The 70553-nt window shown below is 54.1% G+C and overlaps 2 protein-coding genes across 2 annotated transcripts; one reads left to right on the top strand and one right to left on the bottom strand.

The window, feature by feature from the left end:
• The first annotated feature begins 46292 nt into the window (after positions 1–46292).
• Positions 46293–47234, top strand: LOC141465421 (olfactory receptor 14J1-like). Its single transcript, XM_074148804.1, has one exon. It carries the CDS (start codon positions 46293–46295, stop codon positions 47232–47234), a length of 942 nt encoding a protein of 313 aa, XP_074004905.1.
• A 14137-nt stretch (positions 47235–61371) lies between these two features.
• LOC141465420 (syncytin-2-like) lies at positions 61372–63310 on the bottom strand. Its single transcript, XM_074148803.1, is given in 4 exon segments — positions 61372–61391; positions 62482–62509; positions 62511–63175; positions 63304–63310. Coding segments are annotated over 4 exon segments (720 nt in total).
• Positions 63311–70553: the final 7243 nt, after the last annotated feature.

Below are 70553 nucleotides of genomic sequence, written 5' to 3'. Positions count from 1 at the left end.
TCCATCCCCGGCCTCCAGCACGTTGAAGGACCCCCTGCACGGAGCAACATCTCCAGCACGGCCACTACTGCGGGGGCACCCCCACGCAGCCATGTGCCCCCACGCAGCCACCTGCCCCACAGACCCTCTGCTGCCCCCCACAAACCAGCTCCTGGGGACCCGGACAGCACCGCCAAAGTCACCGAGGAGATGCTCCTCCAAGAGGCCCTCACGCTCTTTGGTTCCTCCACGGACATGGTGGGGGCCGGCCAGGACAGCCGGGGACAGAGCAGGGGCTGAGTCCCACCGCAGGGACGAGACGGAGACGATGGGAGGGGTGGCGGTTGTGTGTATTTGAGGGAGGGGGTGTATTTGGGGAGGGGCTGTGTGTACTCGGGGAGGGGGGCACCGTCTTCAGGGGAGGGGGGGCCTCGTATTTAGGGGAGGGGGGTGTGGAGTTGTGGAGAGGGCTGTATTTGGGGGGGGTCCTTGGAGAGAGGGCTGTATTTGGGGAGAGGGCTGTATTTGAGGGAGGGGGGTGTGTTTGAGGGAGGGAGGGGGGTTGAGAGTAGCTTCAATAGGACCTTTTCTCTTGTGTTAAAAAGTTGTTTCAATTAAAAGTTGTTTCTCCAGAACCGCTCCGTGCCTGTTTAGGGGCGGGGGCGGGGAGGGAGGGAGCGCAGGGGGCACCGGGAATCCGCACCCCCCCCCAGGTGCCACAGCCCCCATGAGCCCCCAGTCGGAGCCCACGAGCCCCAAAGGGCAACGAGCTGCCCCCAGGGACGAGCCACCACCAGCAGGGTGGCAGTGGCCGGGGGGGGGACTCCCCTGTCCCCTTCCCCAGGGGCAGCCAGGACAGAGGGGTCCCTGCAGGACCCACCGACACGGCCCCACGCAGAAAGCAGCACGCAGCCCCCGGGACAAGGACAGCCCTTGGGGACCGAGATGGGGGGGACACACACACCACAACACGGGCTGCAAGGCCTTGCTCTGGAACCCGGCCAGCGTCCCCTCCTGCGGGGACAGGGCTCGGGACACAGTCCTCCAAAGCCTGGGGACAATCACACCCGTCCTTGGCTCACACCGCGCTCGGCTCCAGAGCCCGGCTTCGCCTCCCAACTGCAGGAAAATCACCACAAATCACCCAAGAAGGGCATTCTTAAGGGCTTTGTCCAAACGCCTCTCAAACAAGGAGACACTTGGGGCATCAACCACCTCCCCAGGACACCTCTTCCAGCGTTTGACCACCACCTTGGCAAAGAAATGCTTCCTAATCCCTCTAAGGGGGATTTTGTGCTGGGAGTCTTCTTTAGTAACCTGCTTCCTTTACCTGCCTAAAAGGGGCTGTTCCTGAACAGCTCTATGCCCTTCTTTAACTTAAAAAGCCTGTCCTGAAACCGTCAACCTCAGTCCCTTACCAGTGCTGTTCCCTCAGTTTAGCTTTCAGAGAGCCGGGGGTCTGAGTTCATCCTTGACAAAAACCACAACAGCTAACTCATTTTCCTGCAGCCACTTGGTTCCTCTTCATCTGCAAAGAAGAAACCACAGCTCCAATACCGAGCATCATAACTGCAAATTCCAACCTCTTCCACGACACCCTCATCCGCAGAAGCTCCATGGAGTTCCACTCACCTGCTCCACGCCGATCCCAGAACTGGAGGCTGCAGCAACAATTAATTATGGCACCTAAGAGACCAAGAAACACAAAATTACCACAGCACTTATGAACCGTCACCGGTCCTGTACTCCTCTTTGATACATCCCAGCTCATCTCAAAAGTAATAAACTAGAACACACCAGGCCTCATTGAAACCCAAACTGAAATAGAAAGCCAATATGAGGGAGAGCGATGAACCTGCCTCCCTTTCCTAGCCATGCCTCAGTCCCAAAGCTCACCCAACCAGGATGAGCAGGTTGATGAAGTATTCTGTAAGCGGCTGGCTGAAGTCTTGCAATCGCCAGCCCTTGTTCTGGTTGGGGGCTTCAACCTACCAGATATCTGCTGGAAATATAACACAGCAGAGAGCAGGCAAGGCTAGGAGGTTCCTTGAGTGTATGGAAGATAACTTCCTGACACAACTGGTAGGAGAGCCTACTAGGGGAGGTGCCTCGCTAGACCTACTTTTCGCAAACAAAGAAGGACTAGTGGGAGATGTGGAGGTCGGAGGCCGTCTTGGTCTTAGCGATCATCAAACGGTCAAGTTTTCAATTCTTAGTGAGGGAAGGAAGGGGGTTAGCAAAACCTCCACCTTGGCCTTCCGGAGGGCGCACTTTAGCCTGTTCAGAACCCTGGTTGGGAGGGTCCCTTGGGAGATAATCCTGCGGGGCAAAGGGGTCCAGGAAGGCTGGACGCTCTTCGCGAAGGAAATCCGAAAGGCCCAGGAGCAGGCTGTCCCCATGAGGCGCAAAATTAAAGGGCGGGGAAAATGGCCGGCCTGATTGAACAAAGAGCTTTGGACGGGACTTTAGGGAAAAAAGGAAGGTTTACCACCTTTGGATGAAGGGACAGGCAACTCAGGAGGAGTACAGAGATCTTGTTAGGTTATACAGAGAAAAAATTAGGAAGGCAAAAGCCCAGCTGGAACTCAGCCTGGCCATTAATATAAGGGACAACAAAAAAAGCTTTTGTAAATACGTCAACAAAAAGAGAGTCAGGGACAATCTCCATCCCTTCCTGGATGAGGGGGGAAACATTGTGACCAAGGACGAGGAGAAGGCTGAGATACTTAATGCCTTCTTTGCCTCTGTCTTCAATAGTCGGACCAGCTATCCCCAGGGTGTTCAGCCTCCTGAGCTGGAAGATAAGGATGGAGAGCAGAACAACCCCCCATAGTCCAGGAGGAAGTAGTTAAGGATTTGCTTATGCACCTGGACACGCGTAAGTCTATGGGGCCCGATGGAATTCACCCAAGGGTACTCAGGGAGCTGGCGGGAGAGCTCACCAAGCCTCTCTCCATTATCTATCAACAATCCTGGTCAACAGGAGAGGTACCAGATGACTGGAGGGTGGCCAGTGTGACGCCCATCTACAAGAAGGGCCGGAAGGAGGATCCGGGAAACTATGGGCCTGTCGGCCTGACCTTGGTACCGGGAAAGATCATGGAGAGGATCACCTTGAGTGAGCTCTCACGGCAAGTGCAGGGCAGCCAAGGGATCCGCGCCAGCCAGCATGGGTTTATGAGAGGGAGGTCCTGCTTAACCAACTTGATCTCTTTCTATGACCATGTGACCCGCCTTCTTGATGCGGGGAAGGCTGTGGACGTTGTCTGCCTGGACTTTGGTAAGACCTTTGGTAAGGCCTTTGACACTGTCCCCCACAGCGTTCTCCTGGAGAAGCTGGTGAATCATGGCATAGACAAGTGTACTCTTCACTGGGTGAAAAACTGGCTGGATGGCCGCGCCCAGGGAGTTGTAATTAATGGGGTGAAATCCAGTTGGCGGCCGGTCACCAGTGGTGTCCCTCAGGGCTCAGTTTTGGGGCCAGCCTTGTTTAATATCTTTATTGACGATCTAGATAAGGGGATTGAGTGCACCCTCAGCAAGTTTGCAGATGACACCAAACTAGGTGGGAGTGTTGATCTGCTTGAGGGTCGGAAGACTCTATGGAGGGATCTGGACAGGTTGGCTCAATGGGCCAAGGCCAATGGGATGAGGTTTAATAAGGCCAAGTGCCACGTCCTGCATTTTGGTCACAACAACCCCAGGCAACGCTGCAGGCTTGGGGAAGAGTGGCTGGAAAGCTGCCCAGCAGAAAAGGACCTGGGGGTGTTGGTGGACAGCCGGCTTAACGTGAGCCAGCCGTGTGCCCAGGTGGCCAAGAAGGCCAACGGCATCCTGGCCTGTATCAGGAATAGCTGGGCCAGCAGGAGTAGGGAAGTGATGGTGCCTCTGTACTCGGCACTGGTGAGGCCTCACCTTGAGCGCTGTGTCCAGTTCTGGGCCCCTCACTACAGGAAGGACACTGAGCTGCTGGAGCGTGTCCAGAGGAGAGCCACCAAGCTGGTGGGGGGTCTAGAGAACAACTCATATGAGGAGAGGCTGAGGGAACTGGGCATGTTTACTTTGGAGAAGAGGAGGCTGAGGGGAGACCTAATTGCCCTCTACAACTACCTGAAAGGGGGTTGTAGAGAGGTGGGTGTTGGCCTCTTCTCCCAAGGGAATAAAGACAGGACCAGAGGAAATGGTCTGAAGTTGCGGCAGGGGAGGTTTAGATTAGATATTAGGAAGCACTACTTTACCAAGAGAGTGGTCAGGCACTGGAACAGCCTGCCCAGGGAGGTGGTGGAGTCGCCATCCCTGGAGATATTTAAGAAACGTTTAGACATGGCTCTCCAGGGCATGCTCTAGTGCCCGAGATTGTTGGTTTGCGTCTGTTTGTGGGTGGGTGTGCTGTGTGGTTGGTTGTGGGTGCGGTTACCTTTTTTTTTTTTTCCTTTGTGTGGTTGGACTCGATGATCTCAAAGGTCCCATGCAACCACGAAGATTCTGCAATTCTGTAATGTTGGGTCATCAGGGAGGGGAGCCGTAGGACAGGGGGGAAGGGTTTGGAGAGCACCTTGGAGGAGAAAGACCTAGGAGGCCTGGTGGACAATAGGATGACCATGAGCCGACGATGTGCCCGTGTGGCCAAGAAGGCCAATGGCATCCTGGGGTGCATCAGGAAGAGTGTGACCAGCAGGTCGAGGGAGGTCATCCTCCCCCCTCTACTCTGCCCTGGGGAGGCCCCACCTGGAGCACTGCGACCAGTTCTGGGCTCCCCAGTTCAAGAAGGACAGGGAACTGCTGGAGAGGGTACAGCAGAGGGCTACAAAGATGATGAGGGGACTGGAGCTTCTCCCTCATGAGGAAAGGCTGAGGGACTTGGGTCTGTTTAGTCTAGAGAAGAAAAGACTGAGGGGGGATTTGATCAATGCTGATAAATACTTAAAGGGTGGGTGTCAAGAGGACGGGGCTCGTCTTTTTTCAGTGGTGCCCAGTGACAGGACAAGAGGGAACGAGCAGAAACTTGAACATGGGAAGTTCCACCTAAACATGAGGAGGAACTTCTTTCCTGTGAGGGTGGCAGAGCCTTGGAACAGGCTGCCCGGGGGGGTGGTGGAGTCTCCTTCTCTGGAGACATTCAAAACCCGCCTGGACAAGTTCCTGTGCAACCTCCTCTAGGTGGACCTGCTGTGTGTGTGGGGGGGGGGTTGGACTAGATGATCTGCAGAGGCCCCTTCCATCCCAATGTGATTCTGTGATTGTGTGATTCTGTGACACTGACAGAAAGGAGATTGAGATGAGATGAGGGGAAGAAATTCTTTGCTGTGAAGGTGGTGAGACTCCGGCCAACGGTGCCCAGAGAAGCTGTGGCTGCCCCAGCCCTGGAGGCGTTCAAGGCCAGGTTGGACGGGGCTTGAAAAACCTGGTCTGGTGGGACGGGTCCCTGCCCAGGGCACAGGGTGGGAGAAGGTGAGCTCACAGGTCCCTTCCAATCCAAACCAGTCTAGGGTTCGGGGACATGCCTTCCAGCCCTGTCACCAGCTTGGCTGCCCTCCTCTGGAGGCATTCGAGGACCTTCCCATCCTTCTCCAACGGTGGGGCCCAGCCCTGCACCCAGGGCTCCAGGTGAGGCCGCACCAGCGCCGAGCACAGCAGGACAATCGCCGCTCTTGGCCACCTGCTTCGACTGGGTTTGATGCCCCCCAGCATGGGGGTTGCCCTCTTGGTGCCAGGGGACAGCGATGGCTCCTCCTCAGCTGCTGCCCCCAGCACCCCTGGCCGGACCCCTTTCTGCAGGGCTGCTCTCCAGCCACCCCTCTCCCCAGTTACACTCCTGCCCAGACTTCCTCCCTCCCAGGGCAGAATCCTGCACTTTTACTGCTTCAACTTCACGCCACTGCTGATTGCCCAGTGCTCCAATCTATCTAGAGCCTTCTGCAAGGCCTCTTGGCCCTCAAGAGGGTCAACAGCACCTCCCGCTTTGGCATCATCAGCTCGTTAAGGGGGCATTCAACCCCCAAAATCCAGGGGAGCAACTCTTCCCACCAGTTTTCTCATTCCACTGACGATGTTGAACATTTCGTGATGACTGTGGCCAAGACCATCCCATCTCCCACCAGGCCTCCAGCAGGAGATGGGGAGGCTACTGGAGGAGGGGGTGGGGCACAGGGAGCCCCCACATTCCATCCCTGGTGACCAAAGAGTCCTTAGCAGCGGAGAGACCGAGAGGACCGACGATGGTGCTGCCACCACTCTGGCTCCCACCGAACGGCCCCCGGGCCCCCGCGGTGACCCAGACGCTTCAGACTGTTGTGCTCCCACAAACCTTCTACCCCCAAGGTAGGGACTGACCCCAACCCACAGCCCGGGGACACTCTCGGGGAACAGAGCGCAGGAGGTGACCGCGGCCATGGCTCCTGTCTCTCTTCCAGGCTCAGCCACCCTGGTTCGACTGCCCGGCCAGCAGCAGCCCTTCCCCGCAGCCTGGCCACCCACCGTGGGGGCGGCCCCATGGGCCCCACAGGCCACACCACCAGGTATCGACCCCCTGTGCCCTCTGCCACCTTCAGCCCCCGAGGACCCTGGTCACCTTCACCATCCCACCTCCCCTGTTCCCCCCCAGCAGTTTTGGTACTGGGTGTGGAGGGTTCAACAAGCCCGGCTGAGCATCCCTGCCCTCACCTGCCCAGGAAATCCCATTTCCAGGGAATTTCCCAACCTGTGGGGGCCATCTCTCCTGTTTCCTCCCCCAAAGCACGTCCCCTCCCCAGTTTCCAGCCCCAGCCCCTCCGTCACAGCAGCTCCCCTCGGGGAACACCCGGCCACCAGCTCCCCAGGGGCCTGGCCCACAGCCCGGATGGGGGACATGGGGGACGGCTCGGCAGGTCCCCTGGAGGCTGCTCCTGGCCCAGCACAGCTCCCTTTCAGCCCCCAGGGCTGCAGAGGGCCCCCTGCGGTTGCTCTTCCATCCCCGCTTCTTCCACGTGGAGTGGACCCTCACCAACCAGCCTCCGCCGGCCACCCCCACGCTTGGCTACAGCGCCGCTGCTCCCCTGGGCCCTGCCCTGTGGGGCCTCGGGGGCTGTGAGACCCTCCCAGCCTAGGCAGCTCCCGGCATCCTCCAGGGACAGCCCACACAGCCCCCGCTGACACAGCTCCCAGCCTACCACCATCTTTTTTTTTTTTACCTTTTTCCCAGCACCAGCCTTTAGAAATTACAAAAGTCAGGAGTTGACTCCCACAACGAAGGTGGCAGCCAGACCAACTCTTGCTTGTTTTGAACATCTCTGGGAACTACTTGCATTGCCACCCAGACTTTGGGGCTGCGGCCTTTCCTTGCCACTCTATCCTCAATACTACCTTTTTTTTCATTTTTTTCACAGCACTGGCCTCTAAAAATTCCGAATGTCTGGAGGCGGCTCCCACAATGAAGGCGTCAGCCAGAACAACTCTTGCTTTTTATGAACGTCTCTGGGAACTACTTGCATTGCCACCCAGACTTTGGGGCTGCGGCCTTTCCTGGCCACTCTATCCTCAAAAGCACCTTTTTTTCCACTTTTTCCCAGCAGCAGCCTCCAAAAATTCCGAACATCAGGAGCTGACTCCCAGCTGGCGGATCACCAACCCTTGCAGACACATCCAGCTGTGTACGGAAAGGACGTGTCCACGTCAGCTGGTGGGTCAGACCGGACAGAGATGGCACAATCCCATCAAAAGGCGCCCCAAAGCTACCTCTCGTTGGCTGGTCCACGGGGGCCGCCCGGCCAAGGAGATGTTCCTTACCCATATTGATTGTCAACTTATATTATTATAATAAGGTTGATCAGACTTGGTTCACAGACCACAGCTCCAGCGTCACCATCCCAACGGGCTCCAGTCTGTGAGACTCGGACAGGCTCAGCTGAGAAAATGCTGGGTCCAAAGGAAAGGTACCTCCAGGAGATGGAGCTCCACGGCCTGAGCGCGGCACTAACCAGAAGCTTTACTGACTGAACCGCTGCTTTTCTACCCAAACGCTGGCGATCTCCAGAGAGAGAAAGCTGTTTTAGCCAGTTCTCCTCCAAAGCCCTGACAGGGGTAAATCCAAACAATCAGGAGCACCCCTCTGCAGAGAGACACAGCCAGCAGAAAGGCAATCCTTTGTGAAATCCAGCTGGAAACCCATTCCAGCAGAAAAGACAATCCTTACCAGGCTGTTGGCAAAACTCCCCACGTCTCTGGGCCAGGGGGATGTCACCAACACGTCCGCACCTCTGAGGGTTGGGGTCCACCACAAGGATGGTTTCCATTCTGTCACATCCTCGGAGCTAAAACTGTCGGCAGGAGCTGGCTCATCCTGGGACTCGGAACCACCCGGGCACCTGACCTGCAGAACAGAAGTACCTCTGAAGAGACTCTGGTGGCCTGCATTAACACACCAGCACGCTCTTGAGATCGCAGAACCACAGAATGGATAGAGTTGGAAGGGACCTTAAAGCCCCTCCAGTCCCTCCCCCTGCCCTGGGCAGGGACACCTCCCACCACACCAGGCTGCTCCAAGCCCCGTCCAACCTGGCCTGGAACCCCTCCAGGGACGGGGCAGCCACAGCTTCTCTGGGCAACCTGGGCCAGGGTCTCACCACCCTCACAGCAAAGAATTTCTTCCCCACATCTCATCTCAATCTCCCCTCTTCCAGTGTCAAACCCTTCCCCCTCCTCCTATGGCTCCCCTCCCTCATCAAGAGTCTCCCCCAGCTTTCCTGGAGCCCCTTGAGGGACTGGAAGGGGCTCTACGGACTCCCTGGAGCCTTCTCTTCTCCAGGCTGAACCCCCCCCCAACTCTCTCAGCCTGTCCTCACAGCAGAGGGGCTCCAGCCCTCCCAGCATCTCCGTGGCCTCCTCTGGCCCCGCTCCAACAGCTCCATGACCCTTTGATACTGGTGGCCCCAGAGCTGGAGGCAGCGCTCCTGGGGGTCTTCCCAGAGCAGAGCAGAGGGGCAGAATCCCCCGCCCTCGCCCTGCTGGCCATGCTGCTGGGGATGCAGGCCAGGATGGGGGGAACTTTCTGGGCTGCCAGGGCACATTGTTGGCTGATGTGGAGCTTCTCACCCACCAACACCCCCAAGTCCTTCTCCTCAGGGTAGCTCTCCAGCCATTCTCCACCCAGCCTGGATTTGTGCCCGAGATCGCTGTGACCCAGGGGCAGGACCTTGCACTTCTTACACATGAAGTCCTGGTGGAACTTCATGAGGTTCACAGGAGCGACCTCAATCCTGTCCACGTCCCTCTGGGTCTGGGCAGGGGGTGGAGACACAGGAGAACTGGCAGACTCATCACACAGGACTGCAGGAGAGCTTTTTCCCCCCATCCAGGTTCTCTGTGTGGAATCCATCTGCGTCGACCCCGCCATCATCGAGGGGAACATCAAGGTGAGACCCTGGGGGGAGAGAAGCGACACTAAGAGTAGAATCCTTTGGCGGGGGGGGGAGGGGTATGGGGGGGTGTCCCCCAAAAATCATACTCAACCCCAAAAAAAACCCATGCAGACACCCTCCCCCAGCAAGTGAAGCTCAACGCACATCGAGGGGGACACGGGGGTCTTCCCTCGGGGACAGCAGGGGGGGCAGGACATGTCTGTGAGGTGGGACCAAGCAGAGACAGGCTGGGGAGGCAGGGGGGATCAGGGAGGGTGGTGGGAGGGGCGGGGCCAGGGGCAGGGCTGAGGCCACACCCACCCAGCAAATCAGGTAGGGGTGGGGCTAAGGGAAAGGGGGTGGGGCTAAGAAAGGAGGCCACACCCACCAGAGTCACCCCAGGTAAGGGCAGGGCTTGAGGAAAGGGGGTGGGATTCTGTGAGGCCACACCCACAGACTCAGGGAGGAGGTGGGGCTAAAGGACAAGGCCACACCCATCAGTGTGAGTTCCCCCTAGACAGGTGGGGTTAGGGAAAGGGGGTGGGGCCAAGGGAGGCGGTGCTAAGGGAAGAAGCCACACCCCCAAGGGCTACTACAGGCTGGGACAAAGGGGCATGGTTAAGGGAGAAGGGGTGGAGCTGAAGGAAAGGGCCGTGGCTAAGGGAGGAAGCCACACCCCCACATGAGGGGTGGACACAAAGGGGTGGAGCCAGGGGAAACAAGCCACACCCACAGGGCCTCCTGCAAGAGGCAGGGCTAAGGCAGTGAGCCCCACCCACAAGAGCTGGAAGGCCACACCCATGGGGGGTGGGGCCAAGGGGGGACACACCCACGGGGGGGTGGGGCCAAGGGGCCAGGCCACAGCCCCAGGAGCCCCCATCAAGGGGGGGCGTGGCCAGGGGTTGCCCCACCCCATGGGAGTGCCCACCTTGTCTCCCCCCAAAAAAGGGCACAATCTCCCCAAAAGGTGACTGTCCCCTTCCTGGGTGTGACCCCCAAAACAGGGACACCACCCCCAAAAAGGAGGCTCCCCACTCCCCAAACGCTGTTGCCTCCCGGGGAACCAGAGTATGAGTGGGAGGCAGTGAACACCCACCACGAGCAGCTCCAGGTAAGGGGGGACCCCCCCAAAAAAAACCCAAAAGAGGGTTCTCATTAAACCCCCCTGAAATTGGGGGGGTGGTAGATTTAGGGGAACCCCCCCCAGAACCCCATTTTGCCCTGCAGAACATCGACATCAGCCGCCCTCCCAGCCAAAGCCCTGGTCACCATCCCTGAGCATTACTGAGGAGGTTGGGGGGCCTTCCCAAATTAAGGCTCTCCCTCCCCAATTAAACCTTGCCTTAACGAAGCACTCAGCCTGGAGACTGTGGGGCTGCACCCCAAAAGGGCCTCTATTGTGGGGGTGTGGGAATTAGGGGGTGGCCTTGGCCTCATTGTATTGACTCGTCCAGAACATGGGGTCCTTCCCTTGGACCTGGGGTGGGGGAGGGAATGACACACACACAAAAACAGGGAAGGGGGTCAAATACAGCCCCAGGACCCCCCCCCAAAACCCGGAGTTTCCCCCCCCACCAACCGCCTCACCTTGGCCACGAAGCGCAGCACGTCCCTCTTAGAGGTCTCCTTGGCCCCCACTGGTACTTGAATTCCAAGGGGGGGTCCACCAGGGGGATGGGGGTGATCTCCAGGTACCTACGAGGGTGATGAGGGGGGTGGGTGTGTGAGGTGGTGATCCCCTCCCCTCCAGCACATTTTGGGGGGTGCCTGCACTCCCTGGCCCCGTGACAGACCCCTCGAGCCACTGGGTTTGGGGGGGAGGGGGGGACAGTCGTTTTCAGGTGGTTTTCACTGCAGTACAGTATAAACCACACAGATGGGGCTGGCGCTGCTCTGTGCGCCCCGGGGGCTGGAAAATGGGGAACTACAAAATCACCCCTTCTCCCACCCTACCCCCCCAAAACAACCCCTTCTCCCACCTCCTCCATCCCCAAAAAAACCTCCTTCCACCCCAAACTCCCCTCTCTCCCCACCCAGACAGCCGAAAACCCCCCATTCTCCCAAACCCCCACCCCAAAAACACCCTCTCACATCCCCCACCCTAAAGAATACCCCTCCTCCCAACCCTCCACCCCAAAATCCCCTCCCATCCTAAACTCCCCTTACCAGCTCAAAAAACCCAACCCCAACCCTCCTTCTCCCAACCCCCTCTCCCTAACCCTCCCAAACCCACCCTCAACTCCCCATATCCCAAAAGGCCCTCTCCCAAACCCTCCTTTCCAAAGAACACCCCCTCTTTTAACCCTCCCACCCCAAACACCCCCCTTCCCACCCAAAACGGCCTCCCCCCCAAAAAACCCTCTCCATCCCACCCTCACTTCCCCTGCCAAAATCCCCTCTCCCACCCCAAACCCCAACCCACTTCTGCCACACAAGCTCTTCCCTCTTCCATCACCAGCTTCTTCATATACCCAAAAACCTCCTGTCACTCCCTGGGGCCAACAGGGTTAACAAGGGGCAGCACTAACAAGCCCCATCCCCCATTATCTCTCATGTTCTACCCTGGTTGCAGCCAGAGCTGGCCAAGAAACCTCCAGACAGCACCTGGAAAAGGGGATGCCAATGGGGGGAAGGGGCACGAAGGGGAAGTGGGGGGAGGCCTCACCATCTTTGGGCGAGTTGCCCTTCATGAAGATGAAGCTGAGGATGACCACGAGGAGCCCCAGCTTGGCCGTCTGGGTGTCCCTGGAGGAAGGGGGGTCGCAGAGGAGTATCATCACCCTGAACCGGGACAGGGAATCTCTAACGGGGTCTGCCCCCTCCCAAAATGCCTCCCCCCCCCCGGGGGGGAGAAAGACCCCCACTAGCACAGCTTCTCACCTTGGTGGGAGCAGGTCACTAGTGAGGATGTAAATGTGGTGTTTGGTGTCCATCTCCACCAGCTGCAGCCCAAGGACCTGCAGGGCAAGAAGGGTTAATCTAACAGGGAACCTTCCCCCCCAGAAAACACCCCCCTACACCCCACTCTTTGCCTCCCCCCTCACCTGCTGCAGGGGCCTGCCCACCCGGCTAACCATCTCTGAGGAGACATCTCTGTATTCCCAAATGACTTCCTTCAAGATATCTATGGGGAAAAAGGGGAGGGAATTGCCTGGATATTGGGGCAATAAACTTGGGGAGGGGGGGGACATGGGGGCTCCCCTCATCTCACCCACCCTCTTGATGGGGATCTTCTTCTGCTGTTTCACAAGCAGGAACTGGACCAGCTCACCCACCTGCAGGGTGTAGACAAGGGAAATACTGATAACAGAGGGGCTGAAATACATCTCCCCTGGAGAAGGAGGGAAGGGGGTGACCCTCACCCCACATTCTCATTGACTTCATCCTGGGAGCGCCTCTCCACCTTCCTCTGCACCTGGCTGTGCCTCAGATCCGGGTCAGGTTGAAACCCTCATCCCCAGCGTCCCCCCCCCCCCCCAGTCATCTCCCCCAGGGAGATGCTGGACCCCACACTCACCAGGGGAAAAGGGAAGAAAAGGGGGAAAAAGTGGAGAGAGAAGGGTGAGAAAGGAGAAAGAGGAAATGGGGGGGTGGGGAAGGGTAGCCCCTTACCTGAGAGAAGCCCGACGCTCTGCAGCGCTTCTTCAGGGACATTTCTCACAGCCGTTTGGAAGGAAAAAGAAGCACCCAGGGGGCTCAAACCACGACGAGGCCGTCCCCATCGCCCTCTCCCGCATCCCCTCCTCGCTTTTCCCCCCCTTCAAAAGGGCCACAAACCCCCCAGGACCCCTTAAAACCACCAGGCAGCACCGCCAATAGCAGCTGCCCTTCCGCCTGTGCGCCCTCCCCTTCTGCCCATGTGCTTGAGGCGGCACCGCCCACCCCGGCAAACACCACTGCTCATTGGCCCGCCCACAGCTCTCCTCCCGCCCACTGCCCCCTCTTCGCACCGCCATTGGGCCAGCGGCCGCACTCGCCCCGCCCCCTCGCTCCTGAGAAGGCTCCCCTCAGGTGGTGAAAAAGGCGGGAAAAGCGCCCCTGCCCCCTTTTCCCTCAGGGCCACAAGATGGCCGCGCCGCTTGGCTTGGACCGTTAAAAACAAGATAAAAACTTCCCCAAACCCCCCAAAATAGCCGGTTTTACCAAAAGAAGGGATGTAAAGCACGTGTGCTGACCCCGCCCCTCGTAAGGCGCCACCAGAGCCCTTCCCTCAGCGGGGAGGAAGAGGCGATCAAATGGCTGCTGCGGCTGAGGGTGAACTCCCCTCAGCCAGGCCCTGGGGTACGGGACGAGGGGTAAACCTGCGCCCCACAACCCCAGGGAGGATTTCGCTACCCGCCTGCACAACCAAAGATGCCGTGAGGGGGAAGGTAGACAACTTAAGGGAGACAACGTTCTATTTTGGGGGCATAAAAGGGGTTTTGGGGACCAGTGGGACCCCAGGGTGCAGTGGTGGGGGTCTGAGGTGCTCTGAAGGTTTAGGACGGGCTTATTTGGTGTTGGGGGGGATGTGGGCTGCCTTATAGGGGATGGGGAAGGCTGGGAGGTGGAAATGGTGTGCCCTGAATAATCAGGGGTGCCCTCAATAATGGGGGTGCACCCTCCTCTCTGACTGTCCCCCCCCCAGCTGAGCCCCCCTCAATCCCAATCTTGGGGGTTACTGACCTCCTCTGGGAGCTGAGTCTTGCCTCAGCTGAGTCTGCTGGAATATCAGGGTGTACCCCCCAAATTCGGGGGTGTCTCCCACATTCTGACCCCCCCCAAGCTGATGGGGGAGCCCCTTAAAATAAACCTCCATGGGGATTAGGGGTGCCCTCCCCTTCCCCCCAGAACTCCCAAAGCCTCCATGCTCCAACCTCCTCGTTTAGAGACCTCACAGGACACACTCCCCCCACCCCCAAAATCACACCTCCCCAACACCCCCCCGTTCCGCCCATGCTTTTATTTCAGAAAAGGCTTTTTAATTATTTTAACAATTTCTCACTTAAAATATATACATATATATAATAAACGCCTCGTTCTCAGAGCTGCATGGCTGCCTCCAGCGTCTCCGAAAGCTTCGTGGCGATTTTCTCTGCAGGATGAGAGGGGGAGACAGTCTCATTTGGGGGGGGAATTACAAAAAAAAAATCCTCAAAGCCCCCTTTTTCACTCTCCCCAGGGCTGGTCTCAAAAATAACAAACAGCTGGAGATTGCCCCCCCAAAACAGGACCCAGGCATTTGGGCCCCCCAAGTACCCCACCCGCCCAACAAAAGGGGACCCAGGGGCAAGTGGACCCAGGGCCCTGGGCCCCACTGAAAAAGGGGACTCAGGCATGCGGACCCTCCAGCTACCTCCCCCAGCCTCCCAACAAAAGTGGACCCAGGCGTCCAGTCCCCACAAGTACCCCCCTCAGACCCCCAACCCAAGTGGACCCAGGCGTCCGGTGTCAGGACCACTTTATCAGCACAGGGATGGAAGGCGGGGGGGGTTGTCCATCCGTGGGTCCGTCCCCCAGGTGTGGGTCTGCCCCCCAGGTGTGGGGCCGCTGTGGGGCAGGGTCGGGGCACTGCTCCAGCGTGGGTCTCCCCGCTCCTGCCAGCAAACCTGCTCCTGCAGGGGCGACGCTCCACAGGCCACAGGTCTTTCCAGGAGCCTGCTCCAGGGTGGGCTCTCCACGGGCTGCACCTTCCTTCTAGACTGTGGGAACACAACAGGAGATTGGCAGCAGGACTGGAAACACGCGCCAGGGACCTACAGCTGAGGTGTGGAAAGCACCTGTATCACACCTTGTTGTTCATTTCTGTGTGCCTGACAAGGAGAACACCTGTGCTTAGATCACACAGGCCTGCCAGGGACTCATGGAACCTGCTGGAGATTCCTGCCCTGATGTGGGAAAGATCAAAGTGCATGGGAAAGGAGGCCTGCTGGAATCCTGAGAGACAGGCGAGAGCAGCAGCTGGGGAAACACTCTCTGGCAAGGACCGAGCTCCGCGGTGCCTGCCTTCCCGCTGGCCTGCCTCTGCCCGGCACATGCAAGGGTATCTGCAGTGGCATCTGTGTCTGCCGTGGCCTCTACGAGGGCACCTGCCCCAGCAACGGGAGGGACAGCAGGGTCTCTAACGGTGCCAGTGTCGGTGTCTCTGCCTACATTGGTGCCAGTGTCTGTGATGGTATCTCGATGGTACCTGCATGGCTAATTGTACCTGCGTCTGTGCCGGCATCTGTCGGTGTCCCGAGTCTATCTGTGACGGGAGTCTGCTGCCTGATACGAGTCCGCCTCCCTGTCCGTGTTGGCCTTCATGCGGGCTGCCAGGTCGGAGAACCTCTGTCCGCGGGACGTGCCCTCCAGGCGGAAGAGCTGCTCCAGTAAGGAAAGGCAGCAGCTCTGCCGCAGCAGCGAGGCCAGCCTCTTCCTCCTGCCACGCAAGGGACACTGCTGGGCCCAGAGGCTCTTGCTGCACAGGGCTCAATGGGGCAGGGCCGGGGGAAAGCAGGGCGGCGGACAAGGCAGTTGCACCTCCTCGGAGGAAAGGGAGCTGCCGGAGGGAGGGCTGCCGGAGCGGAAGGGGGCAAACACAGAAGTGCCGCTGGGGGGAAGCTGACACAGCCCCTGCTCCAGCTGCTTTTTACCCCAAGGTGTGCTCCTTCGCCATGACTGCGCACGGCAGGGAGGGAGTGCGGGGCTCTGTCCTTCCCCGCTCTACCCGCACATGGCTCCTTAATGCCTCGGTCCCGTAAGGGCCCTGCGTCAGGTCAGGGGTGGCCTCAAGGCTCGGCTGGTCTGGGCCCACATGCCTGGGACTGGGTAGGAAATGGCTCTTCCTCCCCTGGGGTCTCAGTTCTGCTTCTTACCGGATCTCCTGCGGAAGGGAGGCTGCTCTTCTGACAAAAGCGGCACACAGCAACTTCTCCATCTGAGACTTGATGAAGGCTCCAAAGGAGCTCCGGGGGAAGTGCCTCTCGAGCAGGCTCAAAGCCTCCCTGATCATCTTCTTTGCCAGCTTTATGTGGTTCATACGGCAGCAGACCTGCAGAGGAGAAGGGAAACACCCCGACGTGGTCAAGTGGCCCAAGGGGCTGCAGGAGTCTGCCAGTGGCTGGAGGGGCCAGGGATATCCCCTGCAGCTGGGGAAGGCATCCAGCTCCATCCCCCAGGAGACCCCCCAGACCTCCCCGTCTCTTTACCTCCCCTTTGAGGCTGAAGAAGGTGGCCTCCTCAAAGCGGGCTGTCACAATCGCTTTGGTCTTCCTCAGGACCTCCGCCTCTTTCAGCTTCATGAGGGCCTTTGCGCAAGCAGACGGAGAGCAGGTGAGCGTGGGTGCAGAGCCCATGGCCGGCCTTGTCCTCCCCCATTGCCTCTGGCCTCTGTCTTACGAGGGCCTGATTCTGCCCCTGGCGATGCCCGCCCAAACACAGTCACGCTGGCTCAGAGCACAGGCACCAGTGATCCTTCAGCCCTCCTCCCTGCTAATGCCCCTCGTGCTCAGGCCACGCTGGCCTGTGTCTCTGTCCACACAAGAGGCAAAGTGGAGGAAAAAGTCGGGCTCTGACCCCAGCATTTCCCTTCCAAAGTCCCCTTGAGGCAGGCCCAACTGCGGCGGTGACGTTGTCCTGCCCAGAGCCAGGCCACCCAGGGGGCTCCGTGCACAGTGGGTGCTGGCAAGCGAGGCAACTCACCATGTAGCAGTCGGAGATGTGCAGGTAGCCAGCCGCAGACTCCAGAAGGTAGTAAAAGGCTCGGCCAGCATCGCCCGCTGCCAGGCAGTGCCGAGCCAAAGGCACCAGCACCGATTCCACGATGGCTTGGCAGGAGCAGTCGCCGTTGTGCTTCCCATTGCTCTCGCTGGGCAGCTCCGTTCTCTGATCGCGCTCTGCCACGCTACAGTTCCCAGGGGAAGAAGAGAGCAAAGAATACACCGGCATCAGCCAGACTGGTCTTTCTCCCCACAGAGACGGCATCAAAACCCCTTTGCTCAAAGCAGGGCACAAGCCCACGGGCAGCCAAGCTTCCTACAGGTGCTTTGTAGGTAGGGAGAAAGAGACAAGCTGGGCTTGCTGTCACCTCCCACAGGCAAACCACCCGGCTCCCCGGGGTGGCTTTTCCCCTGCACATTTTGTCGCTCCTCTTTAGGAACTGGAAAGCAAGGCCTGCTCCAGTGTAGCGTGACCATCGCTCGGAGCCCACGGGCTTCCTCGAGCACTGTCTCCTCTCCATGGCCGTCTCCTCCCAGCTCCCACCCCACAGAAAGCTTCTTCCCTAAGCTAGAGTCACAACCGGCAGCCAAATGCCGGCACTTCCTTGGTCTCCTCTGCAGAGCCTGAGCTCATTGCCTTTACAAAGAATCAAACCCTCTCTGCTCACCCCAAATCCTCCTCAGCAAAAACCTGGTGTTCTCCAGCATCTGCAAAGAAAAGAGGGGATTAGACACCTCCTCGCCTCCCCCAGGGTAAGAGCCGCCCTCCCTCTCCCAGTGGGCCTCTCAAGGGTGCCAACACGCTGAGGACAGTCTGCGGTGGTTGTCCTCAGCTCCTGGGCTCGTCCCTGGCAGACCCACTCCCAGCCCATCCCCAGCACCCCCCCCTGGGCTCCTGCAGGGCCCGGGCTGTGGAGCACGGTGCACAGCGTACCCCCAGCGGCGTGGGTCCTCTCCCTCCTCAGCTGCTCTCCGGCCAGCACCAAGGCCTCCCAGCTGTGAGAGTCGCCCTGGTCAGCAGGGTCCCGACAGCTCCCTCCCTCCTGGCTGCTGGTGATGGCGAAGCGGTGGAAGGCCACGAAATCCCCTTGGCCGCAGCTCTTGCATCTCTGTGCGTGCCGCTCCAGGAAGGCGGCACACTTGCGGTGTAGGGCAACCCGCTGTCTCTGGGGCCACAGCTCATAGGTGGCCTCTTGCAGCAGCGGGACACAGAAGGCCAGGGTGCCAGACGGCTGCTCTGTGGTCTGCACACCTGCAAGGCAAAGGGCCTTGGCATCAGCCCGAGCTGGGGCTGGGGCTCAGGGCCGTACCCGCCAGGGAACGAGAGTCACTCTGTGGTGGGCATCCTTGGCAGCGACCGCGCGGTGCTGCACACCCAGCCTTGAGCACGGGGAAAAAGCGCCCGCGCCTTGCTGTCACTAGCCCAGCCCTGGGGACACGGGGAGACAGGGCCCGGCTGGCCTCGCTGGCACTAGCCCAGCCCTGGGGACACAGGGAGACAGGGCCCGGCTGGCCTCGCTGGCACTAGCCCAGCCCTGGGGACACGGGGAGACAGGGCCTGGCTGGCCTTGCTGGCACTAGCCCAGCCCTGGGGACATGGGGAGACAGGGCCTGGCTGGCCTCGCTGGCGCTAGCCCAGCCCTGGGGACACGGGGCTCAGCTGCGCTCCAGGCAGGAGCTGGGCATGTTGCCACCAGCCAAAGCAAGCCCCAGCCAGCGCTTTCTCCCTGCTCTTGGCAAGGCAGCCTCCTGAGCTTCCTCCAGTGCCACAGGGCAATCCAAGGTGTACAAAAGCCTGTCAAAGGCCCCGGGGCACTCTGGAAGGCATCTTTGATCTGGAGGCTGCAGGCGGCTGGGAGAGGATGTCAGGGACTCCACAGGCCCTCCCATGCCCGCGCAATGAGCAGTGCTTGGAGGCAGGGGAGCAGAGGCACTTGGGAGGGCGCTTAGCGGGAAGTTCCCTCCAGCACAAAGCTAGTGGGCTTTGCATCTGGCCTGAAAGGTCTTTGACCAACCCATCCCACACAGCCATGCCTGCCTGAGCTCCAGCCACCCGTCACAGCGGGAGAAGCCCACCATGCCCCAGGGAACCCCGCCGGACACAGCTGGGAGCTCCCTTGTCCACCGTCCTGCTACCACTTACCGCTCTCTGCCTGCCAAGAGGTCGCTGGCCCCTCAGGACGATCTTGCACATCTTCCGGTGCCTCCCGGGTTTTCAGCCACTTCAGGATCTTGTCGCTCACCAGCATGTCCAGCAGAGGATTCATCTGCTGCCGGACGCCCGTGGGAAGGATGTGCGACAGCAGCTGGGTGGTAAACACTGGCCCGATGACCGCCGCAAACTTCAAGATCATCTGCTTCAGCGGCTTCATCCGATCCAGCTGAGTCAGCGCGATCTCTGTCAAGAAGCAGCAACACGTCTCTCTTGCCTCTTCCCTGCGCTGAGGCTGGAGAGGCTGGAAAGGTTCAACACGAGACGGGGTAGACATTGGCCTCGTCTCCCTAGGACTCCTCGGAACTCCTGGGATGGGCGTCTTCAAATCGGCTCCACTCCTGATGGAATCGCAGGCCACGAGGCCTGGGGATAAGCGAGAGGCTCAAACAAATGCTCCCCCACCCGGGGTGGGGAGGGCAGGACCCAGCAGGTCCATGCATCCCAGGATGCGCCCTACCAGATCTGGAGGAGGTTTGTGCCCAACAGTGCACTCCGAGAACTTTGCCCACCTCACAGGTGGACTCAGAGCTCCCCACAACGGTTGTCTTCGCTTGGCCAGGCAATACTATTCCTTTGTTTTGGTTTGGATCAAGTGCCTTGAGGCCAGCATTAGCTGGGGAACTTAAAAAGAGAACAGCAGTGTAGAATCCGCTTCCAAAGTTGGGACAGGTGCAAGTCAAAGCTTTTTCCCAGCAAAGGATTTGCTTCTGTGAGAAAAGGGAGCCATTTTAGTGTTGCACGATCACCTTTTCTCTCCTGCCTGCTGATGGAAAGCAGCCAGCAGGCTCACAGCTGGTCCACAGCCAGAGGGGAAATCAGCTGCTCGCAGCCCCAGGTCTCTTTCTGGGGGGACCGGAGCTCCCTTCCACGCCAAGAGGCTGACTCTGCGGCACACGGATGCCCAGCCTCCCTCCAGCCCATGCCCTGCGAAGGGGCCCCAGCATGGCCGCCAGCCGCAGAGCGGCGCTCGGCCCCTCACCTTTCAGGGGGACGGGCAGCACGGTGTTCTCCAGGTTGACGCCTGGCCTGATGGTGCAGACCCTGCCATCACTCCTCACGTTGGAGCTCCCGAGTGCTGCGAGGGATGAAGCCTCCACTGCAGATGCTGGGTGGAGCGGGAGAGCACCAATAAGGCAATTTGCAAAGTGACCTGCAACTTGCAAACGTTTCCAAAAGCAGCACCTGGGATGGGACAAGTCCCACCTGACATGGTCCAGTGTGCGCGCACGGACCTGCCTGCGCTGAACGTGCTCGTGAAGCCGAGCAAAACCGTTTGCACTGCAAGCCTTTCTTTGCACAGGCCTCCCAAAGATGTTCTGCCTTCAGAGCAGCTTTCCCACACCCTCCTCCAGCCAAGGCTTCCAGACTTCCCAGGGGGCGACTGAATGCCCTGGGGCAGGAAGCAGCAGCATTGCTGCCTCCGACATTGCAGCGCAAGCTCCACAGCCCAGGAACTTGCCGGTGATAACGCAAAATGTAGCCTCAGTCCTGGCTCTTCCCAAGGCCACGGCACTCTGGCCGGCATTGCTCTCTCGGATGGCATCACCACCATTCTCTTCTGTTACCAGCACCCTTGTGGGGATTTATGGTTTCGCACTCAAGTTCCCCGGGCCTGTCCCTCACCTCAAGCTGGGGTTTGTTCTCAAGTGAGCTAGCGTTTGGCCAAGGTAAATTCCATGCCCATCAGAATGCCTAAGAAACACCAGGAACACGTGTGCTCCAGAACAATTTCCCTTGTGTTTTAGCCCTGCAACCCCCGCCCCAAGAATGGAGGCCCCTCCAAGCCCCCAGAACTCGCTAGCCCCTTACTTTGCCTGTCCCAACAGCAAGGCACAGAGGAGCCCACACCTCTGCCAGACCAACATCAGCACGGCTGCAGGATCTGACTCTGCCCACACCCACGGTGGAACAATGGGGCAAGACCGTGCTGCGCAGAATGCGCCACAGCAGCTCGCTACTGGCAGCAAAGGTGCTTACTGATCCGGCTCTCCCAGTCCTCCTTTGCTTTTCCAGCCGGGCTCCGGGGGCAGAACGAGAGCATGTTGTTGGAACGAAGGCAGCACAGCAGCTCCTCGCAGTAATATGGGATCCCCGAGCTTCTCTGCATCAGGAACCTGCACAGGAGCAGAGCCGGCAGTGAGCAGCACATGGAAAGTCAGGTGAAACACAGCTCAGGTGGACAGCCAGTCACTCAGTCACTCATCTTCATCACAGCTGCAGCTCACTTGGGAAAGGGACCGTCCTCCCGCTGCCTTGGGCTTTTGGGCCCCCTGAACCTCCAGCCGTCGCTGAAGTCCGTGGGAAAAGACTTGCGGGCAATGCCCACAGGCGAGCCCTGCCTTTCTTCTCCTCAGGAGCCCAGACCCTCTCTGGCAGCAGGGCGGACTCTGCCCCAGGGAATCTCCGCCACAGCCCGGCCACCCACACCAAGGTCTTTCTTTTCACACCCCGACACGCCGGGGCTTGGGACTCCACCTCCCCCCTCCCTGTGCAGCAGCGAAGGGCTGGCGCCTCCCAGGCTTTGGGTCTCAGAGTTGCCCACTCTCAGCTCACACTTGCCAGGCTGAGGCAGAACAGGCCACCCATGTCTGACACTCGCTGGAGTCGGTGATGCTTCCAGCCCCCTGCGCTCCCTTTCCTTGGGGCGGAGGATGATTCCCCACCAGGGCTGGCAGAGGTTCAAGCCCCCGGGGAGAGCTCCCCTGTCTCCAACTCACCTCACCAGATCCCTGGAGACGCTGAACACTCCAAGGTCCTTGCAGACCTTTTGCACAACATCTGAAGCGTTCAGCTTGTCCAGATGAACATAGGTGATTTTCTGGGACGTTGTGCCGTCTGCTGCGCCTTTGCGAAAGCTCTCTGTTCTCGCGTAGCCCGGGGCTAAGCTCACAACCATGAAGAGGGAGACGTTTTGGAGCACGGCTGACATGATGCTCCAGGAGGCAGGGTCGATGAAATGGGCATTGTCGATGACAAAGATGCCAAATTCTCCTCCAAGCGTCTGAAAAAAGGAGGTTGCTCTGAGGGGAATCCGGAGGATTCTTGGTTGCCTTCAGGGGAGGAGATTTCGCCTCTGTCTCTGGAGAGGATGCTCGTAAGTCTCTCCCCAACCACTTCCCTGCTCGCAAGCTGCCTGACTCTGAATTTCTTTGAGACTGTAGGGTCACACCTAATATCACTTGCCCTGCAGAAGGAGGGAGCTTGGGCAAGGGAACCCAGAAGACATTGTTCCTCCTCCTGGCCACACTTCACAGGAGGAAAGTGATTGGGTGTGTTTGTGGGGCTGCGGGGGGAGGTGGGGGCCGAGGGCTTTCTCAGGCCCTGATGGGCGATGACCCAGGCATGTGGTCCTCCCGCCCCTCACGCTGCGGTGGGACAGAGCCGGCAGCCGGCAGGCTTGTTCTCCTTCTCTGGCCCAGGAGGAAGGAAGGAGAAATGCTCACCTTCTCCAGCACTCTTGTCCAAGTCGAGTGCAATTCCATTTTCCTTTCAGTTTCACGCATCTCACGGACCTTGTCCGAAATGGGAAACTGGCCAGAAAAGCAGAGTCAGGGAGAAACATGGCTGCGGGGCTCGGCACACCTCCCCATCCCCAGCACGCAAGAGCGCAGAGCCCACCGCCTCTGCTGGCCTCGGCACCTGACCTCTCCCCAATGCAGGGGCAGGGAGCCACAGGCGGGACTCCATCCAGAGCCTAAAGCCAAGGCCCTCTGCTGAGGGTCTCTGCAGAGCTGGGCCTTGGGCTGGGCTGAAGAGCTGCTCCTCTGGCTGTGGGAACCTTGGGCTGGCTGGAGCAGAGCCCTCACACAGCGCTGACCTCGGCACGAGGTCAGGAACAGCCTCTCTCCAGTGCCACTTCCAGGGTGCTGAAGAAGGCACCGGGCACTGCGGATGCAGCGCGGGACACAAACTGCCCACAGACAGGGAGCCCAGGGATAGGAAATGTGTGCTGTGACCCCCGCCATTCCCACCCTGGAGCTAAGGCACTCCCAGCGGCGTGCCCATACAACGTCAGACCCAGACAAACTCGGGAGAGGCCTCTGGCTCTCACCTCGACAAGGAAAATGTCATTGAGGAAGCAACAGCTGCTCTCGTCGATCGTCCCTTGCAGCTTGCTCCTCAGCAGGCGCTGCCTGTCGCTGCACGACGCACAGTCGTGGAGGCCCAGGGCCCTGGCCATCAGCGTACGGAGGGCAGAGAAGGACTGCCTCACGTTGATCTCCAGCAGCTCCACGGACACCACCCTGCCGTGCAAAAGCAAAAGGGACTGAGATCCCCAACAGCCCCAGCCTTCTAAGAGAAGAGGGGCGGAGGTGCCCTTTGGGGCCAGCTCTTCAGCCCCCCATCCCCAAGGGCTTCCCAGAGAAGGCCAAGCTTTTCACTCCTCCTACAAGAAAGGGCACAGAGGGGCAGTTGCTGCCAAGCCACCGGGAGAGCCAGGTCCAGACCCTGTGTCTCCACAGCGCTGGCCCAGGTCTCCCTACATGCCCCCTGCAGAGGAACTCACGGGGCTACGAGGCAAGGATGGGGCAAGTGGCGAGTCTGCCGTGGGGCTCCAGAACTTAGCAGTCTGCCTGCCAGACCCCAGGCCCCCGTGCTCCTCCTGGGAAACAGGCAGAGGGCAAGCAGGGCTTCTGAGAAAGGCCACCCTGCTGTCTGTTGGGTCTGGAGTCAGATGAACAGCATTGAGCTTGGGCTCTTTCCTGCTGCCTGTGCCTGTCCCAGAGGGGAAGGAGCACAGGCCATGGCTCCAGAAGCCACCTCCAACTCCCCAAAGAGGCAGAGGTGGGAGCAGGGTACGCAGGTGCTCCCGGGCAGCGTCTCCCGCAGGCTTTGTCAGGAGGGCCAGGCGCACTGGCAGAGGGGCTGGAGTGTTCCACGGCTGTCAGGGTATGGGCAGAGGCGGTGTCCCAAAGCTAAAGGTGAAAAACCTGTACCTGTGGCCAGCGCCCTGGCCTAAAGAGGCCAGTTCGGTAAGTAAGTGGCTCTTTCCGGAGCCCGTCGTGCCCTCAAATGCCAGGATGTTCCGTTGGCCTAAATCCCTATAGGCATTCAGGCAGCCGAAAAAGAGGTCAATCTCCTGCTTCCGACCTGTGCAGACAAACAAGAAAAGCAGCTGCTGGGGCGCGCTGAAAAGAAAAGAGCCGTCCCTTTGGCGGGCACCCTCCACCGCAGCTTCCCTCCCCACCACCATCACATCCACCAGCCTTCGTACCAGGTCTGGAGCATGGCAGAGAGCACCAAGTGCCTCACCTTGCTTTCCACCCCAAACGTATAAGCAAGCAGCGACCGAGAGAGAGGCGGCACTTCCTTAGGGCTGCTGCAGGCAACACCATCCCTGGGAATAGCCTCTCCCTTCCCAGCGTGGCACTAAAAGTTACCAAGGGGAAGAACCGGGGGTTCAGAAGAGCAAGGCGTTCTCCACCTACCCAGCAAGGGGACGTACTCGGACCTCTTCTTGGGAAGACCCAAGCCAAATATGCTAGAAGCAGGGGAAAAGAAAAGACGAGTCAATTAGCTGGTGAGAAGCCAGGGGAGCTAGAGAAGCAACCTGGCGTGGCGGGGAAAGATGTGCTCCTCGGGGACCTGCTTTTCTTTCGAGCAGCGTGTTATCCCCTGCACGCTCCCCCAGGCAAAGCTCAAGCTGACACGCTACGACAGCTTCAAGCATAAAGAAGCCCAATGGCCACGGCAGGACAGGAGAACATAGCAAGAGTCCATCACCAGAGACTCGCGCACTCTCCCTTTCTGCTGGCCCAGGCTGCACCCTTGGTGCCGCCGTCCCCTCCTGCAGCCCTCTCAGAGGACACTCACCTCTCCTCGGTGATGCCCACGTATTGGTAGACAGGGCCAGGCTGGCTGATGCCCTTCATCTCCTTCTCCGGCAGCTCCCTGAAGTAGTAGGGGCGCAGCCGAGAGGCGGCGTAGGTGACTGCATCACAGGACACCAGCCCAGGGTAGTGCACCATCATCCGGGCTGCCAAGTTCACCTTCTGGCCAATGACTACCAGAGAGAGAGCACACGTTAGAGAGAGAGACCACACGCCTTGGTGTGCCTGTGCCACCGGCCCCGCGGCACCCTTCCAGGCCAATGGCTGCCTCACCTCCGGCACAGGCCAACCCCACGGCGGGCTCAGCAGAACCCAGGCCAACAGCCGCCCACAGAGCCCCTTCTCCCGTCCCAGGCCTGGACCGGCGGCACTGGGGCCGTTCCTGGCCAGCTCTGGGCAAGCGCTCTCCCAGCCCGCCTTCCTCTCTCTGCCAGACGGCTCTGCTTCAGCAGGCCCACAGCAGCCTCCCACGCCCCAGGCACCCCCTCGTACCTGTGTATTCGTGCCTCAGAGGGTGGCCAATGATGCCGCAGAACGTCATCCCGCTGGTGACTGCCACGGACACTGCCCTGGTACACAGGGAAAGAGCGGGGCTTCAGCAGCGCCCCAGGCGCAGTCCTGCCCACCCGGCTTCATCCCTGCCCGCACCTGCCCTGGGCGCCAGCCTGGGCCACCGGCTGTCCTACCCTGCCAGCGTGGGTCTCGGGGACGCGGAGAGCTCAGGGGCGACACATGCACCGGTTTCAAGGGACAAGGAACGGGGACAGAGCACGTGCAGGGCCACAGCCCTCTCGTGAGCAAAGAGGGAGGGAGGGAAGAAGGCACCCGCCACGTCACTGCCTGCGATGACAGCAACTGGAGATCAGGTGGCCAGGCCCATCTCTGTTCATGGGCCAGTGGCCCAGAAGGGCCTGCCTCTGGCACCAAGGGCCTCTGGCCCTTGCCAGGGCTCGTTCCAGTGCAGTGGCCAGCAGGGTGTGCGTGGAGGGACTGCGCCTGGCTGCCGTGGGCTAAGCCCAGGGGTTGCGGCCACCTCTCCGGGCACTGCCTCCTTCCTGCCAGGGAGAGGGGAGGGCGAGCGAGAAGGCGCATCTCTTTGTGGTGAGCCCCCTTGCACCGTCCCAGGCAGCATGCACCCCCCGACCCCCGCCACACACTCACTCTCTTTCCCCGAGCATGGTGGAGCAGGCGTTGAAGATCTGCAGAGCACACTGCAAGGCGCGAATGCTCTCGGAGGGCAGCTTGTTTCCAGCGAGTCCCAGCACACAGAGGAACGTGCAGCCCTGCCGAGGACAGAGGCAGCACATCTTGCTACGATGCCCAAGAGGGGAGTCTCTCCCTCGTGCTCACTGCCCACCCTCTCGCGCTGGGGGAGGCGGTTGTTCCCCCACACTCACTTTATCACACAGGAGGACTTTGTTGATTTTGCCCTTGTGAGGAGAGAGGATTTCCACCATCACGCTGCTGGCAGCGTTGAGGATCGTGCTGGTGCTCCCCGTGCTGACATCTGCAGGAAGCTGCAGCTGGATGAAGATGATGGTGACTGGCCGTAGCTCAGAGAAGAGCTCCAGTGGCACTCTTTCATCAAGCTGGAAGACAAGAGCACGACGGCTTCACCAGCCTGCTCTCCCGGGGTCTCACTGCCCACACCAGGTACGGAGGGAGAGCAGGCGCCCTGGCCCTCCTCCCAGAGGAAGGGAGAAATCCATCCCAAAAGGCAGCCCCCAGCAGTGGTGGCCTTGCCGTACCTTCCCAAGAGCAGCGTCTGGGATGTACTTCCTGTACACCTTCTCCGCATTGGGATCACTGGGCAGGAGAAGAGCCGGCCTCATGGCACCTGAGGAGAGCAAAGGCAGGTGGTCGCTGGACGCGTGGGATTACGAGCTGTTGCAAAGCAGGGGCTGGCCCTGGAAACGGGGCAGGAAGAGTCTTCTGCGTTTGCCCAGGTGGCCACCTCCAGATGCGGAGGGCAGAGCTGTCCCCTGGGAGGAGGAGGCAGCAGCAGCGACTGCCCCAGGAGGCCCAAAAGCAGGAGTGCCAACTGACAGGGGGAAGAGGGAGGAGGTGGTTCCTCTCTGGCCCCTGAAGCAGCCAGGCCCCACCTTTTGGGGCAACCACAGAACAAGGGCAAGATGGCACTCACCTTCCCCTTCCGAGCGGTGGCTCAGTGGGTCCTGTACAAGCTGGCGTAAGGCGTCTTGGCATTCTGACCAAGACATCGGCTCCATGCCCGTAACCTGAAGACACACAGAAGGAAATCACTGCCACTGGCCTCCCCAGGAGTCCCAGGGGACAGAGCCTGCCCTCCACTGCCACTTCCCAGGAAAGGAGAGAGGAAGCCCCCCTGGCTGCCTGGGACAGCAGTGCCTCCTCAGAAGCACCGGAGCTGGGCAGCCATTATCCAAGCATCCCCCAGCTGTCAACCACAGCTCCGTGGCCCACAGGACATTGCTGGTGGGGCTAAAACCCTTCCGGTGCCTCCCGACCCCTCCAACCAAGCAAGCCCAGCCCACAGTTACCCCTGAGATGGGAGGACGAGGGCTTCAGCCACCTGCCCACTTTCCCAGCTACCGCTCTCTCCACATTCAGCTCCTCAGCCTTCTGACACCTCCCTCCTTCATGTCCAAGTCCAGCTCCTCACAATGGCTCTAGAGGCCATGTCATCCACCCACCTTCACGGCTCTTTGGCCTGCAAGATGCTTGGTCCTCAGCCGGTGCTGCTCACAGAGCTCCCAGGCGGTAGCTGAGAGGACAATGTCACCTGCATCTGCAAGCTCTTCGGCCTCATGAACTTCACCCACGCCTCGGCCATAAATGCAGAAGTACTGCCGCCTCCTGTCTCCAAAAATGGAGAGGCTCATGGTCCCTGCAGAGATCCCTGGGGAGAGGGAGAGGGAGAAGCAGAACTGACACAGGGAACGTTTGGAACTCTGCAGCCCCCAGCATCTCAGCTGCTCAGAAGCCAATCTGAAGCCCAGCAGGGAGACAGGCATCACGGAGGGGTAGAGCACCCTCTGTCCTACGCAGGGGGACACCCACACATCTCCCTGAAATGGGTGTTTAGAAACAGACAGACAAAGTCGACATGGAGAATGTGTTGAGGGTGCCGGGCATCTTACCCAGCTGCCTGCCCCAGAAGGCCAGCAAACCAGCGGGGCCTCGACCACCGCCTGCTCCTTTTTCATGCAGGCAGGTTGGAGCTGTCATTGGAGAAAACCCAAGAGCCTGCAAAAGCCCTTCTCGCAGGCATGAGCCAAGCAGCTCCCCTTTGCTCTTTGTGAAAGGCAGGGGAGAATCCAGCAGGGGAAAGGATGCAAAGCTGCCCCCGCCTGAAGAAACAAAAGGATAACGACCTCCCGCAGACGTCTGTGCTAAAGACGACATTCAAAGATCCTAAGGCTCGATCCGACACCTGCTCTGCCTTTAAGCTTCCTCTGCATCTGCGGACACGCGCAAACCCGGCAGTCCCGGTCTCCCATCCCCGCTCTGACTACAGCTGGACCCTTGAACGCTCGCCGGAGATGCTTTCCTTTGGCACGAGCCCCAGTCCCCACATTCCCTGCTGGTGAGAAGCTCCCTGTGGCACGGGAGAGTGCCACGGATCTGCGTCTGGCACAGCGCCCGTACCTATCTTCAGTTGGACCTCCTGGCCCACGTCCGTCTCACGCCTTCTATACTTCTTCTGGATCTGCTGGCTACAGTGCAGCACCAGGCTGATGGTCCTGGCCAGCTCCCGGGGGGGTGTTCTCCACAGCACCAGCACAGCGTCTCCTGGGGAAAGTGAGGGAAGGTCGAGGCTCTGCTGAGACCTGGCTCTCCCCAGCCTACGCTCAGTGGCAGGGACAGCAGAAACCAGCTGACGTGCGGAGGAAGATGGGCCATCGTCCTGGAGGACACCCCATCCCGGGCACCGGGACCCCTCTCCTCTCCCGGGCAGCCCCAGCAGCAGCCGGCAGCGGTGGCAGCCCCTGCCCCGAGCGCTCCTCTGCAGCTGCAGCACACCAGGGACTCCCCCTCCCCTGCCGGCCTGGCAGCCCCAGCTCTGCCATCCCCAGGGCCTCCCTGCCCCTCACCACCGCCCCGACACACACCTTGGGCTGCGCTTTCTCGGGGGTCTCCTCCTCTGGGGGCTTTCTTGCCCCCACCCTCAACCCAGGGCCCTACAAGCCAGGGCAGAGAAGGAGGAGCCACAGCCCTGGCTAAAGCCAAGCCACAGGCAGGCCCGGGGGGGACAGAGGGGCCACTGCGGGGGGTGCGTGGTGGCCAAGAGTGGGATCCAGGTGCTGCACAGAGCCTCTGGAGAAGGAGAGCAGAGCAAACGGCCGCCACAACAGGTAAATGCCGCCCATCGGCGCATGTGGGCATCGTCGTCCCAAACACTTACCGGCAAACTTCAAGATGTCTCCTCCAAAAACCAGGAACTCTGCGGACAGAGGGAAGAAAAGGAAGAGTCATGCGGACACCTTCTTCCAGAAGCCACGGAGCAAGCCCCCCTCAAAGAGCAGCACCTGGGCAAGGGTGCACCGTGGGGCAGAGCTGAGGAAAGCACCGCTCCGACCTCTCTCCCAGGCTCACAGTGGTCACTGCCCTGGTACCTGCAGAGCAGGCAGGGAGGCAGGGCCTCCAGATGCCACCAAACCTCAGAAAGGTGGAGGCTGGAAGGGACCTCTGGTCTCCATCTGATCCGACACCACTGCTCCAGCCCAGCCGGGCTGCACAGAGCCAGCTGCCCAGGAGGGTGGCTGATCGTTCCTGAATAGCTCTGAGGAGGGAGACTCCACAACCTCCCTGGGCAACCTCTGCCAGTGCTCAGTCGCCCTCACAGGCAAAAAGTGTTTCCTGACCTACAGAGGGAACCTCCTGTGTTTCAGTGCGGGTCTGTGGCGTGGCCTCTGGTCCTGACACTGGGAACCACTGGGAAGAATCCGGCTCTGTCCTCTTTGCACCCGCCCTTCAAGTTGTAGACACATTCCTAAGGTCCCCCCTGAGCCTTCTCTATGCCAACCAGTCCCAGCTCTCTCAGCCTTTCCTCGGAGCACAGATGCTCCACACCCTTCATTGTCTTTGGGGACTCTTGCTTTGCCCTAATAGTGCTGCCAAAGGGGTGGCCACACTGTGCTCACGGTCAGCTCAGGAGGGTCAAGGTTTTCCCTGTGGAAAGGGGCTCGTGAGGGTCTCACACACGCACAGGTCAGAGCCAGCACCCTCAGGTCACCCTCACCAGCCCACGATGGTCCTGACCCACCGGCAGACCCTTGCTGCCCTCGCTGTTCCTCACAGAAAGCCCCAGCCCTGCCAAGGAGGCAGGACCAGGCTGCCCAGCATGTCTGCCTCCACCCTTCACCATCACGGCCCGATGCCAGACGGTCCTGCAGCACGGCTCTTACCTCCCAAAATATCACACAGGTACTCATTGAGGGTTTGTGCCAGCTCATCAGCACCTCTGTCCCTGCCGCTCTTCTGGATGAATTTCTCGGTCAACGCAGTGAAACCTGTAACAGGGACACGCAGAAATCAGGAAATGCCCATGGGGGCCAAGGGACTTGGCAGCACTTTCCACCCTACCCGGCCCGAGAGCCTGTTGGGGACACCTTCCCATGCCCGGCTCAGTGCTGGTGGCAGCAGGGGTTGACCGCCCAAGACAACCCCTCCCGCTCTCTCTGGGCATGCCAGCAGAAGACCTCAGCAGTGACAAGATGGCCACTCTGTCTGAGGGGCTCCAAAGGGCCTGGTGTGTCCCAAGACGGCGCGTGTCCGTGGCTGCTCCTCCCTGCTCCCCCCACCTGAGACATCCGCAAAGAGCAGCACTCCGTGGACAGTCTGATCGTCGTCTTTGCTCCTGAGGGAGCTGTCAGCACGCAGCGAGGGGAGGAAAGCTGCTGCTTTCTCCAGGCCTGAGTGGTGATAGTTCCTCTCCCAAGCAGAAGCCATCGTCAACGCCCTGTGGCACACGGGGTACCTCAGGAGAAGACAGCCGTGCTCAGCTGCGGCGAGGACAAGGACCTCACCGCACAGTGCCAGCTGCACACTGAGCCCGGGGCCTCTGTGCGGGATGACTGGCCCTCTGCCCTCACGGGTCACAATCGGAGGGCGGTGGCTTCCTCAGTTGGTCATCGCTTACCCACCGGCCGACCTCCCGTGTCACAATCGGCTCACAGCGACATCCTCCGTCTGTCACCGTATGTAGCGCAGCACCAGCCCGGCCCCCCCAGTCTGTGGCTCTCATCGGCGGCAGCGCTCAGGTTTCCGCCCCGTGCTCTCACAACCAGAGTTTGCAGAGACAGGGCCGGGCCCGACTCCTGGTCCTCAGTTTGAGCATGTTCTGCATCCTGTTATCTCCTGGGGGTTTATACGCTATAAAGTCATCAGCCAAATTTGGACTGATATTACCACTTCAGCTCTTTTCCCCTTTGAAGGCAGGTACAAGCTTGCTCTTCAGCCGTCGGAGATGTAACGCCGTCCCTCAGTTTCAAAAAGGCACTTGGGCTCGTTCCCTTACTAGTCAAACACAAGTTTTATCTGAACTCTGTTTGACATACTCCTCCAGCCCGTGATCCTGGTGTTTTAAAGAACTAAATTTCCCTGAAGTTGGTTAAAGTCTGGTGAAGACGAAGGAAAAGCGTATTTGCCGCTACTCTTTCAACCCTTCTTTCTTCTCTCCTTAAGCAATGGATATAAGCTTTTCCTTCCTGGCCTTTACTTTTAAAATGCAAAAGAAATCATAGAATCACAGAGTCTTCATGGTTGGAAGGGACATTTGAGATCATCGAGTCCAACCACAAAAAAAAAAAAAAAAGCCAAAACCCAAACCAAACCAAAACACACACACACAAAAAAAAAACCAACCAAAAACCAACAAAAAACCACAAAACACCACACCCCACACCCACCCACAAACAGACACAAACCAACAGTCTTGGGCGCTAGAGCATGCCCTGAAGTGCCGTGTCTACACGTTTCTTGAATGCCTCTGGGGTGGCGACTCCACCACCTCCCTGGGCAGGCTGTTCCAGTGCCTGACCACCCTCTCAGTAAAGTAATTCTTCCTAATATCTGATCTAAAGCTCCCCTGCTGCAACTTCTGACCATTTCCTCTGGTCCTGTCATTATTCAGATTCAAATCTATGGGGTTCTAACTAAAATTCATCTGGTGTCCTCCTCGGTTTCCTGATTTTATCTCTACCCATGCACGACATTATCCTGTGCCTTCTGCCTTTGTCTGCTTTTTCACACAGTTCTTTCCTTTCAGGGGTGTGGATCATTATCCAGGAGTCTGTCGCCCACTTTGGGGTGCTTTTCTGTTTGGTCATTTGCACTTCCATATTCCAACCCCCTTCTTCCCTGCTGAGCTTTTCCAGCTGAAGAGCTGCTGCCCATCAGTCTGTTCACCCCGTTCAGACCCACCCGTCTCACTGAAGAGGGGAGATACCCTCTGTTGGTCCCAGGGTTGTCTAAGACAGACCTTGGGATCTGTGACCAGCCCCGCGGAATGGACGACACTTACCTTTAGCAGACCAGGCAGTGTTGTTCCTGAAGGAACATGCTGAATTTGGTCACTGAGTCGACGTCTGTTTCTTACGTCCGAACAACAGCCCACACCAGTTGTGCTCTGTCAGCGCTTTCCTTCACTGCGGTTAAACCACTGGGACTGTATGTGACCGCCTGAAGTCAGACACGTTCCAGCACTGACCCTCACCCCAATGGGTGTTGGGACACCTCCCTTCACAATGCAGCACGCACTGCAAAAAAAGCGTCAGAAATTAGTCAGGAGACTTCTAGACACAACTGCAGTAAAAATTACCTACTTGGGTCTGAGCGTAACTGCGTTCCAGGTGTCTGCAGCTCAAACAGCTTGGGAAAAAGAAATCCTGAGCAACGCCACGTGCAGAGTAAACTAAATTCACAGGAGACCGAAAAATCCTCAGTAATGCTGCTGTAGCGCTCTCAAGACAGAAGAGAGTTTAACTGAGCATTAAGTCAGGCTTTGACTACAGCTGTTTCAGCACAGGGTTATCTAAAAATACACGATTCTGCCTGGGTTTATACAGTTATTCCATAAGGAAACGTGCAAAATTTTACTTCTGTGCAAGTTCACGAGATATGCTGAACCTTGATAATCAAGCATACACAACACATTCCAGCTCTAGCAAGAATCCCGTTTCACTGTCCTGAATTTTCTGCCTTTCATTAGGCCAAAGTCCGTTCACAGAGAACGGTGCCAAAGAAATCTCGGGTTTTCCATGGCCCTATCCCCACGAGCACAGACCAGGCAGAGGGAGAGCCGGAGGCTGCCTTCGATTCCCACCCATCTGGAGCTCCCTTTGGCCATACGGGTTCCCAGGAGCACACATGGGAAATGCCGGGGGAGCACATTTAACCGCTATTACAGACCGGTGCTTTTTGAGTCTGGGAAGTAAAAATTGGAGTGGCTCAAGGGGAAATCCCGCTTTCCCTTGTGCAGAAACCACCTGAAATCCACCCAGAACGCCTTGACGTGAAAAGACACAAACTGCAGGAAGTGAAATCCAGGACTAATTCTGGTTTGTTCTTGTTTTAACCATCAGAAGTCCAAGGTGTGCAGTCTCTGGCTCAAGATTTACAATGTGATAGTCACCCCCACTGAAAAGCAAGAAGAATTAGTATTATTGCTAGTCGCTATTTCTGTACTGCTAAATACCCCAGTAACAGTACCCATAAACAATGACGCTTTTTAAACAACAGAGTCTCTGCACATAGAATCACAGAATCTTCATGGTTGGAAGGGACCTTTGAGATCATCGAGTCCAACCACAAAAAAAAAAAAAGCAAAACAACAAAAAAACCCACAACAAAACAAACCAAACACCCACAACCACACCCACCCACAAACAGACACAAACCAACAGTCTCGGGCACTAGAGCATGCCCTGAAGTGCCACGTCTACATGTTTCTTAAATACCTCCGGGGATGGTGACTCCACCACCTCCCTGGGCAGGCCCTTCCAGTCCCTGACCACCCTCTCAGTCAAGTAATTCTTCCTAAAATCTAATCTAAACCTCCCCTGCCGCAACCTCAGACCATTTCCTCTGGTCCCATCGTTATTCCCTTGGGAGAAGAGGCCAACACCCACCTCTCTACAACCTCCTTTCAGGTAGTTGTAGAGGGCAATGAGGTCTCCCCTCAGCCTCCTCTTCTCCAAACTAAACATGCCCAGTTCCCTCAGCCTCTCCTCGTATGACGTTCTCCAGACCCCTCACCAGCTTGGTGGCTCTCCTCTGGACACGCTCCAGCAGCTCAATGTCCTTCCTGTAGTGAGGGGCCCAGAACTGGACACAGTGCTCAAGGTGAGGCCTCACCAGTGCCGAGTACAGAGGCACCATCACTGCCCTACTCCTGCTGGCCACGCTGTTCCTGATACAGGCCAGGATGCCGTTGGCCTTCTTGGCCACCTGGGCACACGGCTGGCTCATGTGAAGCCGGCTGTCCACCAACACCCCCAGGTCCTTTTCTGCTGGGCAGCTTTCCAGCCACTCTTCCCCAAGCCTGCAGCGTTGCCTGGGGTTGTTGTGACCAAAATGCAGGACGTGGCACTTGGCCTTATTAAACCTCATCCCATTGGCCTTGGCCCGTTGATCCAAACTGTCCAGGTCCATCTGTAGAGCCTTCCAACCCTCAAGCAGATCAACACTCCCACCCAACTTGGTGTCGTCTGCGAACTTACTGAGGGTGCACTCAATCCCCTCATCCAGATCATAAATAAATATATTAAACAAGACTGGCCCCAGAACTGAGCCCTGAGGGACGCCCCTGGTGACCGGCCACCAATAAGGTTTCACCCTGTTAATCAAAACTCTCTGGGCACGGCCATCCAGTCAGTTTTTTACCCAATGAAGAGTACGCTTGTCTATGCCATGATTCACCAGCTTCTCCAGGAGAACGCTGTGGGGGACGGTGTCAAAGGCCTTACCAAAGTCCAGGTAGACAACGTCCACAGCCTTCCCCGCATCGAGCAGGCAGGTCACATGGTCATAGAAAGAGATCAAGTTGGTTAAGCAGGACCTCCAAGTCATTCAGTGTCTCAGGCTTCTCCATATCCTGGGTATCTGGGCTCCCATTTATTTCCTGAGTGGGCCCACATTTTGCCCTGTCTTCCTTTTGTCACTGACACACCTATAGACACGTCTCTTGTTACCCTTGACGTCCCTGGCCAGATTTTCCTCTATTGGGCTTTAGCTTTCCTAACCTGACCTCTGGCTGCTGGGACAATTTCTCTGTATTCTTCCCTGGCTCCCTGTCCTTACTTCCTCCTCTTTAGGCCTCCTTTTCCTGTTTGAGATTGTCCAGGAGCTCCTTGTCCATCCATGGAGGCCTCCTGGTGGTTTTGCCCGACTTCCTCTTGGTCGGGATGCACCACTCCTGAGCTTGGAGAAGGTGATCCTTGAATATTGATCAGCTTCCTTGGGCCCCTCTCCCTTGGGTAGTGAGATACTGTGTGCCCTCCTTGCTGCCCGAAGGATCTCGAACTCTACCATCTCATGGTCACTGCAGCCAAGGCTGCCCTTGAGCTTGACATTCCCCACCAGGCTCTCCTTGTTGGTGAGAACCAGGTCCAGCATGGCTCCTCTCCTCCTTGGCTCCTCTCCTCCTTGGCTCCTCTGTCACTTGGAGAAATTACCATTGACACATTCCAGGGTCAGAAATTACCATTGACACAATTCCAAACTACCTGGATTGCTTGTGCCCAGCTGTGTTGTCCCTCCAACAGATACTGGGGTGGTTGCAGTCCCTCATGAGGACCAGTTCTTGTGAAAGTGAGGCTGCTCCTGTCTGTCTATAGACGGCCTCATCTGCTCAGTGCTCCCTTGCCTTGCCTTGCCTTGCCTTGCCTTCCCTTGCCTTGCCTTGCCTTGCCTTGCCTTCCCTTCCCATTTGCCCTAATCTGCCCTCATCTCGGGGCACATGGTGGGTGGGAAGGGGATCTCCTTTACAGAGACACCCCCCGTGTCTGGGCTCCCTCAGTCACTCTGATCATCGCCGTGGTACAGCCAGAGAGGACCCAGGTGCCTGGGCGCTGGCAGACGAGAGGGGACATGGACACGGACACACACACACACACACGCAGAGCGTAGCTTTGCTGAAGGGGTTTATTGATCATTAGAGGGAAAGGGCCCAGGGCTCCCAGGGGATCAGGTGGGGTCATCCAGCAATGATCATCTCCTCATGCTGCTGGAGGGGGACGGGACACTGGTGTCCCCACCAGTTCCAGTCCTGAAAGACAGAGCCCAAAATGAGACCCCCAGTGTCGGCTGGGACGTGAGAGTGGCCTTGTCCGCCACCATCTCCCTCTGCAGAGACCTGGGGAAGGAGACAGGACATGGAGTCCTCAAGAGCCCAAGGACAGGACTTGGCTCTCCTGAGATCCATGTGGCACCCAGAGCCCCTTTCTCAGTGTGTCATTCCCCCAGGAAGCCCATAAATCTCCCAGATGCCTGCCCAGCCCTCACGGTGATCCTTGGGGTCCGTATGTCTCCAGAGTACCTTGCTGTCCTGCATGGTGAACCTCTGGGTCCGTAGAGCCCCACTGGGTGCAAGGAAAGGCATGGGGGCCGCTCTGTCCAGCTCCCCCTGGGCCATGGATCATGGACAGTCCCCTCTCTTTGCTTCTCCCATACTCAAGGTCTTCTTCCCACCCCAGAGGGCTCAAGGGGCCCACGGGACCCAGCGTCCTTTGTGGGGCTGGAGACACCCTGATGCTGCTCACCTAGGCATGAAGGGCTGCAGCCACACGTCTCTGGTGCAGAAGGTCCACATCCAGGTCAGCCAAGGGGGGGCTGGGGAGAAAGGCAGGGTTAGGGACAGGCTTGGGTGCACTGGGCTGTACTGGGAGGCAGGGGAAAGCACTGGGGTCCTTGGGGAAGGTGTCTCCAGGGAGAAAGGGGGTACATGAGCTTGTGTGGTGGTGCAGAGAAAGCAGCGGGGGTCCTGGGGCAGGGTCCCACCTGGGTGCATGGCTGTGTACTGGGGCATGGTGAGGTGCACTGGGTTGTCATGGGATGGATGGGAAAGCACTGGGGGCCCTGGGGAAGGGGGCCTCCCTGGGAAAGCACTGAGGTGCAGGAGTGTTTCCTGGGGTGTCGGTGGGGTGCACTGGGGTGCACTGGGGCACTCTGGGTTGACTTGGAATATCACGGCTTTGGAGGGGAGGGATGGAGGACGCAGAACTCGTGGTACCCACCACATCCCTCTTTCCTAGCAAGGCTCTCTGTATCGTGGTCTGTAAAGAGAAGATGAGACCTCACTGGTCACCGGGGTGTCCCCGTTCCCAGCAAGGGATGGGAGGACCAAAGGGCCCTCCTGTTCCCCAGACTGGAGCCCCTCAAAGTCCACCCAACTACTTACATCCAGGTCACGAATTGCACTTCCTTCGTAGAGTGCCTGGGGAAAGAGAGCAGAGGGGTGGTCTGGATTGGACCTTGGTGGGGCTGTGGGTGGGTCACAGGTGTCCCCAGTCCCCCCATCCCCATGGAGGCATGGGGGTGGTCTCCATGGGGATGGAGAGAAGGAGAGCGCGGGGAATTCAGGGCCTCCAAAGAGGATGGGGGTGGGCAGGAGGCAAAGAGAGGGCACGGGGGAGAATTAGCGGAGCCCAAGGGGCTGGACTGGGGGTGTGGAATGGACAGGAGTGTGTGGGATGGAAGTGAGGGGTAAAGGAATGGCAGTGGAGGGGACATGGGGAGTTCAAGCGAGGTGGTTGGTGGGGGCAGAAGGAAGAAGAGTGCAGAGGAGCAAACCAAGGGGACTGGGAGAGTGTTTGGGAGTGGGGGTTCAAGGAAGGTGCGCTGGGGACAGTGTCGCAGTGGAGAGGAGGAAAGGCAAAGGAGTGAGGGGGAAGAGTGAAAGAAAGACCTTGGGAACAGTCAGTGGGAGGGCATCTGGGGACCCTGGAAAGGACACAGGGGAGATCCCGGGGAGGTGATGTCTGAGAAGACCAAAAGGATGGGATGGGGAGGCCCAAAAGGGAGAGATTTGGGGGGAACCAAGACAAGAAACCAGTGAGGACCCTCAGAGGCATTTGCGGTGGACCCTCCCCCGGATGGGATAGACCCAACCACTCACTGAGGAACCAGTCTCTGGGCCCCAGAAGGTGAATTTCTGGGGAAGGGAAGAGGCAGAATTGTGGGAGGGAGAAAACTGCATTGCCCCGGGGCTGGAGGTGCCTGGGAGCCTGGAGGAGCTCCTTGCTTGGGAAAGGGAGAGGCCGAGTCACGGGGACTGCTGCTCACCACTACAATTTCATTCTGCAGGAGAGGGGATGTCCTGCCGCCGAGACCCATCCCCAGCCTTGATCCCCTCCCCGTGGCATTGGGGACTCACCTGAGCATCTTCTGGGGTGCACAGCAGGATGGTGAAGAGCAGGGCCACGCTGAAGACTGCGACCTTCATCTTCCTCTATGGTGTGGTGAGTCCTGGGTGAAGCTGGAGAAGGTGAGGGGCAGATTTATCCCTCCCCAGACTCCTCCTTGCCCCTCCCTGCTCCGAGAGCCCCCGGGGCAAAGCCAGGCTTGGCAGAGACACCAGCCCTGGCAACAAGCCCAGCCCCGGCGCAGAGTCACCCCCTGGCCCTGGCATGGACCCAGCCACCCTCCCCAGCATCAGTCCAGCTTCCTGCATGGGGCAGCCGTACGGGGAAGCGCCCCGGCATCTGCAGGTGGGGAGAGGGTGGGCAGTGCCCCCTGAGAGCTGGACACCCTGCGGTGATGACCCACTGCTCAACACAAAACAATGCTCCAAGAGCCCCCCAGAGCCACATCCTCCCATGTCCCAGTGCCCCCCACCTCCCAGCACTGCCGTCTCCCAGTGACTCTGCTCCCTGAACACTCTCTCCGTCCAGGACTACCCCAGAGAAGACACCAGCCTCACACGAGAGGTCTCTAAGCAGAATTGTCTTCAAGCCCTTTCCAGCCCCTTGGGTAAATGGGGGACTTGAATTGGCCCCTCTTCATGGGGCAGAAGAAACCCTGGGATTAGGGAACGCTGGAAGGGAGTAGGAAAACGGGGGACATGGACAATGGGGACAGCTGGATGACTGGGATCTTCATTCACTGGAGGCAATGATGGGGAGCAGTGGTGAATGTTGGACACCGGGAGATAAGGGTTGGGCTTGGAGCAGGGTGGTCGCTGTTCCCATCTCCAGCCCACCCCATTTCCCTTGCACTGTGGGCCCCAAACTGCTCCAGTTCTCAGCCACGGCCACGCCAGAGCAGAAAACATCCCTTGCCCTGGCCCTCACCCTGCCACTGCCTGTGGCCACTGTGCCCTCCAGGCAACAGGGGTTCCTCTCTGCAGAGCTGCCCGTGGACGGTGGGTCCCAGTGACAGTGTCCCCAGGAAGGCTCTGGCTCCAGCTGGGAGTCCCTGGCTGGGACTTGGCCAGAGCTCACCAAAGGCCCTTGTCCCCACCGAGTGTCCCTTCAATGCCCTCGTCCTTGCCCAGGCCAGGGCTGTCCCTGGGCAGGATGTGGCCCTTCAGAGGAACACAATGAAGAGATCCCTTGTCCCCAGGCAGCCACTCGGAGCTAATTGTGGGGACAGAGCTCCCCTGGCAGGGGGAGGTGTGTTTGTCCCCGCAGCATCTCTGATGAGCTGTGTTTGCCCAGGGCTCGTGGCACAAGGGTCCCATTCAGCACGATTGATGCTTCCCAGTAGTGCCCAACTGGGGGGAGTGTGTGGGGGTTACAGCAGCCTGGATGCCTGGGCTCCCTCCAGCCCTGGCAGGGAGCAGAGCCCCCAGAGGGGCTCAGTGCTGGGGGGAGCGGGGAGGAACAGGTCCTGGGGTACCCCACATGCCTGGGGTTCCCTCTCTGTGCTGGGGCCAGGCTGGAGCCCAGAGGTGGGGGCAGTCCCGGGGGAGCAGCCTGAGACCTGGGGTGTCACTCTCAGAGTAACACCCGGGTGGCAGGGGTGTCCTGCAGGAGTGGGGCTGCCACCCTGTGCTTCCCCATTGCTCTTCACTGCCAATCCCATCCCGCACTCCCTGCCACATGTCTGACAGGAAAATAATGCTTGATTTTAGTCCTCTGTCTCTGAGGGCATGAGGAGAATTTATTGTTATGAGACACATGCTGGGAATGAAACGCTGGTGGCAAAAACCTGGTTTAGGTTTTGAAGTCAGTGGGAGGTTTGCCTGAGACTCAGTGAATCCAGGGTGTCCCTGGTTTTGTTCCCGTGATGATACAGACTCCTGTCACAGCCTCAAAGAAATAAAAATACACCGATCAGTGGTTCACGAGAACTGGAAATGGCTCAACTTCTTTGGTGACGTTCTGTGTCATTTTTAAGGTTCACGTGTATGGTTATATCTTTGCAGGACACTAGTTATAAAGAAGAGATCTGTTGTGGGTCAGTTGTGAAAAGATTTAAGGCGACTGACTCGAGTATTTGCTTTGGGACTGGCCCAAAGAGCAGGCAGTCACCTGGAAGAGTTCCATGTTGACGGCTTCTGCTTTGTGTGTTATTTCTTAGATAGCCGAGTTACACACTGGGGAATTATTTGTCAGCTTTAAATGTGCTGTGACGCTATTTGTGTTCTGAAGATAGTGTGAAAATATTTGATGAATTGTTGGCACTGTCATAATCAAGGAATATTGTGTTAGGAGAGGTCAAGGCTGCCTTGGAGATAAAGGCAAATGAAGGGCAAATGCATTTGATAGCGCTTAACATTAGAGGTGCTGCTCAGAAAGATCCCATCCACTGATTTAATCCTAGAATCCTAGAGTTATAGGACCATAGAATATTTTGGGTTGGAAGGCATCTTAAAATCATCTTGTTCCAAACCCCCTGCCCTGGGCAGGGACACCTTCCACCAGACGAGGTTGCTCAAAGCTCCATCCGGCCTGGCCTTGAACTCCTCCAGGGATGGGGCAGCCACAGCTTCTCTGGGCAACCTGGGCCAGGGTCTCACCACCCTCACAGCATAAAATTTCCTTCTAATATCTAATCTAAATCTCCCCTCTTTCAGTTTTAAACCATTACACCTCATCCTATCTCTCCACTCCCTCATAAAGAGTCCTTCTCCATCTCTCCTGTAGGCTCTTCAGATACTGGAAGGGTCTCAAAGTTCTCCCCGGAGCCTTCTCTTCTCCAGGCTGAAGAACCCCAACTCTCTCAGCCTGTCCTCACAGGCTCGAGCCCTGGCAGCATCTTTGCCCTGCAGCATCTTTGTGGCCTCCTCTGGACCCACTCCAGCAGGTCCACATCCTTCCTGTGCTGTGGTCTCCAAAGCTGGACACAATACTCCAGGTGGGGTCTCCCCAGAGTAGAGCAGAGGGGCAGAATCTCCCCCCTCACCCTACTGGCCACGCTTCTTTTGATGCAGCCCAGGATGCGGTTGGCTTTCTGGGCTTTCAGCACTCATTGCCAGCTCATGTTCAACTTCTCATCAACCAACACCCTGAAGACCTTCTCCTCAGCGCTGTTCTCAATCTATTCTCTACCCGGCCTTTATATGTTCTCTGGATTGTGGTGACCCGGGTGCAGGACCTTACATTCTACCTGGTTGAACTTCGTGAGGTTTGCAAGGGCCCACCTCTCCAGCCTGTCCAGGTCCCTCTGGATGGCATTCCTTCCCTCCAGCGTTTCAACCATACCGCACAGCTTGGTGTCATCGACAACACCTGAGGAAAGCCACTCGTGACTGTTCACACTTGAACATCAGGCCATTGACAACAACCCTTTGAGTGTGGCCATCCATCCAGGCAATTACATATCAACTGAGTGGTCCATCTGTCAAATCCATGTCTCCCCAATTTAGAGACCAGGATGTCATGCGGGACAGTGCCAAATGCTTTGCACAAGTCCAGGTAGATGATGTCTGTTTCTCTCCCCTTACCAACCAATGCTGTAACACCATCGTAGAAGGCCACCAAATCTGTCAGGCATGATTTGCTCACGGTGAAGCCATTTTGGCTGCACCAATCACCTTCTTATTTTCCATGTGCCTTGGCAGAGTTTCCAGGAGGATCTGCTCCATGATCTTCCCGGGCACAGAGGTGAGACTGACCGACCTGTAGTTTCTCAGGACTTCCTTTTTTCCCTTTTTAATAGTAGGTGTTGTTTCCCCTTTTCCAGTCAGTGGGTACTTCACCAGACTGCCACCACTTCTCAATTATGATGGCTAGTGGGTTGGCAACTTCATCTGCCAGTTCCCTTAGGATCCATGAGTGAATCCCGTCAGGCCCCATGGACTTGTGCAGCTTGATGCTCCTCAGTTGGTCTCAAACCTGCTCTTCTCCTACACTGGGCAGTATGTCATTCTCCTAGTCCCTGCCTTCAGCTTCTGCCACTTGGACAGAAGGTGAATCCCTTCTCTTCCAAGCAGTTACTGATCCTCACAGAGGGTCTCATGGTCAGAGAAACCCTGTTCCTGATACCAGCTGCACAACCAATTGTCGACCTACAGGATGTGTCTGCTTCTCCTCAAACCCAAGGATCTCTTGCAAAGTCCTCAGAAGAGGTTTTCAGGACTCTCCTGGACAAAGTGAATTGGAAGGAAGTTGTGGTGAATTCAGTGTTGACCCTGTTGTGAGCAGGAGGTGGGTCTAGAGACATCCCAAGCTCCCTTCACACTTGAACAGTCCCATGATAAACCTGTTGTCTCTGACAATGGCTACTGTGGTTCTTGCAGCCATTAACTCCTCATCTGCATGTGGGTCAGCACCAGGCATGGAAACCCTTGAGTCAGACCCTCACAGTGGTGTCATGGTGCCACCAGGGCCTGGAACATTGGAAGTTCAGTGTGTCATTGTGGATGACAGCTTGTCCAGACAGAATAGGCTCTCCTGAGAGCCTGCAAGAGCTGTGCTTTGCAAGAGGATGACAAATGAGAGTGACACATGCGGAAAGGGATGGCATGAGGGTGATGATATTCCAACATCCCTGAGGTCCCTTGGAAACCCAGTAAAATCCAATAGGACTGGAAGAGCCCTAATCCTCTCAGGCAGCATTTGCAAGGTTGAGCTTATCAGTATGAAAGGCTGAGAGAGATGAAGTTGTTCAATTGTAGAGAAGAGAGGGCTTTGGGAAGAACTAAAAATGACCTTTCCACAACTACCAGGAGGTCATCAAGAAGGCGGATCCATGCTCTTCCCTGTGGTGTGTGAAGAAACACCATCAACCCATGAAACACTGCACTGTCCAGTACAAACATCCCACCTCTGCTCCCTCTTTCCTCACTGGCCGTGGCTTTGCAGCTGTTTCTGAGATGGCCACCATGGCTAATCCTGCATTGGAAAGAAATTGCGATAAAGAGCACCACCTTTGAGTATTTGTAGTGCCCTGGAGCCCCCCATGCTGTTCCCTTGGGAGGGACACCACCATCGGGGTAGCCATCTGCACGCTAACATGGACAGGTGACAAAATGGAGCTTCAGTCCAGGGGGACCTTGAGAAACTCTGGGATTTGGGCAACAGAAGCCTCTGGAAGTTTCACAGGGAGAAGTGGCCAGAGCTGCATCGGGGGGAAGAATAACCCCGTAGATGAGGGCAGCCTGGGACCTGACTGGCTGGGCAGGGATCCTGAGGAGAAGGGCCTGGGCACTCCGAGGGATGCCATAGGAGCCAGTAGTGCACGCTCACCAGGAACAAGGGCAGCTGCATGTGGGGCTGCGTTAGGAGGAGCGTGGGTCGCCCACCCCAGGGGAGCTGTCATCCCACTCCTCTGAAACCTGGCGTGGCCACCTCTGGACTTGTGTGGCCCTCTTTGGGGCTTCCTGTTCTTGACAAGTGGGGAGGACTAGAGAGTGTCCAGAGGAGCTCTGCCAAGAGGGGATTCATGGCCTCAAGACCATGAGGCCCCTTTCTGGGGAGGCTGAGGGACATGGGCTTCTCCAGCCTGGAGAAGTGGAGGCTCAGAGCATCACAGCCACAGTCTGGAACTGCTTGAAGGGAGGTTTCAGAGATGGTGGAGCTTTTCATAATGGAAAAAAAAAACATGGGAAAGGAAGGATGTCACAAACTGTGTCTGGGGAGGTTAAGTCTAAAACTGAAGAGAAGGAGATGTCACTCCAAGGGCAGTGCTGTGGTCCAAGAGGGCAATCAGAGGGAGGCTGGACCAGCCCATGGCTTTCCAGGAACAGCCAGGGAGGATGGAGAGATGTCAGGAAGGGTAGTGAGCTGTTGGGGTGAAACTGAAAAGACAATTGGGTGCCTTCAGAGACAGAGGTGCAGCTGTGGGACACTGTAGGGCAGCCTGTGGTGGAGACCGTTGAGGGCCGTGGCAAGGCTGAAAGCCCCCAAAAGAGGTGACCTCTCTGTCACCATGGCTATTGTCTCTGCCACCAAAGCCTACCAGAAGGTCCCTTAACCTCACTCAGGAAGACCTCATGACCTCCTTGCCCCACCCAGAAGTGTCCTGCCATAGTCCTGCCCTTGGCATTGCACATCCCCACATCACACTGCCCCAGGAAGAGCCAGGTGTGAGGGACAAGATCTCCTTTCCCAGGGCCTGGGGGTCAGAGCCTGGCCCTTTGCCTTAATGGGACACAGACAGGTTTCCTCAGCATCAGAGCCACCTTTAATTGTCCTTTACCTGCCTGTCCTTATTGCCTCCAGTTTTCTGCTCTAACGAGCCCCTGGGGAGGCTTTGTTGGGAATGGTCCTCACTGGGACCCATGAACACTCCCAGAAAGTGTTTCTTTTGGAGATGATGTCACAGCTTGACTTCTTGAGAGATTTCTTCAGCTTCCTCTCAGTGTCTGAGGTTCATGGGCTCGGTACCAAACCCACCAGAGGGGTCATTAAACTGCCTCAGGCTGGTCCTCTGCTGCCGAGCTGGGCCGGGCTCTTGGGATAGAGGCAGCTCCTGGCAAGCGGGCAGAGCTGCAGAGAGACAGTTTTAGCCAGCGCAGCAGGGCTGAGGGAAGAGCTTCAGGTGCGAGGATGAGAGGATCAATGCAGAGAGAGGTTCAAGGCAGTTGGGAGTGGTAGGAGAGCTGAGAGCTGACGGTGGGACAAAGCTTCACAGCTCTCTCCACGGTGAGTCTTGGGCTGCAGGGCAATGGCCCTGCAGATCCTGAAGGGTTCTCCTCAGTCTGTCATCGCCCAGCCTGAGAGAGCCTTTGGGCTCTCTCTCCAGTGCAGAGGAGGATGAGGGTGTGCTCCAGAGCAGGGCTTCCCTGCAGCACCCTCAGAGGGACAGGAGAGGATGGGTGCCTTGTGCTGGGGATGGTGCAGGGTGTGAAGGTGGGTGAGCAGCCAGGGGCTTAGTATAAACCTTGGATATTTTATATCGGTATGAGGAAGGATATAGATTCTTTTGTATTTTTCCTTTTTTTTTTCCCAATTTCCTTCTTGGGTGGGAGGGATCATAGGATGTTAGAATAATTGTCTAAATGACAATAAATGGTTGTGGGTCCTTTGAACCATAGTAAGGTTTCAGCAGAAGCTCAGACACTGACCCTGCAGGTCCTGCCGTGCTGATGGTGTCCAAGCCCTATTCTAACCTGTGGGTCTCAAGGCAATGCAGTCCATGAGATGGGGGTAACGTTAACTCCCCATTAAGGACACCCCATCTTCTGGGCATCCAAAAGCTGACAGATACTGACTGAGGAGGGGAGTTTGCAGATCTGCACTTTGGAACTGGACTCCTCTGCTCTCCATGGGATCATCCTCCAGACCAAAGGGGTTCCAGCACAAAGCAGCTGAGAGCAGGAGTGATGGAGAGAGCAGCTCTCCTCCTTCTGCACTGTGGGTCTGTCCTGTTGCCTCCCAGGACTCTCAAAACAGCACTTGTAGTGTAGCAAAAATGCCAGGGATTTCTGCCTTCAGAAATGACTCCTCAGGTGGGACAGGGGGAACAGCAGAAAAATAAACACATACACAGAGACACACATCCTCCCTCTGAGCTCTGTTCTGCATCCAGGGGACCTGGGAGTGACAATGGTCAGAAGCTCTTTCCCATCAGGGGTAGATGTAACCTGTGACCACTCCTGGTTCCTCTCTGCCTGTTGCTGCACAGCATGACTGACTCCTCTGGAGCCCCCAGCAGAGTCCCCTGCTCCCCATTGCACCCTCAGCCAGCACCAACCAAGGATCACGCCAGGATCTGCACCAAGGTCTCCCTGGAAGGACAGAGGTCACTTGGGGGAGCGTAGTGCAACAAGTGGAAGAGGTTCTGCTCAGAGGTGTCTGTCCTGACTCTTCACTCTCTTTTCCTTTTTTGAACAGGCCCCCACGTGTACATGGAACAAATGTCCAATGGCAGCTCCATCACTGTGTTCCTCCTCCTGGCATTCGCAGACACACGGGAGCTGCAGCTCTTGCACTTCTGGCTCTTCCTGGGCATCTACCTGGCTGCCCTCCTGGGCAACAGTCTCATCATCACTGCCATAGCCTGTGACCACCGCCTCCACACCCCCATGTACTTCTTCCTCCTCAACTTCTCCCTCCTCGACCTGGGCTCCATCTCCACCACTCTCCCCAAATCCATGGCCAATTCCCTCTGGGACACCAGGGTGATCTCCTACTCAGGATGTGCTGCACAGGTCTTTATTTTTGCCACCTTGATCTCAGCAGAGTTTTATCTTCTGACAGTCATGTCCTATGACCGCTACATTGCCATCTGTAAACCCCTGCACTACGGGACCCTCCTGGGCAGCAGAGCTTGTGTCCACATGGCAGCAGCTGCCTGGGGCAGTGGGTTTCTCACTGCTCTCCTGCACACGGCCAGTACATTTTCAATACCCCTCTGCCAGGGCAATGTCCCGGACCAGTTCTCCTGTGAAATCCCCCAGATCCTCAAGCTCTCATGCTCAGACTCAGACTATCTCAGGGAAGATGGGCTGATTATAGTTAGTGCCTCTTTCAACTTTGTGTTTTTTGTTTTCATTGTGTTCTCCTATGTGCAGATCTTCAGGGCCGTGCTGAGGATCCCCTCTGAGCAGGGACGGCACAAAGCCTTTTCCACGTGCCTCCCTCACCTGGCCATGGTCTCCCTGTTTATCACCACTGGTGTGTTTGTCTACCTGAAGCCCCCCTCCATCTCTTACTCATCCCTGGATTTGGTGCTGGCAGTTCTGTACTCGGTGCTGCCTCCAGCAGTGAACCCCCTCATCTATAGCATGAGGAACCAGGAGCTCAAGGATGCTCTGAGGAAACTGATCCCATGGACCTGGCACCATTAACAGCAATTTGGCTTCTCTGAGTAGTGCCCAGAATTCTTTTTTAATCCAGGGCTCTGCTTTTCCTTCACTGAAAATACTTCTTAGAGGCAATTGCTTGGGTTCATTGCATTTGTTTTGTTTGTCCTGCTGTGTCTGATCCCTGAAGAACCAGGTGTCACCTCTTGTCACCTTGTGCAACAGAAGGGGATGTCCTGAGTGCAGAGAAAGACGGTTGGCTTCTCTTTGATAGAGGTGAATAAAAAAACAAGTCTATGGAATTGGACTTTCCAAGTGTCTTTCCACCTTGTTTTCTTGCTGTGTTTGGGGGAGTAAAATCACGGTATCACAGGGATCTTATAGACACCAAGCACTCAGATATAGGATCACTTCTAGTGTAGAGGGGCAGTAGAGATGATGCCTGAGCTCCCAGGCCCCTTCTTCGGGCCATCCCAGGTATGATGGGGCTGATGGCAGATCTCAGTCCATGTGGAAAAAAATCTGAAGTTGTCAGGAGAGGATGGGGACGCTACATGTACTCTGGGGTGGGAAGTGAATGGAAACAGAAAAGTTTAAATCTCAGAGAGCTAGAGGGGGGCTGGACTGGTCTGGGAAGTGCCCAGGAGAGGAAAGCCCCAATGGCAGCGGAGCTGTGTGACCATGCCGGGTGAGGATCTGCTCCAGTGGGCATGTGGGGCAGAGCCAGGTCTCCTGGAGAAGGAAGCAAGTCATGAGAGGGGCAGAGAGAGGAGCTGGTCTGTGCCATGTTCCCTGGCCATCCTGGGGAAGCTGCCCCAGGGCAATGGGGAGGGGAGCATCCAACTGGGGGGCTGCTGGGGGTGGGGGCACGGAGGGTGGCCACGGGGACTGTGCTGGTGGGGACCTTTCCCCACCTCATGAACACACCCTGATCTGTGTGGTGCCTTCACCGCAGGGCTGTGGGGCCATGCTGGGCAGTGGGGCTTGTCCAGCCCCAGTGAGGAGGTCTCCTCCTCTTGCCCCATGCTCCCCAGCACAGTTTCAGCCAACAGGCGTTGCCACAGTCCCTGTGGGCTGGGTGTTCGGGGTCTCCATGTGTCCTGCTGGGATCCCATGCAGGGACCTGCCGTGTGTGTCTCTGCTTGGAGCTGGTCACCATGGCCTGGCTGCCCAGTCCCAGGAGATCCTGGCCAGGCTGAGCTTGGAGATGGGCTGTGATGGTCCTCACCCAGAGCAGGAACTGAGCACCATTAGAGAAAGCTTCTCAGGGGACGAGTGCCTCACGCTGTGCTGGGTGCACGTGTGAGCCTTGGGGGGTGTCCTCACACTGAGATTCTTCGTGGTACAGAAGGGGAACCATCGTATCCCAAAGTAACTGGAGCTGGGTGGGAGCTGTGAGTGTTGCACAAAGGCTCACACAGAGAAAGACTATTATAAAAAGAAAAAAAAACCTTTATTGGTCTCTACTGATCCCAGTGCAGTGGGGGTGCACACAGACAGGGCTCTGACACCCAATTCACCACCGCTGTCACTAAAGATCAGAGCAGTTTCATACTGGCACCCACTGACACCCCGTGTCCCATAGCTCTTGCCAAAGTTGGTCTCCTCAGACACCTCCCCATAGATCAGGGGCTCAGGGACTTGTCTCAACAAATTGGACCACCCTTCTGGCCGCTGCTGGAAAGTCCCCACTCTGTCGGGATCTTTCTCGCTGCTGCTGCCAGAATCATGATCATGAGGCTTTTTTCGGTTTTCAGGACTACTCTTTCACCTGCCCTCAGTCTGTGTTTTCCATTCCTTTAGAGCCCTCCATGGAGATTTCAGCCTGCAGGAATCTCTCACCTATCATGGAGGTCACCATCCTGGCACTCAGCAGTCACCCTGAGCTGCGGGTTCCTCTCTTCCTGCTATTCCTGATACTCTGCCCCATGGCCATGGCTGCAAACATCTCCACTGTTGTGCTGGTGGTGGCTGACAGGCACAGAGTGGGACGTGACAATGTCCCAGCCTCTCATGAGGCCCTGTGATGTCACAAAGGGGGGCTCTGACTGCACCGTGATGTCACAAAGGGGGACGTGTCTCCCTGCCCTACTATAAAAGGGGAGCACAGATGCGCTGGGCACCGCAGTCTGGCATCGTGCGGGCAAACTGCAGCCTCTGCCCCCCAGCAGTGTTGGGGTCCCGTCACTGGGGACCCAGGAGGTCACTGGGGATCCCCATCACGGGCCTGTGCTGGCCACTGGTGGGGTGGTGTGGGGTGGTGTGTGTCGCTGGTGAGGGAGCCAAGGAGGGAAGGAGCTGGACCTGCTGTTTGTGACCAGGGAAGGACTGGTCTCCTCTCGCTGAGGAGCCCAGCTCCAGTGCAGGTGAGTCCCCACTGGGGAAGGGAATTGTGGAGAAAAGGGCCGGCAAGGGGCTCTTTTGGGGGCTTCTCAAAGCCGGGGAAAGTGGCCTGTGCCAGGAACCAGCAGGTTGTGGGCGGCTGCTGAGGTGGTGTGGATGGAGCCAGCACAACCGGTGGCAGAGCTAAATGAGGCATAAACGGCGAGGCCACTTTCCCCCTCATAAAATAAGCCCTTTTTTAGGGCTGAGCAAGCAAGCAGCCAGTGGGCATCACCCAGGGCGTCCCCTGGGAGCACCACGGCAAGGACGGGCTCCCTGGGCGGGAGAACGGGGCACGGCACGACAGTCAGGGCGCAGCAGTTTGCACGGCAGTTTGCACCGGAGAGCACTGAGAGACGGCCAACTCGGCCAGGAAACAACGGTGTCCACTGGAAAGAAGAACCACGGCACCCGTGATCTCTGCACCCAGCAGTTCGGATGCAGCTTCCCAGACGGCGCTCTCCTGGGAACACGCTGCCCCCCAGACGTGGGGCTGCAGAGTGTGCCCTGCTCTTAGGCCGGTGTCCCATGGCAGCGGTGAGCGCCTGTGGGAGCTGTGCCCTGGGAGAGGAGCTCCTCCGCTTAGGGATGGAGCTCAGGGAGGAGGGGAGCATGTTGAGGGCCATCAGGGGATGTGAGAGAGAGAGACGGATCCCTGGAGTCGCCGCCAGCCTCCCGGGATAGAAACCCAGCAGGCAGACAGAGCCCCTGCTCCAGAGAACTCCCTCTCCTCTCTCCGCCCCACGGAATGTGCTGACTTGGAGGAGAGGGGGCAATGGCAAGAGGTTCCTGCCCAGCCACTACCCCACCTTCCCAGATGCCGTTGCACAGCAGGCACAGTGCTCTGCAAGAGCAACGGGACAGCCATGAGGATGACAGTCCTTCCAGCATGGAGGTGTCCTCGAGGTCTAGTCGGACCACCCCCCGCATCAAACCCTCCGCAGTAAAGAACAAAAGACGGGTCACTGTCACAGGCGACTGGCTCCTGAAGGGAGCAGAAGGCCCCATACGCAGACCGGAGCCGCTGCACAGGGAGGGATGCTGCCTCCCTGGGGCCCAGGTTATTGATGTAAGGAAGACCCTTCCCTCCCTGGTACGGCACTCAGATCAAACCCCGTTTGATCTGTCAGGCAATGACAAAGTCCTGTGAAGAAGTCCAGGGGCAATGAAGAGAGATGTCGGGACCTTGGGTCAACTGGTCGAGGGATCAGGAGCACAAGTCGTGTTCTCCTCTGTCCCTCCAGTTGCAGGAATGAGGAGGGGGTCAATAGGAAGAGCCAGCAGATCAATGCTTTGCTCCGAGCCTGGTGCTGCCGGCAGGACTTTGGGTTCTTTGACCACGGCTTGATTTCCAAGACACCAGGCCTGCTGGTAACGGGTGGGAATAGCTTATCTCACAGGGGGAAAGGGTTCTCGGACAAGAGTTACCAGGGCTCATGGAGAGAGCTTTAAACTAGATTCAAATGAGGATGGGGATGTAACTGGGCTTGCTCCAGAGCTGCCTGGGCATTGTAGGTCAACACTTGTGGGACAGCAGGTGAGTATTTTTGAGAGCCAGAAGGCCTACCACCCCTCAAGGGTGAAAACTACACACTCAGCTCCCTCTCTGAAATGCCTGTAATCATCGCACACAGCGTGGGGAATAAACAGGAATAACTGGAGATCTGTGTGCGATCACAGGGCCATGATCTCGTTGCAGTTACAGAGACATGGTGGGATGGCTCGCCTGGCTGGAACACTGTTGGGGATGGCTACGCACTTTTCAGGAGAAACAGGCCAGCGGGGCGAGGTGGTGGAGTTGCTCTCTATTTGGGGGAGCAGCTGGAATGGATGGAGCTCTGCCTGGGAGTGGGTAAGAAGAGAGGTGAGAGCTTGTGGGTGAGGATTAAGGGGCAGGCTGGCAGGAGAGACACTGTCGTGGGTGTTTATTACAGGCCACTTGATCAAGACAGGGAAGCTGATGAGACCTTCTGCAGACAGATGGAAATAGCCTCACGATCACAGGCCTTGGTTCTCATGGGGGACTTCAGTCACGCTGAGACCTGTTGGGAAGGGCACACAGCCCTGCATGTACGGTCCTTTTTGACTCAGGTGGTGGAGGAGCCAACAAGGGGAGGTGTACTACTGGACCTAGGACTGACAAACAAAGAGGGACTGCTTGGAGGACATTAAGGTTGGGGGCAGCCTTGGCAGCAGTGATCATGAACAGATAAAGTTTAGGATCGTGGGTAGTATGCGCAAAACAACAAGTAGCATTGCAACCTCGGACTTCAGGAGGGCAAATTCTCTCATCTTAAAGAACAGGAAGTGATTGAAATGGTCAACACGGAAGTGGTCGACATGGATTTACCAAGGGTAAATCATGCTTGACAAATCTGGTAGCCTTCTGTGATGTTATTAGTAGATGGCTGGATGAGGGGAGAGCAGCAGATGTGGGCTAGCCCCACCAGAAGTGTGGGCTAGACGAGGGGGCAGTGAGGTGGATTGAGAACTGGCTCTGTGACAGAACTCTGAGGGTTGTAATTAGTGGAGCAGGGTCAAGTTGGAGGCCTGAAACCAGTGGTGTCCCCCAGTCTCTTTCAACATATTCATCAATGACCTGGAAGAGGGGACAGAGTGTATCCTCAGCAAGTTTGCTGATGATACCAAACTGGGAGGGCTGGCTGACACTCCAGAGGGCTGTGCCGCCATCCAGCGTGACCTGGACAGGCTGGAGAGCTGGGCAGAGAGGAACCTAATGAGGTTCAACAAGGGCAAGTGTAGGGCCCTGCACCTGGGGAGGAATAATGCCAGGCACCAATACAGGTTAGGGATGGACCTGCTGGAAAGCACTTCTGAGGAGAAGGATCTGGGAGTCCTGGTAGAGAGTAAACTATCCATGAGCCAGCAATGTGCCCTTGTCGCCCAAAAGGCCAATGGGATCCTGGGCTGCGTAGGGAAGAGTGTGGCCAGTAGGTGGAGGGAGGTCATTCTCCCCCTCTACTCTGCACTGGTGAGGCCACAACTGGAATACTGCGTCCAGTTCTGGGCTCCCCAGTTCAAGAGAGATAGGGAACTGTCTGAGTGGGAGACGGACCCGGAGTAACGATGAGTCTCAATATGAGTATGGTCATTCTCACTTTATTCAAGTTCACACAGAGTATATAAAGACAGACAAGCAGAGCACGCGCTAGCAACAATTATACAATTGGCTTACAGTCTCTGTTCACGCACCTAGAGCGCTCACACAATTAGTGCAGACCTCTTGTCCACGCGCAGCAGATGTTTCTCTATCTCCCAGAGGCACTACCGCTTATCACTTACTTATCATGTAGCTACTTCTTCATACTTCTGTTTCTCAAGGACAGTTCACAGCCTCCTCTGGGCTTTCATCCCTATCAAAGACTGGGTTGCTCATTGTAATCAAGTCGTGCTCTTTTTCACTCAGCCATTCCTCCACAATTCCCCCTTCTTGTTTTTGAGCAATCCAGGCTTGGTTTACTACTTTTAACATAGCTCTCTTAATACAACTAAGCACTAAACATAAGCACAGACCTATAATCATAAGGGTTATTATAATACGCAAGCCTTCAACAAACAAGCCTACTAACCATTGTGGCATATTCCCAAACAAGTTAGTCAGCCACACATCTAAAAACCCATGGTTTTGATGAATTTTGTTTGCATGCTCTTTTAACCACTGCAACTGTTTATGAGTTGATTCGCTGTGATCGGACAAATTCATACAGCACATGCCTTCAAAATCCTCGCAACCATGACCTTGAGCTAATAGCAAAAAGTCAATTGCCGCTCTATTCTGCAAAATTGCGTGGCGTAAGCTATTTTGATCTCCTAACAGAGTTTCTATTACCTCAGTGGTGACTTTAGCTTGTTTTTCAGCCCAACAAGCTAACCGTCCTATCTCCTTCAAAGCTCTGCCTGCCGCTGCCCCAGGTACAAACAAGGATAAAAACACTCTCTCAGTGGGATTGAGCAAGGTAACTTCATCATTGCAATTTGGTGGGAGACCCGTGACCGCCTGTTTCGTACGTGCGGCGTTTTCTCCCTTGGTCACATTTTTCCACCAGTTTTGATTTGGGGCCAACAACGTTAATTTGCCAAGATAACATGGACCACCTATCGCATTTTTCGGAATTCCCTGCCATGCCCTGTCACCACATATCAAAACCACGTCTGGCGGCAAGGCTTTTGGGGTGCCATTGTTCCAAATTTGCTGTTCCCCTTTCGTTTCAACCCCAAGGGCTCCCAGTCCTTGCTTTGATGTGTCATTTGTGCGCCTTTATATCTATAGTCATAGTAGTTTGCTTTCGGAGTGATGTTTGTCCACCCCATCCAATTAAATGATCGATAATAATTTACGCCAGTAAAGGCAGGTCCTCCAAAAAATATGCAGGTTTGAGTCCAGTTCTGGGAGACATTTCCAATTCTCATTGATCCTAACAGTTCTAACTCTTGAGGGTCCCAAGGCAGCGTAACATTCAGGCTATTAAGGAGCGTGGCACTACAATTACTAACGCTCTGAGAATTAGTGCAGTTCTGCTTACTATACTTGCTAAAGTCTTCTACCTTAAAACCAGGTACTCCTATCAAACATGTCCGAAAAGGCTCTGTAGCGGAGGCAAGCGATAGACAAAAGGCTTGTTGTCCTGTCTTATTCGCCCAGGTAACCCACATGTTTTCCCTAGGTTCAATCTTGTGGAGGGTCATTACCGCCGGGATCAATATCCCCAGGGTCAGGATCTTGAACATCTTGGTTGTCAGGCGGATCATGTCGAGTCAGAGCAGGTTTTACAGCTCAACTGGGCACCCACACTGGACCGCAATCTGTGGAGACACACATATAACCTCGACAGCTGGCAGAAGACATTGCTGGGCCGCTTTCCATCATCTTTGAAAGGTCCTGGAGAACAGGCGAGGTGCCCCAGGACTGGAGGAAAGCCTATGTTATCCCAGTCTTCAAAAAGGGCAAGAAGGACGAGCCAGGAAACTACAGGCCAGTCAGCCTCACCTCCACCCCTGGAAAGATGATGGAACGGCTCCTTCTGGATGTCACCTCAAAGCATCTGGAGGAAAAGTTATCAGAAGTAGTCAACGTGGATTCACCAAGGGGAAATCGTGTCTGACTAACCTGATAGCCTTCTAGGATGGCATGACTGGATGGGTAGATGAGGGGAGGGCGGTGGATGTTGTCTACCTGGACTTCAGCGAGGCTTTTGACACATTCTCCTACAGCATCCTCCTAGGTAAGCTTAGGAAGCGTGGGTTAGACGAGCGGACAGTGAGGTGGATTGAAAGCTGGCTGAAAGACAGAGCTCAGAGGGTAGTGATCAGCGGCACAGAATCTCGTTGGAGGTCAGTAACAAGTGGTGTTCCCCAGGGGTCAGTACTGGGTCCAGTCCTCTTCCAGTCCTCTTCAATAGATGCATCGATGACCTGGATGAAGGGATGGAGGGTACCCTCAGCAAGTTTGGTGACGACACAAAACTAGGAGGGGTGGCTGACACACCAGAAGGCTGTGCCACCTGTATGGTCACCAGCAGCCTGGAGATGCTGGAGAGTAACCTGGGCAGAGAGGAACCTGATGAACTTCAACAAGGGCAAGTGTAGGGTGCTGCACCTGGGGAGGAATAACCCCCTGCCCCAGTACAGGTCGGGGGCTGACCTGCTGGAGAGCAGCTCTGAGGAGAAAGTCCTGGGAGTCCTGGTGGACCACAGGATGACCATGAGCCAGCAATGTGCCCTCATGGCCGAGAAGGCCAATGGCATCCTGGGGAGCATCAGGTCGAGGTCGACCAGCAGGTCGAGGGAGTTTATCTTGCCCCTCTACTCTACCCTGGTGAGGCCCCATCTGGAGCGCTGTGTCCGGTTCAAGAAGGACAGGGAACTGCTGGAGAGGGAGCAGCAGAGGACCACAAAGATGATTAGAGGCCTAGAACATCCCTCTTATGAGGAGGGGCTGAGGGACTTGGGTCATTTTAGTCTGGAGAAGAGAAGGCTTAGGGGGGATCTGATCACCACTAATAAATACTTAACGGGTCGGTTTCAAGAGGATGGGGCCAGACCTTTTTCAGTGGTGCCCCGTGACAGGACAAGAGGTAACGGGCACAAACTTCAACATAAGAAGCTCCATCTAAACATGAGGAGGAACTTGAGGGTGGCAGAGCCCTGGAAGAGGCTGCCCTGGGGGGTGGTGGAGTCTCTGTCTCTGGAGACATTCAAAACCTGCCCAACCTGCTCTGGGTGGACCTGCTTTGGCAGGGGGTTGGACCAGATGATCTCCAGGGGTGCCTTCCAACCCCATATCATTCTGTGATTCTCTGATGCAGTCTACAGGTCCAGGTGTTTCTTCCCTTTTTGCTGGAACCTCTGGACTTTCATGCCTAAACTGCCTAATTAGGATGTGTTTTATTAGCTCCATTTGATTGCAGTTTTACTAGCTATAGACAAGCTTATTTGGAGGCAATAAAGAGTTTGGGGGAAAGGGGTATTTAAAAGAGCCTCGAGGTATTAAATGCTGAGGCACAAAGATGAGAGAGCTTTTTGCCTTAAATCAGAACTTCAGAGACCTCCTTTAATTCAGGAACTTGAGTACTTTGTTATTTACCTGTTTGATTTTTTGCAACTCGAGCTTTCTTTTAATTCCAGGTGCGGAAGGGAAGTTTTTCTTTAGATCTAGATGTAGATGAAGTCTACGCTTTAACCACACTCAAGACAGGGCGGAAACGTGGCTGCCCAGAGCCTCTACCACCTCAGCCCTTTCCTTCAAATTACAGAGATGTTTTCAATATTTGTAAGTCAGAATTCTCTTATCCAAAAACTTATTTCACACACAGATATAGTCTTAATGTAGAAAGGCAATAAAAATTATGTTATTTGGGTCCTCTAATGGAAGTGACACAAAGTAATCTGTATTATTTTTGTTTATTTATACCTGCTTCTCCAGCAACTTACATCTACGTCCTTCACTTGCAATGAGTTGTATTTAATTCTGTGTCTTAACAGGGTGGTCACTAACAGTTTTAAAGTTCTTGATGCAAGTGATGCAGCTCATAAATACAGTGAAGTAGCTTAAGGAAGGAAGATAGGAAAGGAAGTAATTTACTTTGTTCATATGTTTGCAAAGACTGGGGTCTGCTTAAAAACTAAAGTCACCTTGCAACTCCCCAAACTTCATCTTTGGAGACTGTGCTTTGATAGAGTAAGTGAAAATTCTGCAGAATATTTTCAGACAAAATTTCTGAGGAGTACACAGAAGAAAAATAATAGTTTTGGTGTTGGTACGTGTTTTCTTTTCTGAACAGGTGGTCCTCCTTTCAGTGAAGCCCCAAATTTTGCTGATCAGACAGGTGTATTTGAGTGCTTCGTAAATGCTCCTGACCCAGGAGATCATGTGTTCACACGCCGCCAGGTGGTGGTTCAGCGACCCATCACTTGGGCCTCTGATGCAGACCAGACTCATGGGAAATTCTAAGTGGTATGTAAATACTATTTTCTAGTGACATCTGGGGAAATGTCCTCCTTATGATCAGTTAATCTGTTTCAAGCCTCATTTCTCTTAGACAGAGGGCTTTTGCATTCAGACTCTCTGTAGACATGTAGAAATGATGACTTGAAGGGACTTCCAAAAGCCGTTGAGCCCTGCTCGGGGCTCTTGCCAACTCTAAGAGATCAACTGTGTTTTTTGTCTAAAGGAGTCTTGAAACTATCCAAGGATGGAAAGTCCACCACGTCTCTTGGTAGCCAGACCCACTGCTGCACTGTCTTAGAATTTTTCTCCCTAATGTCCCACTGGACGTGTTTGTTCAAGCTGGTTTTTCAGAATAACAGATCTCGCTGGGCAGACTAGAAAGACCAAAATCCTAATTCAAAGTGTGCACTGAGTTTCGGTGCCTTTTAGATGGAACAAAAAAAAAAAAAAATCTATTCAGTTTAAATTGCCTAATTATAGAATCATAGAATCATCTGGGCCGGAAGGGACCTTCAGAGGACATCTAGTCCAACCCTTGAATGTCCCTTCCAGCCCAGATGATTATGAGTTGTCTTGCTTGATTGTTAGTGATTTTGATCAATCTCGAATCAATGAAATAGTCTGGGAGTTAATTCAGTTATATTTGTTGCAGACTGCCATCTTCTGAGTGCTTCCTAGAATTGTGTGGGTTTGATTCAACTGCTACTTAAGAGAGTTTTATTTTGGGGTAAATGTACCCGAGATTTACTGGTTTGGTAAGAGTATAGTTATGATTGCAATTCCTTCTAGGAGCTGTAATGATGGTAATTGGGAATCAAGCAGCATATTTAGCATAGTGTTTATTTAAAATTAAAAAGCATTTGGGAAAGAACCTGTTCACTAATTGATTTAGTAATAGTAAGTAATCATCAAATTTATGCTTAAATCATTTTCTTCTATTTTCAAGTCTAACTTAAATTCTTTGATATGTTCTTTAAAATAGCCATTTGGCCAGGTTTTTTTCACTTTAATTGCATCATTGATCCCCCAAACGCTTTTACAGAACATGCTTCTAATTTCTGGCCTGGACAAGTGTTGGAATCACTTTGCTCTGAAGCCTGGAAGACCATCGCCATCTTGTAGCTGGGGGCTGTTCTTCAGTTACCCGATGTTTTCTTCTGCTTCTATCTGTTAAGCAAAGTCTCGTATTCCCCCTAAAATCAACTTTTCCTCGTTGAGTAGATCATATTCAGTGATTCCTATAACAGCTACACAGGATGTGTTGTTAAGTTACTGTACTGAGATTCCTAAAACCTTCCTATTATTTCATTTTCTTCCATTTCTTTCTGAATTTTCATCTTGTTTTCGGAACCAAGCTTGTTTCCTGACTATTCAGTTGATTATTTAAGTTCTACTGACCTGTAGCTTTTCATAATGGTAGTCTTCAGTTTCGGGCCCTCTGACTTGTTTTCTTCATCCTCAGTTTAAAGCTCATCTCGCCCTAGGTAGATGTTTTCAACCATTAGTGCATGCTATTGAAATACTGAAGCAATCTTGCACTCTGTGCTTTTCTGTGGAACGATACTTGACTTCAGTCATCAATGGCAATTTATTATGATTAAATTTCAGAATTATTTAGTTCATTTTAGTTTGAATTTTAGTCTTGTGCTTGTGAAAGCTTTTTGTTTCGACTCCTGAATTTGTTAGTGTTTTGCCCTGATGCTTTTGTTGAAGCTAGCTGTATCCTGAATATATTCCTATTCGAATCATTCTACATTGCTTGCAATCGCTTTATAATGGCTTCAGCAAGATGTGGGGATCTCTTGTTTAGTCCATAAGAAGGCAAAAAAGAAATCTTGTTTGTGTAATGAATATGTATCCGAGAATGTGGTACTTCTAATAGCATTGCATTTGAATGAAATCTGTGGTTGTTCTTACTGTTTTGTAAGAGGTGGGGAGAAAAGTTGCTAAAATAGATATGATGTAGCTATCATCTGAGCTGATGTCAGAGAGAGTCTTTTCACATTCTGTAAATAATTATAGATAATTTGAAACTTTTGAAATATGCGACCTTGTGGCTGTATCCATGTTGCAAGTCCACAAAGGGGATGTAGATTTCCAATTTTAGTGTAGACTAATAGAGGTAAAAAATGCCTTTAATTTTTACTGTTAAGAGGCTTGTAGTGCAGCCCTGGGGCGGGGGAAGTTTCTAGGTGATGTTTGATTGTTCTGGTATTCCTTCACTCTATTCTCCTTTGCAGCTGTCATTAGATGTATAACATGGTGCTTTACTGTTGAGCTGAAGTGCCACCTCAGGAAAATCAGATAATTTCAACGTATTTGAACATTTTGCTTAAAAAAGTTTGGTTTGGCTTTTGGGCAAGAGGTCTGGATTACTTAAGACTTGTCCTGTATGAAAAACGCTAGAGAAATGAAGATCAAATGGTAGCAGATGTGGTGCTGTAACCTTGAACCTTGGGTTTGATTTAGTTGTCTAAAAGCAACTTTTCATGTGGCAGACACCCGCAAGTTTTTCTGTGCAGATGCAAACCTTCTGTGTGCTTTTGTTTTGGTTGTGTTTGTTTTTTAAATAATTAATTGAAAATTGCTGACAATACATTTCATTTTGCTGTTGGTTTCTGAGGAGATTTGCTCCTCCTAAGAAAATCTATGGATTCACAGGTGGGAAACAATGAGTCTAGACAAGTCCCGCGCGTCTTACACCTGCAGGTCACCATTAGGATTGCTAAATCTTTCCTCAAAAAGTTGACAGGACTAAATAGGGAATACTCTTCTACCTACTGCCTGCTCAAAATGATCGATTCATTGCTTTTTAAAGCGCGAAGCTTCTTGTGTAGCGTAAACATGACAGTCACTTGTGACCTCTACGTAGAAAACCAATGTGATGGGGGCGTGTTTATTGCAGGAAGAGTTGACGATGGCGGGATGTACGTTCGACGTACCGAAGGAGTTTTCTTCTGGGTTTTTGCAGGTGACACCCCTGGAGTCACCGGTGACCTGGGTAAGCAGCTCTTTGCTAAAGTGGATGCTGACAAATGGATATGTCATTTTGCTAGCCCTGATAAAAATGACTAATATTCAGATTTTGTCATTCAGTTGTCGTTGCTATGAATTTAACCCATCGTGCTCTAATGATGGCCACATTTTGTATGTCAAGAGAGCATCGGAAGGCTACTGGCTGGTCTATTAGAGAAAATTAGTAATTACAGAAAACTGTGATCCGTATTATGACACTACACCTAAAAAAAGAAATTCTGCTTGAGATGCAGTGGCCTGTTTTGCAGAGCAGTGCAAGTCAATGTAGGTGATGATGATGAGCGGCCGACTGTTTCCACAAGTTACGCATTTTGCTGTTAGTCTGGCTCAGAGGAGCGAGAGCGTATTCTGCTTGTGGTGCTAGCATTCCCATGTGATCACCTGTAGAGCACTTGACAGGCACATGAAAGAGTGTATGTCATACTACTTCATCAATAGCTATAAGTTCTTTTTAACGTGCTTTGAAATAGTGACAGGTGGTGTTGTTTAAATGCACTTCCTATCACTTCATGATCATAAATTAAAATTTCCAATAGTTCCTGATGAATCAAATGCAACTTCTAGATCTGCAGTATATGTAATATGAAGACAGCCTGTAATGACCCGATTCTCACTGTACTGGACCTTCAAAATAGTCTTGTTTTGATTTGGTAGCCGTAGTTTGTGATTTCTCCTCATTTTGGTTTTTTGTAGGTTTGTTTTTTGTTGTGGGTTTTTTTTTCCCATTCTTTTTTGATCACGGATGGGTATCACAAAGGCGGCTTTACATGAACTTCTCTTAACATACTGTTGCTCCCTAAGGAAACTTCACAATGTCTAACTCCATACAACTGAATTTTCAGCTGTATGTAAAAATATACTTATGTTTAGGATTGACTCCTGTATTTCCTTTTAATAAGACATAACAAGATTACCCAAACAGTTTCTCAGGCTGACAAAAATAGCATTTCCTGGAAGAAATGAGAGGATTTTGATTAACCACCTCATTGTTTCAGACTTGTGCCATGATATAATCATTTTTGTCATCTTTATAGTTCTCTAGAAGGGAGCCCCAATTGTAAAATTAACTTGCAGCTGAGACTCTCTGCTGAATAATTATTCTGAATAAAGATTCTACTTGTAGCGCTTAGCTTTTTTTCAGGTCTTTCACCCAGGTGCCAGTCACAGCCAGTTTTTGCTTAGCCTAAGGTTTGACTATAACTAAGCAGCATGAGTGGCAACTCAAGCCCTCCAATTTAAAAAAGTTCCAATACATAAACAAGGAGGTCTATAGAACAAGCAGAGCAATAACTACTGTCACACCTCACGAACCCATACTGTCAATAGAGGGGAATCCTTATCTCACGCCAGATTGCCAAGAGCATTGGAGATTTCAGTGGAAAAATAGGCCTGGCAGAACAGGGGAATGCACTGAGAGTGTTGAGTCCAGGTCTGTGTGTTAAGCCTTCCGTGCTGCAGTTGCAAGTGGTAAAACACCAGTCTTGAGCACTTCTGAAAAATAGGTATTGCTTTCCTTTTGCTGGCTTTGCATATATCTATCAGTTTCAGCAAAAGGGTGAAGCAACACTTTGCTAACCTTAAGCATGTTTTGCAGCTGGAGAAGATACATTGAAAGGCCGTCCTGGGTGTCCGGGATAACGCGTGGCACACGCTTACTCTGAACATTCAGGTAAGGGCACGGGCAAAAAGCTAGACAACCAGTTATGAAACTTCCAGCCCTAAATGTTTTAGGCGAAACTGTGCTCTACTATTGATTGTCTACTTGCATGAGTTTGCCCTATCGAAAACATAAATAACATCTCTGTTATTTTTAAACCAAGATTAAAATGCGGTACCAAGTTGTGTTGCCTGTATTTTTAAAGAGATCTTAAGAAACTGGAAAGAGTATGGAAAATAAATGGAAAGATGAATTGAAAGCTGGAGATAGGAGGGCTAGAGAGGCAAATCTTTTTAACCGCATGAAAAGATCATGACTCGACTTCCCGTTCTGAAGACTGTCAGTAAACTACTAAACTGGCCTGTTTTACAAATGTGACTCCCACCAGTTCCATTGGTATGCTAGAGCTTTGTATGTGGAGGTAGTTAAGGGCTGGAGAACTCAGATGAGCTGCTATCTACGTTTGTCTACGGAGTGTTCTTTCAAGGCTGGGGCCCACGTCCACTAACCGGGCAATTCTTTTTTTTTCTTTCCTCCCCTCCAAGGTTGAGATATACGTCCCTGGCATGATTAATCCTTCTATTTTCCCCCTTTTCAATCCCCCCTTTGTTCATTTGTAAATTCTTTTACAATTGCCTAGAGTACACTTTCCCTCCTCATCTGATTTCTAAAGTACTTCCTTGACTCCACTCGTTCACAGAGCTGATGCTTCTTCCATTGAATGTATTCATCTTTGGCCCCCTTGGTACAACACATAAAACATCTAGCTAATACACACACTAAAATTCCTAACAAGTATTGCTACTAAAAGGATAAACAGTTGTTTAAGCCAAGCCAGATTAGGTAACCATGAGGTTAACTTTTCCCAAAAGTCTGAAAACCCAAACGTGGTATCATCTTGTGCAGTCTGATGCAAGATCTGAGTTTTAGCTATGAGATTTTCTAAGTCTTTCTCTATCCTTCCGCTTTGGTTTGCATACGAGCAACAGCTCTGATTAATCACTGCACATAAGCCTCCCTCTTTCCAAGTTAATAAATCTAATGCCATTCTATTTTGTCCAGCCACATTTGCTAATGACTGGACTTCTTGTTGAAGTGCCTCTATGGCATCGATTGTAGTTTTCTCAAGTGCTTCTGTGGTAGCTGATAGGTTTACAATTGCTTTCTCCAGTTCACTAACGCTCAGGGATGGTATAAGCCACCTTATAAAGCTATGGTATCTTGTTCCCCTTGTCACTAGAGGGTTTTCTACCTCTCGAATTCTCCTCCAAGGTGTTCTCAACATACCTGAGGGGATTTCAGACTGATTAAACACTGTATCTTGGCTAGTTAGATAGCCTATCGTGCAAGTTCCCTTCCATCCTGCAGGGAGCAGTTTTCTGCTATACCCATCTCCACACAGCCACCAGTACCCTTTAGGCAACTTACAGGGTCCAATAGTTGCTGTCAGATTCACACCTAGAAACTTTCCTGCCTGATACTATCCATACTCCCAAGAGTATTCTTCTCCTTGGGAAATACCGCTGCTTTTATATGCAACTAATTGGGTCTTATTACAAAAGTCAACGTACGTGACATTTATCCCTGTTAAATCCCAATTTCCTACATTAACGGTTGTCTTATTGATCCAGAAGTTGCTCCATCCCCATGCTACCGTCATATTCCCCGGCCCTCTGCGTCTATATTCCCCGTGTTCCCAGGTACAATTGTTATTGCTAATACAACGAGTTCTTCCTTTAACACTTGTAAATCAAATCTGGGTCCTAAGGGGTAGGTATTATCATCGTACTCACAATACCCGTCCAACTATTCTTCCCCTCTTGCCCAAAATTTGGGCCAGGTTCCATTGGCACAGTTCCAATTTCTTGCTGCCACCCCATATAGAGGCAATGTCATTTCTCCTTTGGGTAGGGTAGTACATACCCAACAATCTGACAGATCAGTAGCCCTTACCAATGTTTCTAGATTTCATGAATATGTATTCACATCCCGTGTCCCTCCCCCTGAAATACAAAGTCCCGGCATGGTAACGATTATCAATGTCATTAATGTCCATCTCTTCGTTGGAGGCGACATTTCAAGGGTCCGGCCTGTGTTGATGTCCATTGGGGTTCTGGAGCTCTCGTGACTCAAGTCCAATGGATCCAAGTGGCTTGTTCCTTAATCTTTATGGCTGTGTGAGAGGTCAGCAGTACCTGGAAGGGACCTTCCCACTTTGGCTTCAGTGGTGAATCTGTAAAAGACTTGAGATATACATAATCCCCACATTCAATATTGTGTACTGGTCCATCCAGCCCACAAGCTCTTGTTCCCAGAACCAGCTTTTCTACCCCTCGGAGCTGTTTCTGTAAATTTATTACATAATCTGTCAATATTTCATTCCCCCACTCTGTGGATGTCCTGTTTTGTACACTATATGGTCTCCCATAGAGTATTTCAAAGGGGCTCAAACCTTCTTTAGTTCTGGGTTCTGTTCTTATCCTGAGAAGGGCTAACGGTAATGACTGAGGCCAGGCCAAGTTAGCTTCCTGGCCTAGCTTCACAATGTGCATTTTAATTAGGTGATTCATCTTTTCTACCTGATCACTTGATCATGGGTTGTATGGGGTGTGAAGTTGCCAATCTATACCCAGTAATCTGCTTACTTTTGAAACAACCTTTGCAGTGAAATGAGATCCTCGGTCCGAGGAAATCACTGTGGGAACCCCAAATCTTGGTATAATCTCTTGCAACAACACTTTAGCCACTTCTCTTGTTTTATTGGTTCGGCAGGGAAACGCCTCTGGCCATCCTGAAAAGGTATCTGTTAATACCAATAGGTATCGAAACCCCCCTTTTCTTGGAAGTTCTGAAAAATCAATTTGCCATTGTTGTCCCAGATAGTTTCCCTTTCCTATTTGGCCAAACTGGACTTTGGGACCTGTGTTAGGGTTGTTCTGTAAACATACCTCACGCTGCTGAGTGACTTGTTTGACAGTGGCGTATAGATTCCGAGCCCATCTTAGCCTACTCAGGTATCCGTAAAGTGCCTCTGTTCCCCAGTGGGATTTCTTATGTTCTGCCATGACTACAGCCCATAGTAACGAGAAAGGCACTATTATTTTTCCCTGTGGGGTTCTGGCCCATTTCCCTTCAATTTTCCCATTTAAGTCTTTGATCAATTTGTGATCGTCCCTAGAATATCTAGATTCGTTGTCAATTTGTACCTTACCATCTGGGACCAAGGATTGTACCTCTGCATTACCCATTTCTGCTGCTCTTTTGGCTTCTCGGTCCGCCAGTGCGTTGCCCAGTTCCAGAGCAGTGTTCCCTTTTTGGTGAGCTTTGCAGTGCATGATAGCCACTTCGGTAGGCAGTAATACTGCATCTAAGAGCTCGAGAATTTCTTCAGCATGTTTTATGTGCTTCCCTTGTGTAGATAAGAGTCCTCTTTCTCTCCAGACCGCCCCATGAGCATGCACCACCCCAAAAGCATATTTAGAGTCTGTCCAGATATTTATCCGTTTTCCTTTGGCTAGTTCCAGGGCTCGGGTTAGTGCTATTATCTCAGCCTTTCGGGCTGATGTATTTGGGGCCAGGGCCTTGGACTCTGTTACCTTCTCTGTGGTGGTTACCACATAGCCAGCTTTGCGTATCCCCTGTTGAACGAAGCTGCTCCCGTTGGTGAACCAGGAATCCTCTGCATCTTCCAATGGTTCCTCTTTCAGGTCTGGTGGACTGGAGTACACAGCCTCGATTGTTTCCAAGCAGTCATGGGTCACTGATTCTCCTTTGGTTCCGCTGAGGAAAGAGGCTGGATTGACAATATTAGTTACTGTTATTTCTACATCATCTTGCTCTATCAGGATAGCCTGGTACTTGAGAAACCTCTGAGGTGAAAGCCAATGCCCCCCTTTTACTTCCAGTACTGCTGAGACGGTATGTGAAACCATAACTGTGATTTTCTGGCCTAGGGTGAACTTACGGGCCTCTTGGATGTTTATTACCACTGCTGCCACTGATCGGAGACAGCTAGGCCACCCTTTACTTACTCCGTTGAGCTGTTTAGAGAAGTATGCCACCGCCCTTCGATAGGGTCCCAGATTCTGAGCTAGGACTCCTAAGGCCATTCCTTGCTTTTCATAGGAAAACAACCAGAAAGGTTTAGTAGTATCAGGTAATCCCAGGGCAGGTGCTTCCATTAACCTCTTTTTTAACTGATGGAAGGCTCTGTCTGCTTCCTTATTCCACACAATATTCTTTGAGTTAGATTTTAATAACTCATATAGCGGCTTTACCAAGAGTCCGTAGTTATATATCCAGAGACGACACCATCTTGTCATTCCTAGAAAGGTCCGAAGTTCCTTAGGTGTCTGTGGTCAAGGTGTCTGGCAAATGGCCTCTTTCCTCTCCTTCCCTAGTGTCCGTTGGCCTGCGGTTATTTCATATCCCAGATAGGTCACTTGCTGCTGGGCTATCTGTGCCTTCTGTGGAGAAACTTTATAGCCATTAAGTCCAAGAAAATTTAGCAGGCTCACAGTCCATTCTAGGCATGTCTCTCTGGTGTCAGTGGCGAGTAATATATCGTCCACATACTGCAATACCACTCCTGTCCCAGGCGGGCGTTTCCACTGTTCTAAATCTTTGGCTAGCTGATTTCCAAAAAGTGTTGGGCTATTTTTAAAGCCCTGTGGTAGCACAGTCCATGTAAGCTGTGTTTTCCTTCCAGATTCTGGGTCTTCCCATTCGAATGCAAATAAAAGTTGGCTCTCTGGGCTCAGAGGCAAGCAGAAAAAGGCATCCTTTAGGTCCAAGACAGTAAACCATGCCAATTCAGGTACCAATTTAGTTAGGAGAGTGTATGGATTTGCTACTACCGGATGTAAATCCTCAACAATTTTGTTGATAGCCCTGAGATCCTGTACTATGCGATAGCTACCATCTGGCTTTTTTACAGGTAATATTGGAGTGTTATACTCTGATTCACATTCTTTCAGCAGCCCATACTCGATAAACTGGTCTGTAATTTGTCGGATTCCCTTCCTATCCTCTATCCTGAGGGGATACTGTTTGACTCTCACCGGTCGTGCTCCTTGTTGAGGTTTTATCACTATTGGGGAAGCACTTTTTGCTCTCCCTGGCACTCCCGAGGCCCATACCCCCAGATAAATTTGGTCTCTAATCTTCTCAGGCACTCCTGGAGTAATGGGAGTTCCTATCAGGGCCAAACTTAGTACTTCAATTAGTTGATCTTCTCTTATCCGAAGTTCCATTTTCCCTTTTTTGAATTTAATTTCTGCTCCCAATTGTTCTAATAAATCTCGCCCTAGCAGGGGTTTCGGGGAGCTTGGCATATATAAGAATTTGTGTATCCCCAATTGTTTTCCCAATTTGAACCTAAGAGGTTTGAGGAAATATGCCTTTTCACTCTGGCCAGTGGCTCCCTTTACTGTTACAAAATCAGTATCAGTAGGGGTCAGGGCTTGATTCAAGACCGAGAACGTTGCTCCTGTATCTAGCAAAAATTCTATTTCTTGTTGCTTTTTCCCTAGCCTTAGAGTAACCAGTGGATCCGCTAGGGCAGATTCCCCAGGTCCCCGTCACTCTTTTAAAATGGGCCTGAATTTTTTCTTTTTGTCTCTTTGGACACTCATTCTTCCAGTGTCCTTTCTGCTTACAGCATGCACATTGATCTCTTTCTAATGGTATCCTAAAGTTCCCATTTCTTATTCCCCCTCCCCCCTTGTAGTGCTGCTACCAGTGCCCGTTTGTCCTTTCTCCTATCCTCTTCTTCTCGGTTGCTAAATACTCTCCATGCCTCATCTAACAGAGTCTCTAGATTTCTGCTTTCAGTTGTTCTTAGTTTTTGCAGCTTCCTCCGGATATCACTAGCGGACTGCCCTATAAAGAGAGACACTAACTGCTGGATTCCTATCTCTGATCCAGGGTTCAAGGGGGTGTAGCGTCTCATTGCGTCTCGTAATTTATCCAAGAACTCCGAGGGAGTCTCCTTTGGCCCTTGTCTTACAGCTTATAGCACTGACCAGTTAATAGCTTTCGGGATAGCTCTCTCCATCCCTCTTATGACCCAATCTCTGTAACTGCGTAATGCTTCCAAGTGAATGCTCCTATTTGGGTCCCAATGAGGGTCCTGCAAGGGGAAATAGTCGTTAATGTCTCTTCCTGAATCTTTCAGGTGGTCTGTGGCTATATCTTGAGCAGCTTTCAAAACCAGTTGTTTCTCAGTTTCTGTCAGGTGATCTAATAATAACTGGATATCACCTCAGTCAGGATTGTGCTGCTTTACCAGAAACTGAAAATGTTTAGTGACCCCTACGGGATCATTCTGATAATTCTTTGCCATGTTTTTCCAGGTTTCTAAATCAAATGAGGAAAAAGGGACTTTTATCAATATAGGTCCTTCCGGACCCACGGCTTCCCTTAAGGGTGCCTGAATCAATGCTCGCCCTGTTCCCTTTCGGGTACGGGACGATACCAGGCTATCAGGTGGGGTTCTGGAATCAGTTTCTCTGTCTCCTTGGGAAATATTTTCGTCTCCCATTACCTTAACCGGTGGTAAGTAAGTTTCAAGTAAATCCTCTTCTTTAAAACCCCGAATCTTTTCAGGCTTTGTGCATCTCTGCCCTATGCTACAGGCCGAACAACATCTTTTTATATTTGCTTTCATTTCTTTCCTTTTTTCTTTCTCTAAGGCTAATACCATCGGGTCCTGTGGAGGTAATAGCCCGCAGTCCCGTTGGTACTCTGGGTGGTTCTGAAGGGTGAAAAACATGTCCGCATATGTGACTTCATCCCACTTTCCTTCCCTTCTAAGGAATAGCATTAATTGTAATATAGTATTGTAATTAAGGGTCCCGTTAAAGGGCCATTTCTCCTGATCATCTAACTTGTAAAGGGGCCACCACTGATTACAATATTTAATTAAGGTTTTCTTGTCCACGCTGCCACCTGGTGAGCACCCGATCTCCTTCCAGTGTGCTAAAATACACCCTAGGGGACTCTTTTTCAGTATCTCACCTCCTTGATTATTGCCCATTTTATGTCCTCCTTACCCCCTTGGTTCAGAGGTGATCCTTGTGTCACCTGGGTGTTATTCCTGTTTCCCTCCCGGGAAATGGTACAGCTATATCCCTGTCGCTACCTTTATCTCCAGGGGTAGGCTATGTCTCCACAGATTACTTGTTTCAACCCTCCCGCCCGCTCGATCTTTTCCCACTCAGTCCAGCTACCACACTGTGAACACCAAAAATCGTCCTCCTGATCTACCCAAACCTCCGTATTACAAGCAAAGCACTTTAAGATAAAAGTAGGATCATAAACGTTATCCGAATGTCCAAGACACTGCCACTTAATATTCTCAATATTAGGTTCACACAATGTTTCTTTACAGTCTGTCATATGCTTCGTTCGTCTCCGGCCGCTCTCCTCGCGGAGAACATGGAACCGCGGATCGGAACTCTGCACTCGCTCCACAGCAGTGCCTCATCTCAATCACTCATTTCACTCATACAATAATTTCCACCTTATATTAGACAATAACACGGTCGTGGTACCTTATGACAAATACAACAAGTAACCAACAGGATTACAATTCCACACACTAACACAAAAACCAAAACCGAGGGATCCCACACAAGCATAACCCAACCGTTAGACCAAGCTTGAGCATACCCCGGGGTGAGTACGCCGACTCTTTACCACACGTAGGACGTCTCCTCACGACTTACAGGTCCCCCCCTTAAGAAACCCTAAACATACCTGGTCCGCAATAGATGGTCCTTGTCTGTCCCCGCGGTGATCTGGATGAGTGGGGGAGTCCTTCCGAGAAATCTCAGGGGCGCCCAGAGGAGTCCCGTCCTCAGCAGGTCCCGCAGCCGGACAGAGAGGGTCCCATCTGGGGTGCCAAACTGACGCGCGGAAACAAACCCTACAATTTGAATAGAGTTATAAAGCAGGTATGTTTATTGTGGCGCCGGGTGCAAGGGGGATCACTCCTCCAAACTTGCACGCCGGTTTGTAAAACAAGTGTCTATTTATGATGAAAACCATACATATTCATTAATGTGGGCTGGGTTATTATAAATGATTCTGAGAAAAGGCGTTACTATTCTAATTATTTCTAGGAACTCATTATCATAAGTCTCCTCCCCTTGCCGCATGCGTACTGTCGCCTGGTGGTCGTGGGCCAGTGTCTTCTGGAGGAAGGCTCGCAGTCTTCTTCACCGTGTAACTTTACCTTTGTCCTAGAATGCTGGGTTGGCTGGACCCCAAACCGCGAAACTGGTCCCGACCAGGTGGACATTTTACCCAGACAATTGGGTTCCTCCTTAGCATGCAGGATGTTCCCGCTATTTTATACACAAGGCCATTTCCTTATCTTGGAATGCTGGGCTCCTGTGCTCTGAGCTCTGTTTTTTCCAAGCTGTACTAAATCTACACTAACAACCTTTAACCATTCATTCTCTGAATCACACCTTGGTTGTGGGAGCCAGGGCAGGATGTTAGGCATTTTTATGGGCCGGTGCTGGGAAATGTGAAAAAAAGGTGGTTTTCAGGATAGAGTGGCCAGGAAAGCCCGCAGCCCCAAAGTCTTGGTGGCAATGCAAGTAGTTCCCAGAGACCTTGAAAGAAAGCAAGAGTTATTCTGGCTGCCGCCATGGGTGTAGATCTCAGCTCTGGATGTTCGTCATATTGGAGGCCAGAGCTGGGAAAAAGTGAACAAAAGGTGCTTTTGAGGACAGAGTGGCCAGGAAAGCCCGCAGCCCCAAAGTCTGGGTGGCAATGCAAGTAGTTCCCAGAGACGTTCCAAACAAGCAGGAAG

Source organism: Numenius arquata, chromosome 6, assembly GCF_964106895.1.
Source record: "Numenius arquata chromosome 6, bNumArq3.hap1.1, whole genome shotgun sequence".
NCBI classification, from domain to species: Eukaryota; Metazoa; Chordata; class Aves; order Charadriiformes; family Scolopacidae; genus Numenius; species Numenius arquata.
This window is presented reverse-complemented; position numbering and strand designations above follow the sequence as displayed.

Excerpts from the sequence above, each read along its gene's own strand:
- LOC141465421 (XM_074148804.1), top strand. The coding sequence starts at position 46,293 with ATGGAACAAATGTCCAATGGCAGCTCCATCACTGTGTTCCTCCTCCTG.